Source organism: Arachis hypogaea, chromosome 6, assembly GCF_003086295.3.
Source record: "Arachis hypogaea cultivar Tifrunner chromosome 6, arahy.Tifrunner.gnm2.J5K5, whole genome shotgun sequence".
In the NCBI taxonomy this organism is placed as follows: Eukaryota; Viridiplantae; Streptophyta; class Magnoliopsida; order Fabales; family Fabaceae; genus Arachis; species Arachis hypogaea.
The window spans coordinates 15497229-15567453 of record NC_092041.1 but is presented as its reverse complement, the minus strand read 5'-3'; the positions used below and the strand labels follow the sequence as shown (position 1 = coordinate 15567453).

Sequence of the window (70225 nt, the reverse complement as noted above, 5' to 3'; positions counted from 1 at the left end):
TAAGCTTAACATCATGTATAGATATTTGGATCATTTACTTCGGAGGCAATTAGATTTTATCTATTAACTATTTTATGCTTTGCCCACGGCATCCTTATTGATTATAATTTATAAGAAGTTATGATATGAAAATAACACCAAGATTCAAAATATAGGGAAGCTAAATAACATTGAAACTATTCAGAAATTTGTACTCTTTCAATGACCTAAATAACAGCGTAGGATTTAAATTTTTAACAATAATATGAAATTGTTTTGTTCTATAAATGTTCTAGGTCATGGCAAAGAGGCAAAGGACAGCATTTCCCCCAAATTTTGTTCACTCACTTGATGGTACTCATATGATGATGGCTGCGGTGGCCTGCAAAAAAGAAGGCTTGAATTTTGCAGGTTTTTGCTAGTTAGGTTCTTCTCATTCAGATTTGATTTATAATGATTAAAATGCTTACAAGGAGTGATTTCTGTTCATACATTTAGGGGTTCATGACTCATATTGGACGCATGCGTGTGATGTGGATAGAATGAACAGAATACTCAGAGAGAAGTTTGTTGAACCCTATGAGACCCCAGTACTGGAAAATGTATGGTTTAGATGTTAACGTCATTTACATGATATGCTATTATTTTTAATCTCTGGTATTCTTGGGAATATTTGAGGGGAAATTGATTTTATTATCTTTAGTTTCGTTGGTATTTTCATACTTATTTGTGTAATTAAATAGTGGATACTTCTTTTGGTATTGTGCTTTGTTTTCTGCAACCTGAAATCTGGTTTGAATTTCTCAAAAAAAAAAATGATGGGAAAAATCATTCTATGTTTTTAGTAGATGGGGAAACTTATGTGACTGGATGCAAATGTTGATATTAATGGTTAATTTATTTTATTTTATATTTGTATAAATAGCCTCTTTGTAATTTCTAGGTTACTGCTAGATCTGTTAACCTGTTCTTATTTGTGAGCAGTTAAAGGAGAGCTTCCAGGGATCTTTCTCAACATTAATGTTCCCCCCATTATCGGAACGGGGAGACTTCGACCTAAGGGAAGTTTTAGAGTCTCCATATTTCTTCAACTGATCTTTCTACAGCCCTCTGTAGGGCATGGACTCTTTCTTTAGGGTTTATTGACTGCATTCTGAGTTATTTCAACATGTGCATAATAGCGACAACAGTTCTTCCGAATGCGCTCGTGATACAGGCTGTTCCTCAGTGGCATTATAACCATGATGCTTTTGAGAAAAAAATAGCCAAGGGATAAAGCTTGGCATTGCTAGTTAGTGAGTGTAGTAGTTATTTATTTCAAGAATTTGGGAAGAGATCTGCGAATAAGTTCAGCTCACAAGTCTCCATGAAAACTATCCCAGGGATAGTTGCAAGACCATCTTTGATATCAAGAGAATAGCGAATGTGTACCTTAGATAAGGTTTTACATGTGTATTTTCTACAAGCTTTCTTTTGTAAATAACTAAATATAAAAGGAATATTCTTTTTTATTATTTTATAACATGTTTAAGATAATTTATTGTAGACATTATATGCACCAAAAATAGAAAAAGAATATAAGCCCTTTTTAGCTCATGAAATTTTAGAGACCAGATGAAGTACTCATCTTTCCTTCCTTAAATAAACATCTTCATGCATATGGAAAAACAATGAAGATTTTTCATAAGCATCTATGTTTGCAAACCACCTTTAACATGATGAAATATTGAAATGTCATTTCCCTATAACAATAGAGTCCTCCATTAATCCTCTTAACACCACACACCTACTTCAAATAAACCTTTACAGTGGCAGTAACAAAATTGTTTTCCAAATGACTCCATTCTGTACTTAAAAAAAAAAGAAAAAAAAAAGAGAAAGTCACTTGTTAGTAGCATTCTGATATCCTGTGGCTGTACTAATGGTAAAGCGCATCTCAACTTGCCATGTCTGCTAAATACACTACTGTTGTAACTTAAACACCAAGTAACCTCATCGTCATCCTTCCACTTCTAGTTGATAAAAGGATGCAGGTCAATGAGTTGTCCAACCAACTCTGCAGGTTCAATGAATCTTACCAGGTTCTTCCGAATCCTTCCTCGATATCCATTATTTCTTGAAATCAGCAACGTTATGCATAAATATGCTCAGTAGCCATATTTGTCATTCAAAGAAGTTCGTCCATCACCTAATTGTCCTGCACACACGATACAGGAAAATATGAACATTCTAAAAAAATGACAATCCAATCATATAGTAAGGACATTGAAACCAATTATCCTTACCTTGAGGGGGAACCCATGTGTCGTTTATCTGATCGTTCAAAAATGATGGTTTCTCAGGCCCAAGCACTCTTTTAGGCTTCCTCTTCTCCTCATCTTGGTTTTCCACATCATCAGTTGCATACAACCCCCTTTTGTGCTTTATAATAAAGCCACAGCATCCTCAGCCATTTTTTCACCCACAGGAGCAAAAGTCGATTGCTGAGTGACATCATTACTATTTGCACCCGTCATCTCAACTTGTTTTCTTTTCCTTAAAATCAGACCAGGAGCAGCAGACTCAATATTAGATTCTCTAGTCTTTGCATCATCACCTGAACCCAAAATTTTGTTCCTGTCCTTGTAGTCAACGAACTGGTTGGACTCGTCCGTATCATGCAAAGGGGCTATTGGTTGTTGGTTATCATCTGTAACCCTGTCCTCTACAGCCCCAAGCCACTGGGGCTTTGGAACCGTGTATACAACATTCTCACCCTCCACTTTGTCACTTCCTGGTTCTGACTTGTCCAAATCCATAGTTGCATCTCCAGGTTTCCCTTCTTGTATGGAGTTATCTGCCTTTGCACAAGTGTCACTGGTTTTCTGGGTTTCCACAAGTGGTTTCTTCTTATCGACCTTAGTACAAGATTCACTGATTTTCTGGGTTTTTGCTTGTGGTTTCTTTTTTAAGTTAGAGGCAACTTCTTGAGATTTGTTTGATTTGGGTTCTTGTGTTTTCAACTCTCTTTTCTTGATAGCTTCGCCTGTTGGGTCAACAATCTTCAATAAGTAGCAAATCCTATCCAACTCGGACTAAAGAGTTGACAATTCCTTCTCAAGCTGCACACTTTTGTCTTGAACTGACAGCAACAACGAAATCAGCAAGGATAAGCTAACGTGTGCTAATGAAATGTCCAATTTAAGACTTGTAATTGCACATAAAGTTAGAGTTCGAAGGAACGAGACAACTCATTTTCTAGTATTACTTCCAAACACATCAAAGCACACAATTGCATACAATGAATATGTGCAAATATAAGCAAGCAACCAGAAAAAGCAAACAAATATAACTCTTACCAAGTTGGGATGAAAGTCCAGACATGTAAGCATCAAGGGAATCATCAACTTCATCTTGTTTGGCAGACTCTGATGACATCTTATTCTTTTCAATTATAAGCAATTCTTTCTTCTCATTCATCTCCTGGATAATGGCATCTTTTTTATCCAGAAGAGTGATGACAAGTCATCTTAGCCTAGTTTCACTAGCCTTTTTCTTTGTTTTTATTAGGTTTTATGCACTTTCTTGCATTCTAAGTAAGTGATTTGGAATGGAAATGCATAACTTCTTTGAATCAAACAACCACCATATAATTGATGCTAAATCATGAGGTTTAGGCTAAATTTAATTGATTTTTAATGATTTATAAACCTTGTGAATTTGGTGATACTTTGATTGGTTGTTTTGATTTCTTATCGGTGAAGAAAAGAAGAAAAGAAGAAAGCGTGGCCTAAGAAGTGTGGCTCAAGGAAGAAAAAGTGTGGCAAAGAAAGGAGGAAGTGTGGCGCATGAAACCTTGAAGCTCACTCCAAGAGTACAATGCTCACTAAGTGAGCGCTACACTCACTCCCATGGGACCAAGGCACAATGCTCTGCTCACTTTGTGAGCTGAGCACAATAGGAAGCCAAGAAACAAGGAAAAGAAAAACAATGCTCAGCTCACCAAGTGAGCATTGTCGAAAGCATTGAGGAATAATTCAAGGAAAACAAGTTGCAAGTGCATGCCCCAAGACTTGAACCCATGACCAAGGGGGGATGAGGGAGGCGCTACTCACAAGGAAAATAAGCAAAAAATGGCCAAAATACATCCCCGAAGGTTCGAACCCCACACCTTGAGGAAGCAAGGAAGCAAGGCACCACAAGAAAACCAAGGAAAAGCTTCAGCGCATGCTTCCCATGAGTTTCGAACCAAGGACCTTCCCTTGGAAGAGCCAATGCTCAGCTCACTTAGTGAGCAGAGCATTATACTTGGTGCATCACAAGAGCATCTCGGCACGGCCAGGGGAGTGGAGCGCGCACCAAATTGGCACCAAGGCACCAATGCTCAGCTCAACTTGTGAGCTGAGCATTCCCCTGATGCTTGGCACGGTACAAGGCAAATACACACAAGGCCTCAATGCTCAGCTCAACTTGTGAGCTGAGCATCCTCCTGGGAGCACATCTCAACTTGGGCTGAAATTTAATTAAAAATCCAACTTAATTCATTTCTTGACCAAATCAAAAGCCCATCCAAATCCCAAAATCCAAGAATAGAAAGTGTATAAATAGGAGCTAGTTTGATGTAATTAGAGAGCTTGGCTTTTATTTTGGAACCTCTAGACTTTATTTTGAATTTTCCTTTTTTACTTGCATTTTAATTTTGAACTTTGGGATTTCTTAGAGAATTGGGAAGGAGAATTGATCTCTCTTCTTCCGTGTTCTTGCTTGAGCACTCTCTACTTTTCTTGCTTTGGGTCTTGGGTGAAGAATTGAAGAACTTCTGTTTCAATCTCACCTTGAGATCTCTTCTTTAACTTTCTGCATAATTAAATTTTACTTTCTGTTCATTTCTACTTCTGCTGCTATTTCTGTAATTTGCTTTCCTTTATTTCTTTAGTAATTGTTCTTGTTGGATCAAGGAAGGATTTGAGATCTAGACTTGTTATCTAGTCTCTTCCACTCCTGAGATCTTCAACCACTTTCAATTTGCTGCAAATTAAGCACTGCTTCTCTGTTCTAAATTCTCCAAGGCATTTCACTCTTCTGTTTGAGACCCACTTCAATTCAATTCATCTTCCGCTTTTCTATTTGTTGCAATTTACCTTTGCTTGTTTAATTTCTGAAATCCCAATTCCCAATCCCTTTTATGATTCAAGCAATTTACATTTCTTCCACTTTAAGTTTCAGCCATTTACATTTCTTGCAATCTAAGTTTTTGCACTTTATATTACTTGCATTTTAAGCTTCAGCTTCTTTTACTTTCCTGCTATTTAATTTACTGCAATTTTCCCCTCTCCCTTTACATTTCAAGCAATTTAATTTCTGTCAATTGCAAACAACTCAACCAACACTTGATTCGCTTGACTAAATCAATCACTAAACTAAAATTGCTCAATCCTTCAATCCCTGTGGGATCGACCTCACTCATGTGAGTTATATTACTTAATGCGACCCAGTACACTTGCCGGTGAGTTTTGTGTCGGATCGTTTTTCGCACATCAAGTTTTTGGCACCGTTGTCGGGGAATGGAATTAGATTGACAATGATTAAGTGAAGTGTAGGTCTAGATCAAGCACTTTTTCTTTTCTGTTTCTTTAATTTTGACTGACCCACTAACTGCTTGAATTTTTGCTTAAGCTAACTCAAATTTCATTCTAGAAATAGATTGAAATATCACTGGTTTTTGTGTGTTTCTTGTGGTTTGCTTGTATGTCAGATACAAGAAGAACCATACCCACCTTTCATGAGCAAGACGAACGAACTCTCAGGAGAATAAGGAGAGCTGAAAGAGGAAAAAACATTGTTGGGGAGGAAGAGTCAGAAGAAGAATTTCAAGACATGGAGGAACATTCAACCAATCCACCAGGAGGAGCAGCCAATAACAACAATAATCCACCACAGTGGAGAGTTTTGGCTTCCTATACTTTTGCAAATCCTAGACATTGTGGAAGCATCATCTTAACTCAAAATGTCAATGCAAATAATTTTGAACTAAAGCCACAACTTATCACTCTAGTTCAAAATAATTGCTCTTATGGAGGAGGACCACTTGAAGACCCCAACCAACACTTGTCAACCTTCTTGAGGATTTGTGATACGGTCAAGACCAATGGTGTGCCTCCTGACAGCTACAAGCTACTGCTCTTTCCATTTTCTCTCAGAGACAAAGCCACTCAATGGTTGGAATCCTTCCCAAGAGACAGCATCAACAATTGGGATGATTTAGTAACCAAGTTCCTTGCCAAATTTTACCCACCTCAAAGGGTCATTAGGTTGAAGACTGAGGTACAAACATTCACACAAATGGAGGCTGAACCCATCTATGAGGCATGGGAGAGATACAAGGCTCTGATCAGGAAGTGTCCCCCTGAAATGTTCACTGAATGGGATAAGTTGCAGAATTTTTATGAAGGCTTAACATTGAAATCCCAGGAAGCATTGGATCACTCAACTGGAGGCTCTTTGCAACTCATGAAAACTGCAGAGGAAGCCCAAAATCTTATTGATATGGTGGCCAACAACCAGTACTTCTTTGCTCACCAAAGGCAACGTCAACCATCACAAAGAAAAGGAGTGATGGAGTTGGAAGGAGTGGATTCAATCCTAGCTCAAAACAAAATGATGCAACAGTAAATTCAACAACAATTTGAGCAAATGGCCAAGAGGATTGACAATATCCAAGTTGCAGCAGTCAACACAAGCCAACCATCAACCACTTGGAGGCAAAATGAAGAAATTCAAGAGGAGCAACAGCAAGAGCAAGTCCAGTACATGCACAACCAAAATTCTGGATCAAATGAAGTCTATGGTGATACTTACAATCCCTCTTGGAAAAACCATCCCAACCTCAGATGGGGAGACAACCACAATCAAACTCAGCAGCCATGGCAAAGGAACTCAACTCAAAGCAATTGGAAAAACACAAACCACAACAACCAGCCGAATACTAACCAAAACACATACAGAAAACCACAAAACACTTACCCCAACTCTAACCATCATCCATCCAACAACCAAGTCTCTAACCAAAATACCTACCCTCAACCCTCAACATCCCACAATCAACCAATCTCACAAGACTCCCAGAGGATCACTAATCTGGAGATGCTCATGGAAAAGTGGATAAAGCAACAAGAGATGACAACAAGGAACCAGGAAGCCTCATTGAAGAACATGGAGAGGCAGATTGGGCAAATCTCCAAACAAATTTCTGTTGAGAAACCATCAAGCTCACTACCAAGTGATACCATTCCTAATCTAAAAGAGGAGTGCAAGGCAATACAGCTAAGGAGTGGAAAAATCCTGGTGAAAAATGAAGAAGTGATGAGCGGATAATTTGTATGCTTTTTGGCATTGTTTTTAGTATGTTTTTAGTATAATATAGTTAGTTTTTAGTATATTTTTATTAGTTTTTAGCTAAAATTCACTTTTCTGGACTTTACTATGAGTTTGTGTGTTTTTCTGTGATTTCAGGTATTTTCTGGCTGAAATTGAGGGTCCTGAGCAAAAATCTGATTCCGAGACCAAAAAGGACTGCAGATGCTGTTGGATTCTGACCTCCTTGCACTCGAAGCGGATTTTCTGGAGCTACAGAAGCCCAATTGACGCGCTCTCAACGGCGTTGGAAAGTAGACATCCTGGGCTTTCCAGCAATATATAATAGTCCATACTTTGCCCAAGATTTGATGGCCCAAACCGGCGCCCAAAGTCACCTACAGAAATTCCAGCGTTAAACGCCGGAACTGGCATAAAATTTGGAGTTAAACGCCCAAACTGGCATGAGAACTGGCGTTTAACTCCAGAAAAGGTCTCTACACGAAATTCCTTCATTGCTCAGCCCAAGCACACACCAAGTGGGCCCGGAAGTGGATTTTTCTGTCATTTACTCATTTCTGTAAACCTTAGGACACTAGTTTACTATTTATAGGATCTTTTGACATTGTATCAGACCATATGCAACTTTTGGATAACCTTATGACATTGTACACGTTTTCCACAGCATGAGTCTCTAAACCCCATGGTTGGGGGTGAGGAGCTCTGCTGTGTCTTGATGGATTAATGCTATTACTACTGTTTCTCATTCAATCATGCTTGCTTCCATTCCAAGATAATACTTGTTCTTAATCCGGATGAATGTGATGATCCGTGACAATCATCATCATTCTCAACCATGAACGTGTGACTGACAACCACCTCCGTTCTACCTTAGATTAAGTAGTTATCTCTTGGATTCTTTAATCGGAATCTTCGTGGTATAAGCTAGACTGATGGCGGCATTCAAGAGAATCCGGAAGGTCTAAACCTTGTCTGTGGTATTCTGAGTAGGATTTAATGACTGAATGACTGTGACGTGCTTCAATCTCCTGAAGGCGGGGCGTTAGTGACAGACGCCAAAAGAATCACTGGATTCTACTCCGGTCTGATTGAGAACCGACAGATGGAATGCCGTGCCGTGACAGGGCATTAGGAATCGTTCCAATGAGAGGATGGGAGGTAGCCACTGACAATGGTGAAACCCTACATACAGCTTGCCATGGAAGGAGACTTGCGTGACTGAAGAAGAAGACAGTAGGAAAGCAAAGATTCAGAAGATGGAGCATCTCCAAACCTCAACCTATTCTCCATTACTGCAAAACAAGTAATCATTTCATGTTCTTTTGCTTTTCACAATCAATCCTGATAATTTCTGATATCCTGACTAAGATTTACAAGATAACCATAGCTTGCTTCAAGCCGACAATCTCTGTGGGATCGACCCTTGCTCACGCAAGGTATTACTTGGACGACCCAGTACACTTGCTGGTTAGTTGTGCGGGATTGCAAAAAGTGTGATTGCAATTTCGTGCACCAAGTTTTTGGCGCCGTTGCCGGGGATTGTTGAGTTTGGACAACTGACGGCTTATCTTGTTGCTTAGATTAGGACTGTTTTATTTTTGTTGGTTTAGAGTCTTTTAGTTGAGTCTAGTTTCATATTCTAAGTTTGGTGTCAATTGCATGCTTTTATTTTTCTTTTAATTTTCGATTTTTGCATGTTCTTAGTCCCTTTTTGATTCATAAAAATTCTAAGTTTGGTGTCCTCTTTGTGTTTTTCCCTTAAAAATTTTCGAAAATTTTGTGTTTGATTTTCTAAAATTTTAAGTTTGGTGTCTTTTTGTGTTTTTCTCTTTCCTTTTTTTAAAAAAATCAAATCTTTTTCAAAAAATTTTTCAATCATATCTTTCTAATTGTTGTTTTCAAAATCTTTTTAATTAACTAATTGATTCAGTTTTCAATTTGCTTTGATTTTATTTTCTTTTTGATTTTCGAATTTTTACTTTAATTTTCCTTTGTTTTATTTTATTTTTTCGTTTATTCAAAAAAAAAAAATTATCTCTTTGCAATCATTATCATTTCCCTTTTGTCCATCATGGACTTGAGTGGGACCAATCAGTCCAAAAGGACTCTGGGGTCATATGCTAACCCCATTACAGCTGCATATGGGAGTAGCATCTGTACACCTCCCATCAAAGCAAGCAGCTTTGAACTAAATCCTCAACTCATTATCATAGTGCAGCAAAATTGCCAGTATTCCGGTCTTCCACAGGAAGAACCTACTGAGTTTCTGGCACAATTTTTACAAATTGCTGACACAGTACATGATAAAGAGGTGGATCAGGATGTCTACAGACTATTACTGTTTCCATTTGCTGTGAAAGATCAAGCTAAAAGGTGGTTAAATAACCAACCTACAGCAAGCATAAAGACATGGAAACAGTTGTCAGACAAATTCCTGAATCATTTTTACCCTCCAAAAAGGATGACACAGCTAAGGCTGGACATCCAAGGCTTTAAACAAGAGGATAATGAATCCCTTTACAATGCCTGGGAGAGGTATAGAGGTATGCTAAGGAAATGTCCCTCTGAAATGTTTTCAGAGTGGGTACAGTTAGACATTTTCTACTATGGGCTTACAGAAAAAGCTCAGATGTCTTTAGACCACTCAGCTGGTGGATCTATACACATGAGGAAGACAATTGAAGAAGCTCAAGAGCTTATAGACACTGTTGCTAAAAACCAATATTTGTACTCTAGCAATGAATTCTCTCCAAAAGAGGAAGTCATGGCAGTAGTCACTGACCCTAGTCCTCAAGAACAGATAAATGAGCTTAATCAACAATTGCTCCTGATGACAGAACAGTTAGCAGACTTTAAAGAGATGCTCTATGAAACTAAAGTTGCTAACAAGAGCATAGAACTGCAGTTGAATCAAGCAAAACAGCAAATATCTAAACAGATAACAGAGGAATGTCAAGCAGTTCAATTGAGGAGTGGGAAGACCCTGAGTAACACTGCTCAAAAGAGTAAAAAGCCAAACAAGGAACAAGTGACAGAGGACAACCATACCACTGTTCAAAATCCCTCTGAGGACAGTAAGAGCCCAGAGAGGAATATTATTGGCGTTCAAACGCCAGAAAGGGAAGGAAAGCTGGCGTTAAACGCCCATTCCTTGCCCAGTTCTGGCGTTCAAACGCCAGAAAAGGGAGAGAAGTTGGCGTTTAACGCCCAAACTTCACCCATTCCTGGCGTTCAAACGCCAAGGGAAGATCAGACACCTGAGAGTGCTGACAGTAATCCCTCTAACAAGGCTTCTTCAACCACTTCTGTAAGGAATAAACCTGCAGCATCTAAGGTTGAAGAGTATAAAGCCAAGATGCCTTATCCTCAAAAACTCCGCCAAGCGGAGCAGGATAAACAATTTGCCCGCTTTGCAGACTATCTAAGGACTCTTGAAATAAAGATTCCGTTTGCAGAGGCACTTGAGCAAATACCTTCTTATGCTAAGTTCATGAAAGAGATCTTAAGTCATAAGAAGGATTGGAGAGAAACTGAAAAAGTATTTCTCACTGAAGAATGCAGTGCAGTCATATTAAAGAGCTTACCAGAAAAGCTTCAAGATCCAGGAAGCTTTATGATACCATGCACATTAGAAGGTGCTTGCACTAAGACAGCCCTATGTGATCTTGGAGCAAGCATCAATCTAATACCTGCATCCACTATCAGAAAGCTTGGGTTGATTGGAGAAGTCAAACCAACCCGGATATGCCTCCAACTTGCTGATGGCTCCATTAAATACCCATCAGGCATAATTGAGGACATGATTGTCAAGGTTGGGCCATTTGCCTTTCCAACTGACTTTGTGGTGCTGGAAATGAAGGAGCACAAGAGTGCAACTCTCATTCTAGGAAGACCCTTCCTAGCAACTGGACGAACTCTCATTGATGTACAAAAAGGGGAAGTAACCTTGAGGGTCAATGAGGATGAGTTCAAGTTGAATGCTGTAAAAGCCATGCAGCATCCAGACACACCAAATGACTGCATGGGCGCTGACATCATTGACTCTCTGGTAGAAGAGATCAATATGGCTGAGAGCCTAGAATCAGAGCTTGAGGACATCTTCAGAGATGCTCAACCTGATCAAGAAGAACTAGAGGAGGCAAAGGAATTTTCGAAAATTCCTCAGGAGGAGGATAAGCCTCCCAAGCCTGAACTCAAACCACTACCATCATCCCTGAAATATGCATTTCTGGGAGAGGGTGACACTTTTCCAGTGATTATAAGCTCTGCTTTAAATCCACAGGAAGAGGAAGCACTGATTCAAGTGCTAAGGACACACAAGACAGCTCTTGGGTGGTCCATAAGTGATCTTAAGGGCATTAGCCCAGCTAGATGCATGCACAAGATCCTATTGGAGGATAATGCCAAACCAGTGGTCCAACCACAGAGGAGGCTAAATCCTGCCATGAAGGAAGTGGTGCAGAAAGAGGTCACTAAATTACTAGAGGCTGGGATCATTTATCCTATTTCTGATAGCCCCTGGGTGAGCCCTGTCCAAGTTGTTCCCAAAAAGGGAGGCATGACAGTGGTTCATAATGAAAAAAATGAGCTGGTTCCCACAAGGACAGTCACAGGGTGGCGCATGTGTATTGACTACAGAAGGCTCAATACAGCCACCAGAAAGGATCATTTTCCTTTACCATTCATAGACCAAATGCTAGAAAGACTAGCTGGCCATGATTATTACTGCTTTTTGGATGGCTATTCAGGCTACAACCAAATTGCAGTAGATCCCCAGGACCAAGAGAAAACAGCATTCACCTGCCCTTCAGGCGTGTTTGCCTATAGGAGAATGCCTTTTGGTCTGTGCAATGCACCTGCAACCTTTCAGAGGTGCATGCTCTCTATCTTCTCAGATATGGTAGAGAAATTTCTGGAAGTCTTCATGGATGACTTTTCAGTATACGGAGACTCTTTTAGCTCCTGTCTTAATCACCTAGCACTTGTCTTGAAAAGGTGCCAAGAGACTAACCTGGTTTTAAACTGGGAGAAATGTCACTTTATGGTGACTGAAGGAATTGTCCTTGGGCACAAAATTTCAAGCAAGGGAATAGAGGTGGATAAGGCAAAGGTAGAGGTAATTGAGAAATTACCACCACCTGCCAATGTTAAGGCAATCAGAAGCTTTCTTGGGCATGCAGGATTCTACAGAAGGTTTATAAAGGATTTTTCAAAAATTGCAAAACCTCTGAGTAATCTGTTAGCTGCTGACACACCATTTGTGTTTGACACACAGTGTCTGCAGGCGTTTGAGACCCTGAAAGCTAAGCTGGTCACAGCACCAGTCATCTCTGCACCAGACTGGACATTGCCATTTGAACTAATGTGTGAAGCCAGTGACCATGCCATTGGTGCAGTGTTGGGACAGAGGCATAACAAGCTTCTGCACGTCATTTACTATGCCAGCCGTGTTCTAAATGACGCACAGAAGAACTACACAACAACAGAAAAAGAGTTACTTGCAGTGGTTTATGCCATTGACAAGTTTAGATCCTATTTAGTGGGATCCAAAGTGGTTGTGTACACTGACCATGCTGCTCTTAAATATCTACTCACAAAGCAGGATTCAAAACCCAGGCTCATTAGATGGGTGTTGCTTCTGCAAGAGTTTGATATAGAAATAAGAGACAGAAAAGGGACAGAGAACCAAGTAGCAGATCATCTGTCCCGAATAGAACCAGTAGCTGGGGCGTCCCTCCCTTCTACTGAGATCTCAGAGACTTTCCCAGATGAGCAACTATTTGCCATTCAGGAAGCTCCATGGTTTGCAGATATTGCAAATTATAAAGCCGTGAGGTTCATACCCAAAGAGTACAGTTACATGCAGAGAAAGAAATTAATTTCAGATGCCAAGTACTACCTCTGGGATGAACCATATCTCTTTAAGAGATGTGCTGACGGAGTGATCCGCAGGTGTGTACCCAGAGAAGAAGCACAGAGGATCCTATGGCACTGCCATGGATCACAGTATGGAGGACATTTTGGAAGTGAGCGAACAGCCACTAAAGTCCTCCAATGTGGCTTCTACTGGCCTACTCTCTATAAAGATTCCCGAGAGTTTGTGCGTAACTGTGACAGTTGCCAAAGAGCTGGTAACCTGCCTCATGGATATGCCATGCCTCAACAAGGGGTATTAGAGATAGAGCTGTTTGATGTATGGGGAATTGACTTCATGGGGCCATTCCCACCATCATACTCAAACACTTACATTCTGGTGGCAGTGGACTATGTATCTAAGTGGGTAGAAGCAATTGCTACACCTACTAATGATACTAAGACTGTACTGAAATTCCTCCAGAAGAACATTTTCAGCAGATTTGGCGTGCCCAGAGTGCTAATCAGTGATGGGGGCACTCATTTCTGCAATAAACAGCTACACCTTGCTATGGTTAGATATGGAATTAGCCACAAGGTGGCAACTCCGTATCATCCACAGACAAATGGGCAAGCTGAGGTCTCTAACAGAGAGCTAAAGAGAATCCTGGAACGGACTGTGATGGCCCGAAGAAAGGATTGGGCAAAGAGCTTGGATGATGCTCTGTGGGCATACAGAACAGCATTCAAGACTCCTATAGGAACCTCCCCATACCAACTGGTATATGGAAAGGCCTGTCATTTGCCTGTGGAACTGGAACATAAAGCCTACTGGGCAACCAGATTCCTAAACATGGATGCACAGTTAGCTGGTGAAAAAAGACTGCTCCAGCTAAATGAGCTAGAGGAGTTCAGACTCAATGCCTTTGAAAATGCAAAAATTTATAAGGAAAAGGCAAAGAAATGGCATGACAAGAGATTGTCAACCAGAGTCTTTGAGCCAGGACAAAAAGTTCTGCTCTTCAACTCTAGGCTCAAACTGTTTCCAGGAAAACTCAAATCCCGTTGGAGGGGTCCGTATGTGATTACAGGAGTGTCACCATATGGATATGTTGAGCTTCAAGATATTGATTCTGACAAGAAGTTCATTGTTAATGGACAGAGAATCAAACACTATCTTGAAGGAAATTTTGAGCAGGAATGCTCAAAACTGAGACTTGAGTGATTCTCAGTGAAAGTCCAGCTAAAGACAGTAAAGAAGCGCTTGCTGGGAGGCAACCCAGTCATTAGGAGGTTGTATGATTAGTTCTTACAGAGGCAAATATCAAAAATGAAGGAATTCACAGAGTTACAGAAGGATTCAGCTCAAAAAGCAGAGAAAATGAGCTTACTGGCGAAAAAACGCCAGTAAGGGGCATTTTGGGCGTTAAACGCCAGAATGGGTACCATTCTGGGCGTTTAACGCCAGGAATGGTGCCATTTTGGGCGTTAAACGCCAGAATGGGCACCATTCTGGGCGTTTAACGCCAGGTGTGCAGCATCACTGGGCGTTCAGAAAAACGCCCAGTGAGGAAGGCTTTCTGGCGTTTAACGCCAGCCAGGGTACCTGGCTGGGCGTTAAACGCCCAAAAGGGGTGCCAAGTGGGCGTTAAACGCCAGAATGGGTGCCATTCTGGGCGTTTAACGCCAGAAAGGTGGGGGGACCACATTTTTGTTTTAAACTCAAATTTTTTCAAACTTTCCTCTTTTTACCCATACTCTTCCACATAAATGCACTTCAACCTTTCATCATTCACTCTCAAATCTTCACAAATCAAAAACCACTCTTCAAATCTATTTCAAAATAATCCCAAATCTTCTTCAAAAACTCACCCTTTTCTCAATTTCTTTCCATATCTTTTCAAATTTCTTTTCAAATCTCTCTTTTGTTTTCGAAATTCTCCTTCCCCCCACTCTATAAATGAACGTTCCTCACCCCTCCTTCCTCACACCATTCGAATTTCCTCTTCCTCTCTCTCTCTTCTCTTCTTTCTTTTCTTTTTTTTGCTTGAGGACAAGCAAAACCTCTAAGTTTGGTGTGCTTTTCCGTGATCACTAAGCCAAGATTCATCAAGATCATGGCTCCTAAGGGAAAACAAACCAACTCAAGAGGAAAGAAAGAGACTAATCCAAAGAATCTTTGGAATCAAGAGAAGTTCTTAACCAAAGAACATGAAGACCATTATCACAAAATAATGGGTCTGAGGTCAGTGATCCCGGAAGTCAAATTTGATCTGAAAGAAGATGAATATCCGGAGATCCAAGAGCAAATTCGAAACAGAGGATGGGAAGTTCTGACCAATCCTGAAATAAAGGTTGGAAGGAACATGGTTCAGGAATTCTACTCTAATCTGTGGTTGACAGATAAGCAGAGAATGACTGGAACTGCTTACCATACCTACAGAACCATGGTCAGAGGGAAAGTTATGTACTTTCATCTGGACAAAATAAGAGAAATCTTCAAACTACCTCAACTACAAGATGATCCTGACTCCTTCAATAGGAGGATGGTGAGAGTAGATAAAGGGTTGGATCAAGTTCTAGAGGACATATGCCTCCCTGGGACTAAGTGGATTACCAATTCAAAGGGTGTCCCAAACCAACTCAAGAGGGGAGACCTCAAGCCAATTGCAAGAGGTTGGCTAGACTTTATTGGGCGTTCCATATTGCCCACTAGCAACCGTTCTGAGGTCACCATCAAGAGAGCAGTGATGATTCATTGCATCATGCTTGGAAAAGAAGTGGAGGTTCATCATGTGATTGCTTGTGAGATTTACACAATTGCAAATAAGAATTCCACTGAGGCCAAACTAGCTTACCCAAGCTTAATTTCCTTGCTCTGTAAAGAGGCTGGGGTGAAGATGGGAGTAGATGAGTTTATACCCATTGAACACCCAATCACCAAGAAGTCAATGGAAGGACAAGTGCAAGACAACTCCATCAAGAGGAGGGCGCAGGAATTCCTCCCTGAATTCCCAAGAATTGACTACTGGTCCAGCCTAGAAGCATCTATTAACAAGCTGCAAGAGACTATGGAGCAACTGAAGGAAGAACAGCAGAATCAGAACTGCATGCTCTGCAAATTGCTGAAGGAGCAAGAGAAGCAGGGGCGTGAAATCCAAGAATTGAAACGCCAAAAGTTCTCCTCTCAAGCTGAGGGAGCATCCACTTCTCAAAATCAAGGTTGTTGAGTCCTAACTCTGTGAAAACCTCTATCATTAGGAGCCTCTGTTTTTCGTTTTTTTTATTGAGTTTTGCTTCTATTTTTCGTTTTTGAGTCTTGTTTAATTCATAATTAATAAAATTAAAAATTTTATGCCTTAAAGATATGAATGTCCTATGAATCCATCACCTCTCTTAAATGAAAAATGCTTTAATCACAAAAGAACAAGAAATACAGGGCTTCAAAATTTATCATTGAAACTAGTTGAATTAGTTTGATGTGGTGACAATACTTTTTGCTTTCTGAATGAATGCTTGAACAGTGCATATGTCTCTTGAAATTGTTGTTTTGAGAATGTTAAAAAGTGTTGGCTCTTGAAAGAATGAAAAAAGAGAGAACTGTTATTGAGGATCTAAAAATAATTAGATTGATTCTTGAAGCAAGAAAAAGCAGTGGATACAAAAAAAAAATTTCGGAAAAAAAAAATTTCGAAAAAAAAGAAAAATAAAAGAATAAAGAGTTGTGATCCAAGGCAACAAGAGTGTGCTTAAGAACCCTGGACACCTCTAATTGGGGACTTTAGCAAAGCTGAGTCACAATCTGAAAAAGGTTCACCCAATTATGTGTCTGTGGCATGTATGTATCCGGTGGTAATACTGGAAGACAGAGTGCTTTGGGCCACAGCCAAGACTCATACACTAGCTATGTTCAAGAATCATTATGCTCAACTAAGAGAATCAATAACACTATCTGAGTTCTGAGTTCTTATAGATGCCAATCATTCTGAACTTCAAGGGATAGAGTGAGATGCCAAAACTGTTCGGAGGCAAAAAGCAACTAGTCCCGCTCATCTAATTGGAGCTATGTTTCCTTGATATTTTGGAGTCTATAGTATATTCTCTTCTTTTTATCCTATTTTTATTTTCAGTTGCTTGGGGACAAGCAACAATTTAAGTTTGGTGTTGTGATGAGCGGATAATTTGTATGCTTTTTGGCATTGTTTTTAGTATGTTTTTAGTATAATATAGTTAGTTTTTAGTATATTTTTATTAGTTTTTAGCTAAAATTCACTTTTCTGGACTTTACTATGAGTTTGTGTGTTTTTCTGTGATTTCAGGTATTTTCTGGCTGAAATTGAGGGTCCTGAGCAAAAATCTGATTCCGAGACCAAAAAGGACTGCAGATGCTGTTGGATTCTGACCTCCTTGCACTCGAAGCGGATTTTCTGGAGCTACAGAAGCCCAATTGGCGCGCTCTCAACGGCGTTGGAAAGTAGACATCCTGGGCTTTCCAGCAATATATAATAGTCCATACTTTGCCCAAGATTTGATGGCCCAAACCGGCGCCCAAAGTCACCTACAGAAATTCCAGCGTTAAACGCCGGAACTGGCATAAAATTTGGAGTTAAACGCCCAAACTGGCATGAGAACTGGCGTTTAACTCCAGAAAAGGTCTCTACACGAAATTCCTTCATTGCTCAGCCCAAGCACACACCAAGTGGGCCCGGAAGTGGATTTTTCTGTCATTTACTCATTTCTGTAAACCTTAGGACACTAGTTTACTATTTATAGGATCTTTTGACATTGTATCAGACCATATGCAACTTTTGGATAACCTTATGACATTGTACACGTTTTCCACAGCATGAGTCTCTAAACCCCATGGTTGGGGGTGAGGAGCTCTGCTGTGTCTTGATGGATTAATGCTATTACTACTGTTTCTCATTCAATCATGCTTGCTTCCATTCCAAGATAATACTTGTTCTTAATCCGGATGAATGTGATGATCCGTGACAATCATCATCATTCTCAACCATGAACGTGTGACTGACAACCACCTCCGTTCTACCTTAGATTAAGTAGTTATCTCTTGGATTCTTTAATCGGAATCTTCGTGGTATAAGCTAGACTGATGGCGGCATTCAAGAGAATCCGGAAGGTCTAAACCTTGTCTGTGGTATTCTGAGTAGGATTTAATGACTGAATGACTGTGACGTGCTTCAATCTCCTGAAGGCGGGGCGTTAGTGACAGACGCCAAAAGAATCACTGGATTCTACTCCGGTCTGATTGAGAACCGACAGATGGAATGCCGTGCCGTGACAGGGCATTAGGAATCGTTCCAATGAGAGGATGGGAGGTAGCCACTGACAATGGTGAAACCCTACATACAGCTTGCCATGGAAGGAGACTTGCGTGACTGAAGAAGAAGACAGTAGGAAAGCAAAGATTCAGAAGATGGAGCATCTCCAAACCTCAACCTATTCTCCATTACTGCAAAACAAGTAATCATTTCATGTTCTTTTGCTTTTCACAATCAATCCTGATAATTTCTGATATCCTGACTAAGATTTACAAGATAACCATAGCTTGCTTCAAGCCGACAATCTCTGTGGGATCGACCCTTGCTCACGCAAGGTATTACTTGGACGACCCAGTACACTTGCTGGTTAGTTGTGCGGGATTGCAAAAAGTGTGATTGCAATTTCGTGCACCAAGAAGCTACCAAGAAGCCAAAGGAAAGTGACGAGAAACAAGCTGAAGAAGAGGCATCCAATGATGAAGATGCAACAGCAAGCAAGCAGCCTCAGAATCAGCCTCAAGAAAAAGAAGACCAGGCACCAAAATTTAGAAAAGAGAAGAAAGCAATGGGAAAGTCAACAAAGGAACAAAAGCAGGAAGTAAACTTCACACCACCTTTGCCATATCCTCAAAGGTTCAACAAGGAGACTAAGGACCAACACTTTCCAAAAGTTCTTGAAGTCTTCAAGAAGTTGGAGATCAATATTCCCTTGGCTGAAGCATTAGAACAGATGCCCCTGTATGCAAAATTCTTGAAAGAGCTTATCAATAAAAAGAGGAGTTGGCAAGTTAATGAAACCATACTGCTTACTGAAGAATGCAGAGCACTAATCCAGAAAGGACTTCCCCCTAAACTTGGAGATCCCGGAAGTTACCTTCTACCTTGCACCATTGGAAGTATGACTATCAACAAGGCGATGTGTGACTTAGGAGCTAGCATCAACTTAATGTCTATCTCTCTAGTGAAAAAGTTGTGCATAAAAGAGGTGAAACCAGTACAAATGTCTCTAGAATTGGTGGACAAGTCAGTGATATATACCATGGGTGTAATTGAGAATCTTCTAGTCAAGGTGTAGACAAATTCATCTTCCCTGCAGATTTTGTAATCTTAGAATTAGATCAAGACGAGGGTGACTCCATTATACTGTGAAGACCGTTCTTGGCCACTACAAGGGCCATTATAGACGTAGAGCAAGGAGAAGTAACCCTCAGAATGAATGATGAAAGTGTAACCCTGAGTGTACTGCCAGAAACACAACTCAGTAATGAAAAGAAGGAGAATACAAAAACTGGTAGAGAAAATCTGCAAAGGATAAAGGGAACTAGCAAGACAAACAACAGCTGCATTCCCGAGCAAGAGGTAGATGATACAGCAGATCAAAAAGAGGAAGAGACTATGCAAAACAATGAAGAAGTTCAAGAAAACATTGGAGTGTTGGCAATTAAGAAAAGAGATCTCAAGAAGAAGCATGTTGTGAAAAAGGAAGGATCGACAAAAGGAGGGAAGAAAGACAATAACAGGATCAAAAAGGGATGGAGGAATAAAAAAATTCCAACAGAAGGGCTTTCCAAAGGTGACAAAGTGCAATTGGTCTACCAACAATTGGGAGCAAGTCAACAGACTGATGATTATTATACTGTGAACAAAATACTCTCACTAGAGCATGCTGAAATAGAGCACCAAGGAACAAAGAAGAAGCTCACAATCAGAGGGGACAAGTTGAGGCATTACAGTCATCAACCACCTTAAAAGAGGGAGTCAATGTCAAGCTAATGACAATAAAAGAGCGCTCCATGGGAGGCAACCCATGCTTTATGATTCCTGTTTGCTTTTGAATTCAATAAATTGTGATCACTTTAGCATGATTTTGAATCTTTCTAGACACCCTTAACAGATGCATACAATGTTTTGAAATACATGCCAGACTTCTAAGTTTGGTGTGCTAGATAGCACACCAAAGTTAACAGTTCAAGCATTCTTAGATCATATGCTCAGTCATCTTGGTGAAGTGTATGACCAAACACTAAGTTTGGTATCTGCATGTGTACAAATTTTAAGAAAAATCAACTTTTGTTTAGGAAGGCAAAATCATGCAGAGATGGATCATGCATTGTTTCATTTTAAAAGTTTATGCTAAGAAATAAATAGGACACTTATGATGAAAGTATCAATTGTGGCAAATGTCTATTTTAATTACTAAGCAAGAAACAAGTTTGGTGTTCACCAAAACTTGATTCACTAAGTAAGGGATACAATTGATCTTTCATAACTAAGGGCCATAAGATAGAATGTAAGCACTCACCACCTTACCACCGTGCTTTAAATAAGTTTTGAAGCATTTCATTTTGATTTAATTAGAAAAGAAAGTTGGAGAAAAAGACAAGAGGGAGGAACGGCTATGACAAGTCAAGAGAAGGATCACATGTGCCTAGAAAGGTGTGTCAATCTTGGAAAGTAAAAATCTGCATGCTGCTCACCTTGAAGGACGAACTACATACAACCAATGGGAAGAGAATCCTTGTCAACCCTCAAGAGAACATGAAAGCCGTTCGTCTAATGAAGTTGCCATGGTGTTCAATTCAATCTCCACCCTTCAAAAGCCATGACCGAATCATTCTGCAAGTGTGGTCTTTATCCAACATTTTGATAGTCGGCTTATAAATAAGACAAGGCACTTCCTGCATCCTACATGCCTAAAAACCTTCCTTACAAACAAGCCTTTGCTCCCACATCAGGCCATCCTATATACAAACACCACTCCTCTCATAACAGCAATACTTCTTTCTTCAATCTCTTTATACCTCAAAATCATACCTCAACCAATCTCAAATCCACCCTTATCTTGTCTTTTTGATCGCACTCATGGCTTCACCAAGTACAAGAAGAAGGCCAGGCAAGGAGCCCATGGTAGCCGAACCCCCAGCCTATGATGCAAGAAAGTTCAGATCTCCATTTCATGAAAGAAAATATCATAAATTCATGAAAACAAAGCTCATCATTCATGAAAGGGGCTTTGAACTTAAGGACGGAGAATACCCCATCATGAAGCAAATCACCAGTGAAAGAAGGTGGGATCTTTTATGTGACCCCCTCCCCAAGATCAGTGCAGTTATGATCAGAGAGTTTTACGCAAATGCTGTGAAGGAAAGCAAAGACAGCATCCCCTACAAAAGCTATGTTAGAGGAAGTGAAGTAGATTTCAGTCCGGCATCCATCACAAGGGCCTTGAAGTTGAGAACTATAACTTATGATGAGCCCAGCTATGAGGACAGATTGCAGAGAGAAAATGACCCGGATGAAATCTTACAAGGGATATGCTTAGAAGGCACAGATTGGGAGAGGGATTCGAAAGGCGTCCCAAGCAGTCTGAAAAGAATAAATCTCATCCCCGAAACAAAGGGGTGGTATGAGATAGTAAGGAGATCCATACTCCCTACTGGAAACACCTCAGGGGTTACAATCAAGCGAGCACTCTTGACATAATGTATCCTACATGGAGGAGAAATCAACCTTGCAAAACTCATAGCCAACAGTATCCAAGAGATAGCTGAGAGCTCAACCAAATCCACTATGCTCGGACATGCAAGCACAATTCTAAGGCTGTGCGATAAAGCTGGAGTGATTTTTGAAGATGAGGACACAGAAAAAGTAAGAAGGGGATCTGGAATCTCAAAGAAAAGCATGGAAGGAACTGCTGAAGATGATGATCAAGAAGAAAGGCCCCAAAGAAGAAGAAGACCAGAAGAAAGAGGAGAACAAGCTCACAAGGCCATTGATGAGCGGATAATTTATACGCTTTTTGGCATTGTTTTCATATAGTTTTTAGTAAGTTTAAGCTACTTTTAGGGATGTTTTCACTAGTTTTTATGTTAAATTCACATTTCTGGACTTTACTATGAGTTTGTGTGTTTTTCTGTGATTTCAGGTAAATTCTGACTGAAATTGAGGGATTTGAGCAAAACTCTGAAAAAGGCTGACAAAAGGACTGCTGATGCTGTTGGATTCTGACCTCCCTGCACTCGAAATGGATTTTCTGGAGCTACAGAACTCCAATTGGCGCGATCTCAATGGCGTTGGAAAGTAGACATCCAGGGCTTTCCAGCAATATATAATAGTCCATACTTTATTCGAAGAATGACGACGTAACTTGGCGTTAAACGCCAAGTTCATGCTGCTGTCTGGAGTTAAACGCCAGAAAAACGTCATGATCCGGAGTTGAACGCCCAAAACACGTCATAACTCAGAGTTCAACGCCAAGATATGCCTTAGCTCGTGGAATGATCAAGCTCAGCCCAAGCATACACCAAGTGGGCCCCGGAAGTGGATTTATGCATCAATTACTTACTCATGTAAACCCTAGTAGCTAGTCTAGTATATATAGGACATTTATCTATTGTATTAGACATCCTGGATTGTATTTTGAATCCTGTGATCACGTTAGAGAGGGCTGGCCATTCGGCCATGCCTGAACTCTTTGCTTATGTATTTTCAACGGTGGAGTTTCTGCACACCATATATTAAGGGTGTGGAGCTCTGCTGTACCTCAAGTATCAATGCAATTCTATTATCTTTTATTCATATCTCTCTTATTCTTATTCCAAGATATTCATTCATACCCAAGAACATGATGAATGTTATGAGTCAGATTACCCTCATTATCATTCTCACTTATGAATGCGCGTGATTGACAACCATGTCCGTTCTACATGCAACAGAGCTTGAATGTATATCTCTTAGATTCCCCAACAGAATCTTCGTGGTATAAGCTAGATAGATGGCGGCATTCATGAGGGTCCGGAAAGTCTCACCTTGTCTGTGGTATTCCGAGTAGGATCCTGGGAATCCGGAAAGTCCAACCTTGTCTGTGGTGTTCCGAGTAGGATTCCGGTAATGAATGACCGTGACGTGCTTCAAACTTTAACCTGCTGGGCGTTCGTGACAGACGCAAAAGAGGGATTCTATTCCAGTAGGAGCGGGAACCAACCGGTGATTAGCCGTACTGTGACAGAGTGCGTTAGCATAGTTTTCACTGCGAGGATGGGATGTAGCCATCAGCCATGGGTGATGCCTCCAGACTGGTTAGCTGTGCGAGTGACAGCCGCACAGGTTATTTCCCCGTGAGGAATGAAAGTAGCCATAGTTGATGGTGAACCCCTATACAAAGCTTGCCATGGAAAGGAGTAAGAAGGACTGAGTAGAAGGAGTAGGAGAGCAGGCGTCCAAGAGCTCTACAGCATCTCCATCCGCTTATCTGAAATTCCCACCAATGAATCTGCATAAGTATCTTTATCCCTTTCATTATTTCTATTTTCGAAAACCCATAAAACTATTTTAATTCGCCTAACTGAGATTTGCAAGGTGACCATAGCTTGCTTCATACCAACAATCTCTGTGGATTCGACCCTTACTCACGTAAGGTTATTACTTGGACGACCCAATACACTTGCTGGTTAGTTGAACGAGATTGTGAAGGAAATAAACAATGCCCTCAGAGTATACATCTTTTATAAATCCAATTACAAGAAAAAAGGGGAATCACAATTTCGTCCACCAAGTTTTTGGCGCCGTTGCCGGGGATTGTTCGAGTATGGACAACTGACGGTTCATCTTGTTGCTCAGATTAGGTAATTTTCTTTTCAAAAATCTTTTTCAAAATTTTTCTTTTATTTTTCGTTTTTCTAAAAATGTTTTTCGAAAAAAATTAATTAATTAATAAAAATCCAAAAAAATTAGAAAATCATAAAAATCAAAAATATTTTGTGTTTCTTGTTTGAGTCTTGAGTCAAATTTTAAGTTTGGTGTCAATTGCATGCTTTTAAAATTTTTCTTGCATTTTTTCGAAAATCCCATGCATTCATAGTGTTCTTCATGATCTTCAAGTTGTTCTTGACAAGTCTTCTTGTTTGATCTTGATGATTTCTTGTTTGGTGTCTTTTGTTGTTTTTCATGTGCATTTTTGCATTCATATTTTTCATGCATTAAAGATTTCTAAGTTTGGTGTCTTGCATGTTTTCTTTGCATTAAAAATTTTTCAAAATTATGTTCTTGATGTTCATCATGATCTTCATAGTGTTCTTGGTGTTCATCTTGACATTCATAGCATTCTTGCATGCATCTTGTGTCTTGATCCAAAATTTTCATGTTTTGGGTCATTTTTGTGTTTTTCTTTAAAAATTTAAAAATCAAAAATATCTTTTCCTTATTTTCCTCCAAATTTTCGAAATTTTGGGTTGACTTGGTCAAAAATTTTTAAAATTAGTTGTTTCTTACAAGTCAAGTCAAAATTTCAATTTTAAAAATCTTATCTTTTCAAAATCTTTTTCAAAAAATCATATCTTTTTCATTTCACATAATTTTCGAAAATTTCAAAATTATTTTTCAAAATATTTTCAAAATCTTTTTCTTATCTTTTTATCAAATTTTCGAAAATATGCTAACAATTAATGTGATTGGTTCAAAAATTTGAAGTTTGTTACTTTCTTGTTAAGAAAGGTTCAATCTTTAAGTTCTAGAATCTGATCTTGTAGTGTCTTGTTAGTTAAGTCAATTTTAAATTTAAATCTTTTTCAAAATATCTTTTTCAAATATATCTTTTTATCTTTTATCTTATCTTTTTCAAAATTTGATTTCAAAATATCTTATCTAACTTCTTATCTTCTTATCTTTTTCAAAATTTGATTTCAAATCTTTTTCAATCAATTAACTAACTTTTTGTTTGTTTCTTATCTTTTTCAAAACCACCTAACTACCTATCCCTCTCTAATTTTCGAAAATTCTCCCTCTCTTTTTCAAAAATTCTTTTTAATTGTTTTAAATTTTAATTTTAAACTTATGTTATTTCTAATTTTCGAAATTACTAACTTCTTTTTCAAAATTATTTTCGAAAATTTCTTTCTCTTCTCTTATTCTATTTAATTATTTAATTACTAACACTTCTCTTCACCTCTCTTCATCTAAATCCAAATTCTTCTTCATCCTTCCTCATTCTTCTGCCCCTTTCTTCTTCTACTAACATAAAGGAATCTCTATACTGTGACATAGAGGATTCCTTTTTCTTTTCTTGTTTTCTTCTCTTTCTTATGAGCAGGAACAAGGATAAAGGCACTCTTGTTGAAGCTGATCCAGAAACAACCTTTCAGAAATTTTCGAACAAGAGAAGGAGATGGCAGCCGAAAATAATAATAATAATAATGCAAGGAGAATGCTTGGTGACTTCACAAAGCCCACATCCAAGTTTGATGGAAGAAGCATCTCCATTCCTGCCATTGGAGCCAATAACTTTGAGCTTAAGCCTCAACTAGTTGCTTTAATGCAACAAAACTGCAAGTTTTATGGACTTCCATCTGAAGATCCTTATCAGTTCTTAACTGAGTTCTTGCAAGTCTGTGATACTGTAAAGACGAATGGAGTTAATCCTGAAGTCTACAGACTCATGCTTTTCCCTTTTGCTGTAAGAGACAGAGCTAGAATATGGTTGGATTCACAACCTAAGGATAGCCTGGACTCCTGGGATAAGCTGGTCACTGCCTTCTTAGATAAGTTCTTTCCTCCTCAAAAGCTGAGCAAGCTGAGAGTGGATGTTCAAACCTTTAAGCAAAAAGATGGTGAATCCCTCTATGAAGCTTGGGAAAGATACAAGCAGTTGACCAAGAGATGTCCATCTGACATGTTTTCAGAATGGACCTTATTAGATATATTCTATTATGGTCTCTCTGAATTTTCGAAAATGTCACTGGATCACTCTGCAGGTGGATCTATTCACCTGAAGAAAACGCCTGAAGAGGCACAAGAACTCATTGATATGGTTGCTAACAACCAGTTCATGTATACCTCTGAGAGGAATTCTGTGAATAATGGGGTCCCTCAGAAGAAAGGAGTTCTTGAAATTGATGCTCTGAATGCCATACTGGCTCAGAACAAAGTGTTGACTCAACAGGTCAACATGATCTCTCAAAATCTGAATGGATTGCAACATGCATCCAACAGTACTAGAGAGGCAGCTTCTGAAGAAGCTTATGATCCTGAGAACCCTGCCATGGCAGAGGTTAATTATCTGGGTGAACCATATGGAAATACCTATAACCCATCATGGAGAAATCATCCAAATTTCTCCTGGAAGGATCAACAAAAACCTCAACAAGGTTTTAACAATGGTGGACGCAATAGGCTGAATAATAGTAAGCCATATCCATCATCTTCTCAGCAACAGACAGAGAATCCTGAACAAAATAATTCCAATTTAGCCAATATAGTCTCTGATCTATCAAAGGCCACTTTCAGTTTCATGAATGAAACAAGATCCTCCATTAGAAATTTGGAGGCACAAGTGGGCCAGCTGAGTAAGAAAGTTATTGAAACTCCTCCCAGTATTCTCCCAAGCAATACAGAAGAGAATCCAAAAGGAGAGTGCAAGGCCATTGATTTGATCAAAGTGGCCGAATGCACTAGGGAGGAGGAGGACGAAAATCCTAGTGAGGAAGACCTCCTGGGACGTCCCTCAAGCAAGAAGGAGTTTCCCATTAAGGATCCTGAGGAATCTGAGGCTCATACAGAGACCATAGAGATTCCATTAAATCTCCTTCTGCCATTCATGAGCTCTGACTATTATTCATCCTCTGAAGAGGATGAAGATGTGACTGGTGAGCAAGTTGCTCAATATCTAGGAGCTATCATGAAACTGAATGCCAAGCTATATGGTAATGAGACTGGGAAAAGTGAACCTCCCCTGCTCATTAGTGAATTGGAAACTTGGATTCAGGAAACTCTACCTCAAAAGAGACAAGATCCTGGCAAGTTCTTAATACCTTGCACCATTGGCACCATGAGCTTTGAAAAAGCTCTGTGTGATCTTGGGTCAGGGATAAACCTTTTGCCACTCTCTGTAATGGAGAAGCTGGGAATCATTGAGGTACAACCTGCCTTGTTCTCATTACAATTGGCAGATAAATCCATGAGAGAAGCTCATGGGATAGTAGAGGACGTGCTAGTAAAAGTTGAAGACTTTTACATCCCTGCTAATTTCCTAATCCTAGATACTAGGAAGGAAGATGATGAATGCATCATCCTAGGAAGACCTTTCCTAGCCACAGCAGAAGCTGTGATAGATGTCAACAGAGGAGAGTTAGTCCTTCAATTGAATGGAGAATACCTTGTGTTCCAAGCACATGGCAATCCCTCTGTGACAAAAGAGAGTAAGCATGAAGAGCTTCTCTCAGTTCAAGGTGAAGAAGAGCCCACACAGTCAAACTCTAAGTTTGGTGTTGTGAAGCCACAACCAAACTCTAAGTTTGGTGTTCAAACCCCATATCCAAACTCTAAGTTTGGTGTTGGGACCATACAACATTGACCTGATCACCTTGTGGCTCCATGAGAGCCACTGTCAAGCTATTGACATTAAAGAAGCGCTTGTTGGGAGGCAACCCAATTCTATTTATCTAATTTTATTTTATTTTGTTTCTTTGTTATTTTTATGTTTAATTAGGTACATGATCATGAGGAGTCACGAAAAAATCAAAAAAAAAAATTTAAAACAGAGTCAAAAACAGAAGAAAAAATTTTTCACCCTGGAGGACGCACGGGCCGGCGTTCAGCGCCCAGAAGATGCATCTGGCCAGCGTTCAGCGCCAGAACAGAGCATCTTCCTGGCGCTGAACGCCCAAAACAAGCAACATCCTGGCGTTTAACGCCAGGATGCGCACGCAGAGGACAATCTGGCGCTGAACGCCAGAAACAAGCTTGAAACTGGCGTTCAACGCCAGAATCAAGTATAACATGGGCGTTTAACGCCCAGAACATGCATCAATGGGCGTTTGAACGCCAGAATGGTGCATGAAGGCAATTTACACGCCTATAGGGTGAAGGAATGGTATTTCTTTTCACCTCAGGACCTGTGGACCCCACAGGATCCCTACCTCAGGATCTGTGGACCCCACAGGATCCCCACCTACCCAATTCTCACCTTCCCTCTTAATCCTACTTTTGTGATTTGAATATCCATGTCACAATTCCCAATACCCTTCACCAATCACCTCAATTCCTCTTCCCAATTACCCCATGCACCATTCACATCAACCTCCTCTTCCCCATAAACCCCACCTACCCCCACTACATTCAAAATTCAATTTCCCACCCATTCCCACCCAAATTGGCCGAAACCTAACCTCCCCCCCTCCCTATAAATACCTCTCCTTTCTTCTTCATTTTCACACATCACTACCCATTCCTCTCTCATATAGCCGAACCCACTTCTCTCCCTCTCTTCCAAATTCTCTTCTTCTTCTTCTTCTACTCTTCTTTTCTTTTTGCTCGAGGACGAGCAAATTTTAAGTTTGGTGTGGTAAAAAGCCTAGCTTTTTATTTTTCATTCACCATCAATGGCACCCAAGACCGGAGTTTCCTCAAGAAAAGGAAAAGGGAAGGCAAAAGCTTCCACTTCCGAATCATGGGAAAAGGAGAGATTCATCTCCAAGAGCCACCAAGACCACTTCTATGATGTTGTGGCAAAGAAGAAGGGTGATCCCTGAGGTCCCCTTCAAGCTCAAAAAGAATGAGTATCCGAAAATCCGACATGAGATCCAAAGAAGAGGGTGGGAAGTCATAACCAACCCCATGCAACAAGTCGGATTACTGATGGTTCAAGAGTTCTATGCTAATGCATGGATCACAAGGAACCATGATCAAAGTATGAACCCGAATCCAAAGAACTATCTCACAATGGTTCGGGGGAAATACTTAGATTTCAGTCCGGAAAATGTGAGGTTGGCATTTCATCTACCCATGATGCAAGGTGATGAACGCCCCTACACAAGGAGGGTCAACTTCAACCAAAGGTTGGACCAAGTCCTAATGGACATTTGTGTGGAAGGCACCCAATGGAGAGTAGACTCCAAAGGCAAACCAGTCCAACTAAGAAGACTGGACCTCAAGCCTGTAGCTAGAGGATGGTTGGAGTTCATCCAAAGATCCATCATCCCTACAAGCAACCGATCTGAAGTTACTGTGGATCGGGCAATCATGATTCATAGCATCATGATTGGAGAGGAAGTAGAGGTTCATGAAGTCATAGCCAATGAACTCTACAAAATAGCTGACAAGCCTTCATACATGGCACGGCTAGCCTTCCCCCACCTCATATGCCATTTATGCTACTCAGCTGGAGTTATCATAGATGGAGATGTCTCCATTGAAGAAGACAAGCCCATCACCAAGAAAAGGATGGAGCAAACAAGGGAAGTTCCTCACGGCCCCCAAGGAGAACATGAGGAAGTTCATCAACAAATGCCTCATGGAATGCACTTTCCTCCCAACAACTATTGGGAGCAACTCAGTACCTCCTTAGAAGACTTGAGCCAAAACGTGGAACAACTAAGGGTGGAACACCATGAACACGCCCTCACTCTCCAAGAAATAAGAGAAGATCAAAGAGCTATGAGAGAGGAGCAACAAAGGCAAGGAAGGGACATAGAAGAGTTGAAGAACATCATTGGTCCTTCAAGAAGAAGACGCCACTAAGAGGTGGATTCATTCCTTGTTCTTTATTTTCTTTCTGTTTTCGGTTTTTAAGTATTATATTTGTCTATGTTTTTGTGTCTCTACTTCATGATCATTAGTGTGTAACCATGCCTTAAAGATTATGAATAATTCCATGAATCATTCACCTCTCTTAAAAAAAATGTTTTAATTCAAAAGAACAAGAAGTACATAATTTTTGAAATTATTAGTGAATTTAATTTAATTATATTGATGTGGTGGCAATAATTTTTGCTTTCTGAATGAATGAATGAACAATGCATATTTTTGATCTTGTTATTTATGAGTGTTAAAATTGTTGGCTCTTGAAAGAATGATGAACAAAGAGAAATGTTATTGATGAACTGAAAAATTCATGAATTGATTCTTGAAGCAAGAAAAAGCAGTGAAAAAAAAAATGGCGAAAAAAAAATAATAGAAAGAAAAAGCAAGCAGAAAAAGCCAATAGCCCTTAAAACCAAAAGGCAAGGGTAGCAAGGATCCAAGGCTTTGAGCATCAATGGATAGGAGGGCCCAAGGAAGTTAAATCCAGGCCTAAGCGGCTAAATCAAGCTGTCCCTAACCATGTGCTTGTGTCATGAAGGTCCAAGTGAAAAGCTTGAGACTGAATGGTTAAAGTCGTGATCCAAAGCTAAAGAGTGTGCTTAAGAGCTCTGGACACCACTAACTGGGGACTTTAGCAAAGCTAAGTCACAATCTGAAAAGGTTCACCCAGTTATGTGTCTGTGGCATTTGTGTATCCGGTGGTAATACTGGAAGACAAAGTGCTTAGGGCCACAGCCAAGACTCATAAGTAGCTGTGTTCAAAAATCAACATGCTTAACTAGGAAAGTCAATAACACTATCCGAAATTCTAAGTTCCTAGAGAAGCCAATCACTCTAAACTTCAAAGGAAAAAGTGAGATGCCAAAACTGTTCAGAAGCAAAAAGCTACAAGTCCCGCTCATCTAATTAAATTAATATTCATTGATATTCTGGAATTTATAGTATATTCTCTTCTTTTTATCCTATTTGATTTTCAGTTGCTTGGGGACAAGCAACAATTTAAGTTTGGTGTTGTGATGAGCGGATAATTTATACGCTTTTTGGCATTGTTTTCATATAGTTTTTAGTAAGTTTAAGCTACTTTTAGGGATGTTTTCACTAGTTTTTATGTTAAATTCACATTTCTGGACTTTACTATGAGTTTGTGTGTTTTTCTGTGATTTCAGGTAAATTCTGACTGAAATTGAGGGATTTGAGCAAAACTCTGAAAATGGCTGACAAAAGGACTGCTGATGCTGTTGGATTCTGACCTCCCTGCACTCGAAATGGATTTTCTGGAGCTACAGAACTCCAATTGGCGCGCTCTCAACGGCGTTGGAAAGTAGACATCCAGGGCTTTCCAGCAATATATAATAGTCCATACTTTATTCGAAGAATGACGACGTAACTTGGCGTTAAACGCCAAGTTCATGCTGCTGTCTGGAGTTAAACGCCAGAAAAACGTCATGATCCGGAGTTGAACGCCCAAAACACGTCATAACTCAGAGTTCAACGCCAAGATATGCCTTAGCTCGTGGAATGATCAAGCTCAGCCCAAGCATACACCAAGTGGGCCCCGGAAGTGGATTTATGCATCAATTACTTACTCATGTAAACCCTAGTAGCTAGTCTAGTATATATAGGACATTTATCTATTGTATTAGACATCCTGGATTGTATTTTGAATCCTGTGATCACGTTAGAGAGGGCTGGCCATTCGGCCATGCCTGAACTCTTTGCTTATGTATTTTCAACGGTGGAGTTTCTGCACACCATATATTAAGGGTGTGGAGCTCTGCTGTACCTCAAGTATCAATGCAATTCTATTATCTTTTATTCATATCTCTCTTATTCTTATTCCAAGATATTCATTCATACCCAAGAACATGATGAATGTTATGAGTCAGATTACCCTCATTATCATTCTCACTTATGAATGCGCGTGATTGACAACCATGTCCGTTCTACATGCAACAGAGCTTGAATGTATATCTCTTAGATTCCCCAACAGAATCTTCGTGGTATAAGCTAGATAGATGGCGGCATTCATGAGGGTCCGGAAAGTCTCACCTTGTCTGTGGTATTCCGAGTAGGATCCTGGGAATCCGGAAAGTCCAACCTTGTCTGTGGTGTTCCGAGTAGGATTCCGGTAATGAATGACCGTGACGTGCTTCAAACTTTAACCTGCTGGGCGTTCGTGACAGACGCAAAAGAGGGATTCTATTCCAGTAGGAGCGGGAACCAACCGGTGATTAGCCGTACTGTGACAGAGTGCGTTAGCATAGTTTTCACTGCGAGGATGGGATGTAGCCATCAGCCATGGGTGATGCCTCCAGACTGGTTAGCTGTGCGAGTGACAGCCGCACAGGTTATTTCCCCGTGAGGAATGAAAGTAGCCATAGTTGATGGTGAACCCCTATACAAAGCTTGCCATGGAAAGGAGTAAGAAGGACTGAGTAGAAGGAGTAGGAGAGCAGGCGTCCAAGAGCTCTACAGCATCTCCATCCGCTTATCTGAAATTCCCACCAATGAATCTGCATAAGTATCTTTATCCCTTTCATTATTTCTATTTTCGAAAACCCATAAAACTATTTTAATTCGCCTAACTGAGATTTGCAAGGTGACCATAGCTTGCTTCATACCAACAATCTCTGTGGATTCGACCCTTACTCACGTAAGGTTATTACTTGGACGACCCAATACACTTGCTGGTTAGTTGAACGAGATTGTGAAGGAAATAAACAATGCCCTCAGAGTATACATCTTTTATAAATCCAATTACAAGAAAAAAGGGGAATCACAATTTCGTCCACCAGCCATAGACATGAGTCAACTGCAAAGAACTCTTGAGGAAATATCACAGCAAAATATGATAGCACAAGAGCAATACCTGAGAGACAGGGAGCAGAATGAAGCTTGGCAGCACAAAATGGAGGAAAGAATGGAGAGCTGGCAGCAACAATCAATGGCCCAACAACAAGAGTTTCAAGCCAAGATTCTTGAGGGACAAAGGGAACTAACAACAGGACTTCAAGAGGCATATAGTAAGATGTTCTTGACCCAAGCCAAATATGGTGAGTATACTCACAACCTATATCAATGGAAGAACATTCATCACACTATTGGAAAGGTTAGATACGTGCAATAATCTGAGTGTAATGAGGATATGCAAGCAAGGTTGGAGTATTTAACCCAGAGCATGCCAACACTGAATCCACAAATCAAATCATTTGAGCAGTGCCAAGAACTGAGAGACCGGCAGGCAGCAAGGTCTCATCATTATACCCATGTAACACTTCAAAGATTAGAGGAAGTTGGGCTTTCAGGTCTCACAGATTCTGTTTGGGATAGAAGATGTCCTCATGAAGAAGCTCAAGATTATACACAGAAAAGGAAAAAGAAGAAGGGGGAATCCAGCAAATCCAAAAGAATGGAAATGCCTGACAAATAGAGGTGGTAAAGCTTCTTCTTACTATTGTTAAATAAGGAAGATGCATGTCTGAAACATGACATGCCTCCAAATACTTTATGTTCAATTACTTCTTTTGTTTACATTAATAGTTAGTCAAGAATAAGCAATTTGCATAATAATTGTCATCACTCATTAGCTTGAATACTTTGCTTTGTTTTCCCTTGCTGTTTGAATAAAAGAAAGATATTTGATTTAGAAAAGTAATTGTTCAATGTTACAAAAGTTAGAATGAGAGTTAGTGGTGGTATGTGTTTGATTGAATTGTTAGCTCATAGAATAAATGATGCAAGATGACTTGTTTCTTGAAGCTTAAGCTAGTTTGCTGCTATGATCTTTCAATTATTAAAAATCCCTTGAAAATAAACCAAAACAGAAAGAAAAAGAAGAAGAAAAGCCAAAAGCTGGCAAGAAAACAAATAATAAGGCTAGACACCAATAGCTTGGACCCTGGGACACATGCCTGTGGTGTTCTTGTACTAGGATATGCTTGGATAAGTAAATTCTAAGGGGTATTTCAAAACCTGGCCACTTAGATCAACTGATTTGGGATGGCCAATTGAAAGTCCACAATAAAGAGCAACCTAGCTACAAAACATTTAGTTATCCAAAGAGATGATGGGCATCAATGATCCTAGGAAGAAAAAGGTGAGCCATGTGTCTGTGGTGAAAAAATGTTGAGTGAAATTAAGCCAAAGGCCACTGCAACATTTGCCACCAAGTCTTTAATAAATAATAAGCCCTCTATGCAAAAGAAAAAAAAAAGAGAGAAAAAGATTATACAAGGAAAATAAGCAAAAAGTAAGGTATTGTAGCAGCAACCTTAGTGAACCCTTTAGGAGACATTGTTTGTTTTGACAGCAAGTAATAAATGAGCTACTTTTAATCTGCATAAAACCCCATAGACCAAATTCAACTATCTGCTTAATAAGAACATATATACTTATCTATTTCATTCTATCTTCTCTTATGTTTGATTCTTGCTTGGGGACAAGCAAGTTTTAAGTTTGGTGTTGTGATGACAAGTCATCTTAGCCTAGTTTCACTAGCCTTTTTCTTTGTTTTTGTTAGGTTTTATGCACTTTCTTGCATTCTAAGTAAGTGATTTGGAATGGAAATGCATAACTTCTTTGAATCAAACAACCACCATATAATTGATGCTAAATCATGAGGTTTAGGCTAAATTTAATTGATTTTTAATGATTTATAAACCTTGTGAATTTGGTGATACTTTGATTGGTTGTTTTGATTTCTTGTAGGTGAAGAAAAGAAGAAAAGAAGAAAGCGTGGCCTAAGAAGTGTGGCTCAAGGAAGAAAAAGTGTGGCAAAGAAAGGAGGAAGTGTGGCGCATGAAACCTTGAAGCTCACTCCAAGAGTACGATGCTCACTAAGTGAGTGCTACACTCACTCCCATGGGACCAAGGCACAATGCTCTGCTCACTTTGTGAGCTGAGCACAATAGGAAGCCAAGAAACAAGGAAAAGAAAAACAATGCTCAGCTCACCAAGTGAGCATTGTCGAAAGCATTGAGGAATAATTCAAGGAAAACAAGTTGCAAGTGCATGCCCCAAGACTTGAACCCATGACCAAGGGGGGATGAGGGAGGCGCTACTCACAAGGAAAATAAGCCAAAAATGGCCAAAATACATCTCCGAAGGTTCGAACCCCACACCTTGAGGAAGCAAGGAAGCAAGGCACCACAAGAAAACCAAGGAAAAGCTTCAGCGCATGCTTCCCATGAGTTTCGAACCAAGGACCTTCCCTTGGAAGAGCCAATGCTCAGCTCACTTAGTGAGCAGAGCATTATACTTGGTGCATCACAAGAGCATCTCAGCACGGCCAGGGGAGTGGAGCGCGCACCAAATTGGCACCAAGGCACCAATGCTCAGCTCAACTTGTGAGCTGAGCATTCCCCTGATGCTTGGCACGGTACAAGGCAAATACACACAAGGCCTCAATGCTCAGCTCAACTTGTGAGCTGAGCATCCTCCTGGGAGCACATCTCAACTTGGGCTAAAATTCAATTAAAAATCCAACTTAATTCATTTCTTCACCAAATCAAAAGCCCATCCAAATCTCAAAATCCAAGAATAGAAAGTGTATAAATAGGAGCTAGTTTGATGTAATTAGAGAGCTTGGCTTTTATTTTGGAACCTCTAGACCTCATTTTGAATTTTCCTTTTTACTTGCATTTTAATTTTGAACTTTGGGATTTCTTAGAGAATTGGGAAGGAGAATTGATCTCTCTTCTTCCTTGTTCTTGCTTGAGCACTCTCTACTTTTCTTGCTTTGGGTCTTGGGTGAAGAATTGAAGAACTTCTGTTTCAATCTCACCTTGAGATCTCTTCTTTAACTTTCTGCATAATTAAATTTTACTTTCTGTTCATTTCTACTTCTGCTGCTATTTCTGCAATTTGCTTTCCTTTATTTCTTTAGCAATTGTTCTTGTTGGATCAAGGAAAGATTTGAGATCTAGACTTGTTATCTAGTCTCTTCCACTCCTGAGATCTTCAACCACTTTCAATTTGCTGCAAATTAAGCACTGCTTCTCTGTTCTAAATTCTCCAAGGCATTTCACTCTTCTGTTTGAGACCCACTTCAATTCAATTCATCTTCTACTTTTCTGTTTGTTGCAATTTACCTTTGCTTGTTTAAATTCTGAAATCCCAATTCCCAATCCCTTTTATGATTCAAGCAATTTACATTTCTTGCACTTTAAGTTTCAGCCATTTACATTTCTTGCAATCTAAGTTTCTGCACTTTATATTACTTGCATTTTAAGCTTCAGCTTCTTTTACTTTCCTGCTATTTAATTTACTGCAATTCTCCCCTCTCCCTTTACATTTCAAGCAATTTAATTTCTGTCAATTGTAAACAACTCAACCAACACTTGATTCGCTTGACTAAATCAATCACTAAACTAAAATTGCTCAATCCTTCAATCCCTGTGGGATCGACCTCACTCATGTGAGTTATATTACTTGATGCGACCCGGTACACTTGCCGGTAAGTTTTTTGTTGGATCGTTTTCCGCACATCAAAGAGTATCAGCAGTCTCAATAGATTGGTTGTCACCAGGCTTCTGGCGAAAAGACGTTTTCTTTGTGCGGTCAAAAAATTCATCATCACCGTCGCTATACAATGCAAGTAATAACCATAGTGCTTTTAGTTTTAGTGCATCACTTTATACATACGGTATACATAAACCAAGATAGCACATGAAATATCATATTTGCTCCACAGTCTAAAAGAACAGCTTCTCAAAAAGGAGATAAAAGCATGTAAATAGCATTAAGCAGTTCAGATTATGAGTATATCCTCTGTCAAAACAAAAAAATTCTAAAAATCACAGCATGTCACAAATTAAGCACAAAAAGAAAATAATGATGGAAAAAATCAGAGGTACAAGTTTTGAAATGCAAACAAGAAACAAAGTGCTACTTAATACTTTATTTACAATTAGAGAATATAGGAACTGCAACCTAGCTTCTTCATGCACTTCATCATAATAAACACAAGTTTATAAAAAGAAACATCATCTTACACCATCTTGAAGGTAAAATATTAACATCATTCTCGTTTTACTAGCATCTAAATTTTCACAAATTTTACAAGCAACTTAGGTCTCTTGCTACACTTCACACCTCATTTTCAAGATTTTTTCAAACCAGTGTTCCTAGAACATTTGTATTATATCAAATACTACCAAACATTATCGAAACTTCAGACACCAGTTAAAATGTTGCATGATAAATTTCATGTTCCAGATATAAGGGTGGATGCTTCACGGACCAAGTGAAAGCCATGAAATGCATTCCTCATAAATGCTTACCATCTTATGCCATTATCAACTAAAGAGAAACAATTTTAAATAGTTCATCAATCTTTACTGGTCAGAAACATGTGTTCATGGATACTCAAAAATTATTGCAAAATCCATCGAAGAATTCCACTTTTGTTACAGTTGACTGGACAAGCATTATCTATTTACATAAATCCTTACATAGATAGAAATACTGAGTTAGGTACAAGTTATACTTGCATCGAGTCTCAAATTTATCATGAAATCCTACCAGAACAAGAGCATCCAAATTCACATAATTTTCATAGAAAAGACAATAAAATAAAATAAAATCTTACAAGAGTAGTTCACAAGGGCAGAGGTGCGAGAGAAGGACCGAGACCGGAGTTAGTAGTGAGAAAGAAGAACAAAGCGGTAATACATAAAAAGAGAAGGGGGGAGGAGGAATGCTAAAAAGGATTGTCTCATCTGGAGAAGGGTGAAGAATGAATGATAAAACCTAGTAGAGGTAACTTATTCATCTCTTAGAAATTTTGATTGAACGAAAAAAAATGTAAAAAGTAAAAAACAAAGATCCTCGGCCCCTCCTCATTCTCTACAGGGTTCCAAACCTTTCTTCAACATAGGTGACAACGAGCGGGGCAGAGATGGAAGAGATCGAACACGAGAATAAGAAGCAAGCTTGCCTTCCTTTTTGATCATTTTGATAGAGAGGGATGGAGAAAGTGGACAAAACGGAGTAGCATTTCCCAGTCGAAAAGAGATGGGTTCTTGTCTTGCATTTCTCATCGAACAAATACGGAAAAAGAATCATATTGAAAAACGTTCCTAACCCACCAACTCCTTCCTTCGTAGAGCCGTGTATTGTAAGTGATCCGAACCTGCTCGGAGCGAGTCTCCCATAGAGGCAAGTGAAGTTGGTGAGCCGTATGATGGGCAATTATCTCCTACGATTCGGAGAGGACTCAGCTGTTATTAGTACTCCCTTTCGGGGTGGACCTTTCACTCTATTTGATTATATACGCTTAGCGAAAAGAATGTTTTTTGATACACCTAGGACATGAATTTTATATGAACCAATGAATCGTGACAACTCGTTACTACTAGCAATGACTTCGTCTTTTATTACTTCATCATTTCCATATCCCTCCCTCTTGTTCTCAGTTACAAATAAAAATGTAAAAAGTAAAAAATAGAAAAAAAATTTTAATTATTAATTTTTCCAAAAATAAAAATATAGGATCTAATTTATAAATATTTTTATATTGGTTAACCTTATTCCCAATTTCCCACATAAAAGTGGGAGTAACAAATTCGTAGCCCCATACGAGTATTAGAGAATTATAGATTTTTTACTCCCACATTTTTATAAAAGCATCATTAACCTTCATAAAAATAATTACAAACTATACCCTACTTTTTTTTGAAATTTTTAATTTTGTCCCTTTTCCCTTTCATTTTCAGATTTAAAGGCATTTAAAAAAGAGAGGTTTGTTAGAATTTTCTCTCTTTATCAATTTATGCTGGGATCCCTGTCTCTCTCTTCCTCTTCCCCTACTGCAACTCAATATCTTCCTCTTCCCCTCGCTGCCGCAACCTGCGCCCGCCGCCGCGCAACCTGCCCCCGCCGCGCAAGACACCGCCGCCGCCGCGCAAGACGAGAAACTGAGAGAGATTAGAGTTCTTGGAGAGCATCAACGAGACTGAATAAATCTCCTTCCGAAATAGAGTTCTGAGTTTTCTCCTGAGTTTTTTTCTGCCGTCGCATCTGACTTTCTTCTATTTTGTTCTGTTGTGTTCTGTCAAACAACTTCCGAGTTTTCTTCTGTTTTCTTCAAACCGAACCATTAGTTTTGGATGTGCTCTAATTTTGAACCATTGCATAACCCAGTTTCAGGAAAGATGAAAAGGTACAGAACTACAGATTTTAAAATCTCTGTGTTGAACTCTTCATTTCAACGGATCCTGCTGTAAGTTTCTTCCTCACTGTGGTTCACTTTTTGATTGGTTAGGACTTAATTAAATTGCATGAATTAATTTGATAGGATCACAGCTTTTCCCTTTGCTGTGTAAATAGATTGTGTTTGTTGTTTGTATATTGAATTAGTAGATTACTGCTAGAGTAGGAAGGGATTTGAGCTGATTTAACACGTCTAAGAATCTTAACAAGTCCTTATCTTCAAAATCTTCGTTGAAAAATTGCTATGGGCTTGTTCTGTAATCTTTCTGTAAATCTCTATAGGAAAAAATACTAAATGGGAACAGGTCATTGCTGGCGTATAATGATTGTAGTAACTTAGTATGAAAAGGTGGACAGTGTTAAGGATTATTTTGAAAAGGTCAAGGGGATTTGCAGTTTAGTCAAGGTCTTGTCCTTGGATTTTGAGTCCCCGGGTTAGGAAATTCTTAGTTCATACAGTTATAACTAATCGAAATTGAGTTTAAATGGCATCAAATGTTGGTGACTGTGTTAATTGGGCCATCGATATGTCTGCTATAGATGCAGAAGTGACAAGATTCATGCCTCTTGATCAACCTTATGGTTCATTATATTTCCCTTCATAGGTTATTTACCTTAATGGCTGTCAGTGACCAAAATTAGGCTAGCTAAAGAGACGGTGAATCAGCAGTTTAGAGTACTAAAATGCATTTTAGCTAAAGAGATTAATATGTGGTGGATATTCATGTCTTGTTCTCAAGAATTAATTGTTGGATTTATCATCTATGGACTGTACCTTTCTCATTGGTTGAAAGCATAGATTTAAGCTCGAATTATCATGACACCTTTTGAATCCCATAAATTCCAACCTTGACTGGTCAATTTTGTTGCTGATTAATGGTGATATATAGTTTCCTTTTGAAATGTACACTTCAATTTATGGTACAATATTAGTTATTCCAACATTCAATATCAATTTGATGATTGGTGATATGTGGAGTCCAGAGTTTCTTGTACTTGGCACATAATTTGCTTGTTCCTTGAACGATCTTTACATTTTCACCCCCTCAAACCACTGTATTTTCTATTTAAATAACGTATTATTTGTCTCCAGCAACTTTCATCCCAGTTAATTAGGGCCCTAGTCTGTGTTCTGCATTTCTGCTAGGATAGCTGTAGAGGGAACAGAAAATATAACTAGCACTTCTGTTCTACTGTTTTGCTAGGTGCATTGTTAAGGTTTTAAAATAAAAGGAAATTATGATTTGAAACTTCTTTTTTTGTTTTGAAAATATTTAGTTTTTATTTAAGTAATGATTTCTTTTCAAATCAACTAGTTCTCTATGGAGGAAGGAAAAATGTTAGCAGAGTATAAAAGTAATGAAATTATATTTGGGATATTGTTTCAGGTTCTTCTTAGAGGCCCTAAGAATGCCCGAGAGGCTGTCAAGCACTTTGGACCAGCACCTGGTGTGCCCCATAGTCACACCAAGCCCTACGTTCGTTCAAAGGGACGGAAATTTGAGCGTGCTAGAGGAAGAAGGAATAGCAAAGGCTTCAGAGTTTGAGTTCTGGAGCTCAAAGATGGAGGATTTTCCTTTTTATCATGTGACCGTTCTGTATTGTTTTCCTTTTTGTGTCGTTAAAACAGTTCATTTTAGTTCAGTTTTCCTTCCCTCAAAGGGGAAAAAGGATTGGAACTCGCTCAACAATTTTGGTTTATCACTACTGTTCTAATGAACTCTATGAAAGGATTAATGAGTAGAAATTCTTCATTTGTTCGTGATCGTTAACTTTGCTTGTCTAATTGATTATTTTTTAACTTGTTTTGAACATGAATTGTATTTTAACGTAAAAACACGTCTATTTGCCGCACTCAAAAGCTATTTAGTTTCCTGAATTACTTAGAACAGAAGGCATAAATACATAATTGCCAAAAGAACCCCACCTAGAAATCATTACAGATCCAGGTCATGTGGGAATTACTCAATGCTCGAACTGGGTGCGGATGGTTTTTAATGCGTAATCTTATTCTTTTATACGTAGCCTAAATTAAGAGGTAACGAAATCTTTGGAGCCAAAATACTGAAAATAGAATGTAGGAAGGATAATGGAGATTAAAATTTCTTTATGAAGTCGTGTATATGGGCGCTGATCTCATCTGGCTTTTCCTGATTTATAAAGTGAGCTACTCCTTCCATTACAACCAGTTCTTGCAGGAATGGCACCTCTTTCTTGAAGCCACCGTCATGTATATATTCCTTAACACCCGGAGTGTTATAGGTAACATCCAGGTCTCCCACAATGAACTTCACTGGAACTTTGATCTGTACTCCAGTCCACGGTGCTGTCAGCTCCCAGGTTCTGTACACAATAAACAAATTTTACTTGATCATTGATGCATTTGCAGATCTGGTTCAACTAATTCTAGAGTAACCAAATTGAAGTAGAACACACTACACTCCAAATTACTTATCTAAATCTTAATATTAAAATAATCATCTGCAATTGAACATCCTTTGTTTCTATTGTTCACATTGTTTAATATTTTCATTGTCTATCTATATTTTTTCTTTGGTTAAATATTTTCATGTTCTCATTATTGAAAATAAATTATAAACGATTTATTGCTGAGTATGATAAATACAATATAATTTAATCCAAAAAATGAACAAAAACAAAGTTCAAACATATCTTGAATTTATAAGATATAATTAATCTATGTTAATTCAAAAATAAAGAATGGCAAAGTTCAAACAAGAAAATTTTGAGTATACAGTGTCATAAATAAAAGAAATTAAAAGGGAAGAAACATTTGAGTGTACAGTGTTATTCTCTTAACTTTTTGTGTAGCCATAATTCTCAACACTTAAACCTTCAACAGGTAAATAAGGTATTCTCAATCATTTTTTTTTAATTAAGAACTTCTTTTATGTTAGATAAATAATATATTATAATTATACTCTAAAAAGAATTGTATTTTTTCGCCATACATTTAGTTGATCAATATAATAACTGTAAGGAAAAATCAGCAATCTTAATTATTTCCTACTAGTATTTTAATGCATAAAAGACAACAGAGAACGTTCTGTACAACACCAAATATGCAGCAACTGAACGGAATCTAAATGAGTATAAGAAGTGATTCTTCATTCTTGTTAAACATAACATTACTTGCCTTATTTTCATAGAAATAAGCAATGAAGTGTTTAGTCATGGTTGTGTTACAAGAGCAACTCAAATATGACATTTTTCTATCTTACACTGAATCACACATTTCCTACTGACATATGAAGTACTCAAACGAAAGGAAAGCATAGAGCACAAATTATACACTACAAGCAGTGAGTCAATAACATAATTCAAACCAGAACACAGCTAACATTGTACATTCCATCCATTATACTGATCAAATGGACATCTCAGTGACATTGATATCAGGTTTCTTTACCAATTCCTAACCACTTCTTCGGAAGCAGTCGCAGCAAGACTCCCACTCTCCACGAGAGTGTCCATTTCGCATTCTCAAGGACCTTGAACCTCATAAACAACTTCCAACTATTGCACCAACTGTGATATATCTGAGCACTACCTTCTCTGCTTATCTGCAACCTCATTTCATTTTGCACAAATCAATTATTTTGTGTGAACTTTCTCTAAGCAAGAAAAAAGTGCTCATTATTAGAGACTCAAATAAATAGCACACTACAACAAATATAAAGGAATTTACAATCATATAAGATTTTTAAGTCTTTCAGTTACCAGTAACGTCATTTTCTTCTTCAGGAATCCAACAACAACAAAACAATAATATATGCTACTTTGGCGCACAGTTCATGGCATGCAACATATGAGCACTGGAAGATGCCTTTGTGAACAGCATTCTCGCTGAATATTCAAAAGCAATAGGGAGTAATCCCCTCATTTCATCGTGTCCCATTCCCAAGTCTCTGAAGCAAGCATCAAAGCATATATATACAGTTAATTCCTTCTCAAGGGATATATAAATTTACATGCTGGGAATATATAAATATAGAAACAGTTCGCTGGCATCTATTTCAGCATTTCGTACGGCAATGATACTAATGAAACTGCTCTCTCCTACTCCTAGTATGGTCTATACCTCCAATCTGCTCTTGATGGCCTCCCACTGGGAATTCCATAACCCCACTACAAAAGAAAATAGATTATAAGCAAAAGCCAAATGCGTACAACTATATGGTACTTTAATATATACTTAAATAGTGCCCATGTTTATTTAGCATGCAAGGTGCACTTGCAAAATCACATTAATCCTGAATTGTGGAATCCTGGCTACAAATATTCTGGTTACTTTTTTGGCTGGTACTCTCATCTCCTCCTTTAGAATGAAACATTATAAAATCAACAGGATAGTATAACACAGCAATGATCACAGAACAGACTTAATGTCCTAACAACAATTTGATTACTACCTTTGGTGTGGCCACTTTGACTTCCAGCATCCTGTTGCCAAGAACATGTTCACCTGATAGAACATCCTGCCACCAGAAAGTCAGTCAGATCATGATAGTGTGTGCACAAGAGCATCTACATAGAGATAGCACTTACCTTAGCATCATCCATTGAAGCAAATGTAACATATCCAAATCCACGAGATCGTCCAATTGATCGCTCCTAAAATAAAGAAAGTAGCTTAAAACGTGCTAAGGGTGCAGTGCAACATTTTTGTAACTTTGGAGCAGAGTGCAATATTTGCACGAGTTTGGGGTTAAGAGCTATATCCTGAAACCTCAAGGGATGTGATCGCTAATAATTCAGGGAGAACCAGTAGTCCACTACCCTAAGAGAGTAAAGCTAAGTGGTACAATGCATTTAGTAAGAAACCATGTACAACTGACGTGGTAAATAATTAGACATTCATATGCATTAATTCTGGCAGTTGTTTCACAGTATACTTCACGTAAATTGTATAGGATAAATGATTAAAGTAAACTCCATGTCATGTGCAATGTTTTCATTTCATAATAAACAAGCATTTTTTTTTTTACCAAAAACAAGAGATAATGGAGAAACCACCTTGTCAATCAATGGTGAAAATCTACAATTGATATCATTGATACAAGGTCAGAGGACCATTTTGTGACACTTGATTTTCTCTATAAAAAAAGTTTGGATTTAGCTAGCTTGTTTGTAACTATACATTTTAAGAATACTGGGCCAAGTTGAATGAATAATATAAAACAATGGTGAGGTCAATTTTACATTGTCACGCATAACAGTTCTCTTTCTCCAATAATTGCCCGTTTATGCAGCTAGAAAAGCAAGCATCCAAAAGACACCCTTCACTGCCATTGGCCACAACACATACACAGAAGTTGATGGCACTTCACGTCCTTCCCCAACTTTCGTTTCTATTCTGTTCATAAAAGTTTGAGTTGATCTACATCTACTACACTAGATTAGATAGTGCTGCTCTGTTTAGTATTTACCATAGAGGTAGTGACCAGATACATATACAAATAAAATTATTTTAAGTGAAAATACTGAATAGATTTCTAAGGTTTTATTGCAAGCATAATTAAATTTCTTGACTATTGAGAAAAAAAATAATGATTAACTAACCTCCAAGAGTTGAGGCAGCGTCTTGCGCGGCGGCGGGTGAAGCGTCTTGCGCGGCGGCGGGTGAAGCGTCTTGGCACCGCGGCGGCAGCGTCCTGCGCATCGGCGGCAGGTTGGGCGGTGGCGGGCGCAGGTTGCGGCAGATTTTAATGCAGGAATCTGTAAACCAATAGAAGGAATAATCTTATCAGTATTTGTTTTAGAATCAATTTGATGTTAGAAAACTAATTCAGAATATAGAAAGCAATTTTCATCGAACACATTTCTACAAACAAATTTTGTTATTAAAAGATAAACACTTGTATCATTCATCCTTTATATTGAGAGTCATAATCAATAAACACACATTTAGGTTTTTAAATGACAGAGGGAGAGGAAGAAAAGGGATCCATGAACTGAAAAGGCATAATGATTAACTAACCTCCAAGCGTTGAAGCAGCGTCTTGCGCGACGGAGGCGGAAGCGTCTTGCACGGCGGCGGCAACGTCTTGCGCGGCGGCAGCAGGTTGCGCGGCGGGGGCAGGTTGCGCTATCGCCAATATGGTTGTAATGTTTCAAATATATCAGGGTTACCACAAACTATTGGAATAGATATTGAGATTTGCAGCAGGGGAAGAGGAAGAGAGAAAGACAGGGATTGAAAACCCTAGCAGAAATTGATAAAGATAGGAAAACCCTAGCAGACCTCTCTTCTCTTAATGCGAGTCGAGTCCTGTTGAGCAGGGGCTTAGGCTGTGAAGGAGGGCACCCCTATTAAGTTAAGGGAAGAGAAGAAAGGCTAGTTCTTCCTTCTCCGTCCGCAGCGCTGGCAGCCTCCTCTCCAAATCGCCCCGTGGCCAATTCGAAGGGGCTGAAGTTTGGAAGGTGAGAGAGAGCGCAGGATGGCTAGAAGTTCCGGCAAGGAAAAAATGTAGTTGTGTTGTTGCTGTTTGCCGCCTCGACGCATTCCCTTCTCTCCCCGGCATCGCCCCACACGATCCTTAAAGTTCATCGTTTGTTCATCCATCCGCTCTACCTCGCCTCGAGAAATAGAGAACCCTTTGAATCTGAAAATGAAAGGATAAGAAAAAAAAAAAAGTTAAAAACCAATGATTCGAGGGTCAAAATCTAATTAGTTAATTTTTCAAAAAAAAAAAAAACAAATGGGGTATATTTTATAATTATTTTTATGTAGATTAATGATAGGTTTAATTACTCTGTTGGTCCCTATAGTTTCGCGAATTTTTCAATTAGTTCCTATACTTTTTTTCTTTTTAATTGAGTCCCTACACCAATTTTTTTTTTCAATTAGGTCCTTACCGTAACAAAACTGTTTGATTTAACGGAATATTACATTCCTAAATTGAATATTTTCTCAATTTTTTCTAAATTCATAAATTGTGTCTCCTTTTTTATTTTGACAAAGACAAAATTAACCATTTCTTCTTCTTCCACCTTTCCGTCTCCCTCCTCTGCTCCTGCTTCTCTCTCTCACCTTCATTCCTCCCACCTCCACCGCATCCCCTCCTTCCCTCCAATTCCACCCCTGACCACCTTTCCTTCCACCTCCCAAAGTGGACCAACCCCACCTCTTATAAACCTCGTAACAGCGGTTATATATGGATTTGTTACCCTCACCTGAGAGCACATGAATGGCCAACACAAAAATTGTATTTTTTGGATTAAACCCCATTTCTTTAATCTCCTTAGAAAGCTTTGCAAAGTTTTTCTTTTTCTGCATCAATGCCTCCGAAAAATGAGTCAGCAACAGCGTAACACATGATTTAGGAACATCCATCTCTTTTAGGAGATTGAGGTTTGGTACGAGGTTCTTCTTGTGATCCTCAAGGAAGACCCAAGATGTGCGCTTCAATGAAGATGCAACCTTTTCATCAGAAATCAACACACTCTTGAGAAAATTGTAACAGGGTATGATCTGTTTCTCCAAGCTCCGGCTCAAAAGGGTTGGATAAGCAGTTAGGGTTCTTGCGAGGTTGGTATTGAAAATCCCAATGGAGAGGAAAAATTGAAACTTTGGCAAGAGGATATCTGGGTTTGCTAAGAGAAACAATAGGCGTTTTCTGATGAGGTTTGAAATCTGGGTATCTGTGAAACCATGCTCCCTGAGAAGGGTGAGAACTGAGTCTGGTCTTTCAGCAGAAGGAAGGTGAAGCTTTTGGGAAGTAAGAGCAGCAGTGTCTGGAGAGAGACTACATGAGTCAATCAGGTATGAGATTGTGAAATTGGGGTGGTGAGATTGGACTATGCTGCAGCGGGAGATCATTGGTTTAGGGAGTGATAATGATGATGATGATATCTGAAAGTGGATTGTGGGATGAAATGTGTCATAGTACAATCTAGGCATACGGAATTAGATTGCTTTCAGGGTATTCACTACTCAGTGGATAAGAGTCTCAGAATGGAAGTGGAAAGTGTGACGTGATAGCAAATTAGAAGCTAGCAGAGAAAGGACCCTTCATTCTGCTTCAGCTTCATTTTGTTTTTGCTTCATTATACTTCTGTTTTTGAATTGGTTTTACTTCTACTCAATGATTATGTTAAACAAAATTGATTGTGTTAAAAATTTCTGATTATGAGTTTTGATTATATGTTTTGTTTGTAATTAAATGATTATATCATGACAAAAATTCTATTTTTGATCATGCTAAAAATTAATAATGGCAAAAATTTTAGTTTTGAATTTATGTTGTATAACCATTTCTGCCATGAAAGAAGGGAGCTTGTTGGTAGAAGAAGGATGGAGACAGAAAAAGAAGGCGAGAAGATGATGGAGGTAAGGGTGAAAAGAAGAAGAGAAGGGGTGAGGGTAAATTAGTAAATTTATATTTTATAAACGTTTTTTAACTTTTACCATTAATAAGGATTTAATTAAAAATTTTAATATGGTATAGGGACTCAATTAAAAGAAAAAAAAGTATAGGGACCTAATTGAAAAATTCGCGAAACTATAAGAACCAACAGAGTAATTAAACCTTAATGATACTCTTACAAAAATGTGGGAGTAAGGAATTCATGCCATACTAGGGATAATAAACCTCTTCTCAAAAGATTTTAGGGTTTATCAAGAATCGAACTCTTGACCTTTTGAATCTATTGCTCTAATACCATGTCATAATACCATTCATCCCAAAAACTTTAATTGATAAAAAAATATAACATTAATGATTATATTTCTAATACTCCATACATTTTCATTGTTCATATTGTGCAAATATTTCTTCATACTTTCTCTTTCTTTCTTAACGCTGGAAAGGGGTACCAACTACAAAGAAGGGATTTGAACAGTGGAACACGATTTTTTTTTTCTTTTAAATAGTGTAATCTAAAATTTAAAGAAAAATATTTGTTGATTATTAATTCTTAAAAAAAACTAGAACGTAGAAATAGATAAAACACTTACATTTGAACCAAATAAGTATGTTAAATAAGGCTTGGTCTTGGGCATGATATCTTATTATCTTGTGTGATATTATCTTGTGTGATATGTAATTTTGAATATTTTTTTGTCAAAATTTTTGTTTTTTTTAATTATTATACTTTTATATAAAAAAGAACGTTACTTTATTTTAAGCAAGTAACATGTTTTTAGAAAAATCAAATTCAAAAAGGTTTTAATAAAGAAAAAATAATGCTTCTTTTGTAAGATATTTAAATAATAAAAAATATTATTTATATACTAAAATTAGTCATTAAAATTAATTATTGTATATTTATATATAAATATATATATTATTTAACTCATTTTTAATATATATTTTATATTTTAATATGTATTTTATATTGGTAGCTAATTTTAAAATACATCTAACATGATTGTTAAATGATATATTTTTTTCTTATAAAAATTAAATAATATTTATTTTAGTCTATTTGATTAAAATTCACTTTTATACCTAATATTTATATAAGAGAAAGTTTAGGGGCCAGCAAATTTATTAAAATCTGGCCAACACTTAGCCAGCAAAAGGAAAATAAGTGATTCTCCACCATTAGATAAAATCTCACACCATTAAATACACTATTGATAGCTAATTGATGGCTACAACTTACAAAATCTGCTAACCCTAGCACTCCTCTTTATATAATTAATAAAAGATTTCAATAAAAAGATTAACTATCCAATTTTATTTAACTTTTTTTAATTATTTTAAACTTTTTACCAATTATAAAAAATATAATTCAGAATGCACTATATTAACTATAATTTTTAACTATAAATATTTACTATCTTCAATAAATGGGTAATACTAAAGTAGCGATTTAATTATTCAAAAATAAAACCCTGGTCATGTCAAAATAAAGTCAAATATTCAAATTATCCCAAAAAATATTATTATCTTCATAATAAATATTTAACTATTAATTCAGTGTCAAATAAATGAAATTATGTATTTAAATACCACTTAAAACATTAATTTTTGTGTTTTTATTTTATATATATATATATTATAATTTTAATTAACTTTATTTTTTTATTATCATTATTTGCATAAATCTTCCTTTATTGTAAATTTTATTTAAGGTCTAACAAAAAAAAATTGTTTCATGCGTATTTAACTAAAAAACATTAAAATTAATTTTTTAATTTTAAGAATAAAAATTCCTTTTTTTGCACTAATCTTCGAAGCAAAAATACTTTTTAAAAAAAAAAAAACATCTTCAAATTAACTACATAATATACAATGTTAACATACTTTGATTCTAGTACAACAAGTTCAATGTCATATTTTTTATGGATTCACAGTAGGATTTTTTTTATTTATAAAATAAAAATAATTATTTTTTCCAAAATGATTTTTCAATTTTATTTTCATAAATACAATTTTTTTTGAATTAACAGCAAGTTCGCTGTCCCCCGGCGAACTCTATGAAGAGTTCGGACATAAAAGCAGGCCAATTAGAGATCAAACAGTCACAACTTCTCTAATTACTTTCTTCTTCCTCACTGTTAATGTTATTGCTACGATGTCAGGAAATTCATTGTTATCCATTCATTACGATGGTGAAATAGTGTATGATGAAAAAGGATCAATTGTCTTTAGATCGGGCCAGTCGATAATTACGTATATGACAGCGGAAGTCAACAGTTTAACAGCTTTGAAGAGTTTGATATTGCATGTCCTCGGACAACAGGAATCTAAAAGGGTGAAAAAAATTTACTACGGATATCCTACCGAGTTAGATGGTAATTTGTTTTATAAAAGGTATATTATAGTGTTTTCTTTGTCTCTGTTACAAGTATATTTATCAGTTGTGAGCGATATTTCTATTGTTTTGAATTAGGTACCGGTTGCGCGACGACGAGGACGTACGGCTTATAAGGTCGTGGTACAACAGATGGACCAATATTCATCTGTTGGAGTTATACGTGTTTTTTGTTGTCTTTGGTGGTCGAGGATCATCTGCAGATACTGTTGATGATAGTCCAATGGGTGGCGTTGTTAGACAAACTATCAGAAAGACGATGGTGGATCTGAATATGCCACCTGAGGGTAGTCATGAGGGGTCTAATGTTAAAGCTCGTAACGTTGACTTAATGGATGACGGTCTTGAAAGTCATGACGGTTCTGCTATCAGAGATATGATGATGGAGCAGTATGAAGTTAACCACGATGATGGAGAGGATGCTGACGAAGAACCATCCGAAATCCCTGATGATGGTGATGAGGAAGAGGAGATAAACTACTACGGTCACACACAGATTACTCTGACACAGCTTGCCATAACTCAACCATATGACCGGCCGGATCATTTCACTAGGTTGAATCTGGATGCAATGACATCAGATTGGTCGTTTACCCAAGGAGGTCCTGAATAAGACCCAAGCAACGAGTTTGAGGTTGGACAACAATTTGGGAGCAAGGAAGAAGTCATGTTGGCAGTTAAGTAGTACAGCATCAGGAGGGTTGTGGAGTACAAAATAGTAGAGAGTGACCATTGGAGGTACAATGCAAGATATATCCAGTTCGGACCCAGTTGTAAGTGGAGCATACTTATATCATATCGTCGAAAGCAAGAAAGGTGGGAGGTTAGGCGATACACTGGACCTCATACTTGCATGCAAACTTCGATGGGGCAAGATCATCGTAGGTTGGATTCGAATGTCATTGCACAACACATTTTCACGATGGTCAAGGCCGATCCAATAATCAGCATCAGGATTCTACAAGGAGGTGTGAAGAATCATTTTGATTACAAGGCATCGTACAAAAAGGTTTGGCTTGCAAAATAGAGAGTCATCGCTAGAATATATGGCGATTGGGAAGAGTCATACAAAGAGCTTCCTCGTTGGTTATTCGCTATGCAGATGTACTTGCCAGGTAAGATTTATTTCCGGTTTATTTTTTTGCCATTAATTAATTTAGCCGTGAACAAAAAGCCGACTAATGTATGTCCAATTTAGGTACTTGGGTGCAGCTAGTGACACAGCCGTGGACTGCCTCCACGGACATTGTGATGTTTCATCGAGTCTTTTGGATATTTCCACTATGTGTTGAGGCATTCAAGCATTGCAAACCACTTATCTCTATTGATGGTACCTACCTATATGATAAATACAGTGGAACTTTGCTGATGGCCATAACGTAAGACGGCAATGTAAACATTCTGCCCATTACATTCGCAGTTATTGAAGGTGAGACAAAGGAGGCATGATTGTTCTTTCTTTTGTACTTACGGGAGCATGTTACACCACAACCAGGGGTGTTAGTGATTTTAGACAGATACAAGTCCATTGATGGAGCACTGAATGCCGAGGGGAGTTTATGGAAACCGCCTCATGCCTTCCAAGCGTTTTGTACAAGACACATTGCAGCTAACTTCATGACCCACTTTAGGAACAAAGACTTGAAGAAGGTTCTTATTAATGCAGCGCTCTCGAAGTCGCATCATGAGTTCGCTCATTATTATGGCCGTCTGAAGGGGCGAAAACATAGCTATTACAAACTGGCTTGAAGAAATGCCACAGTCTCAGTGGGCATAGCATGCTGATGAGGGACGTCGATGTGGTTACATGACGATCAATATCTCTGAGTGCATTAATGCTGTTATAAAGGGTTCCCGCAATTTGCAATTCACGGCTCTTGTTAAGTCAAGTTATTTTTGTTTGGGTGAGATTTTTTCAAGGAATGGTTCCAAGGCACTGGCACAACTTCAGGTCGGTGCTAAATTCTCACAGACATTGATGAAGGTCATAGAATTCAACTCGAAGTACGTAAACACTATGAATGTTTACCAGTTTGATCAGTCAAGGACAAACTTCACGATTGAAGAGTTAGCGGCAGTTCCGGGATCTAGACAAAAGAATTATCAGGTGCTGCTTGATGAGGGCAAGTGTGATTGTGGGTATTTTCAGGCTCTCCATATTCCTTGTCGTCACGTGCTTGCATCTTGCTCTCATGCAAGGCTTGATTGGAAGCGGTTTGTTCATCTTGTGTACCGCATGGAGTCGGTCTTCAATGTTTACAGATCAGAGTTTCGACCGATAGGACATGAGGATGACTAGCCATCGTATGACGGACCTCAAATCTGTCCCAACCCTCAGATGATGAGAGTGAAGAGAGGTCGGCCCGTGAGCTCCAGGATTCATAACAACATGGATGACGTTGAGTATAATGGGGAGAAGCGGTGCAGATTGTGTCGCCAAATCGGGCACACGTGGAGGACTTGCACTACTCTTGGTGATGGAGGTGCATCTTCTAGTCGACGGTAGTCGTAGTTGTTTTAAATAAGTTAATGTATGCATGAACTTCATAGTTATATATCGTGAATGATAATGTAATAAAGGTTGTCAGTCATTACAAAATTTGTATAACAAAGATATGACATTTTGTACATTAATTTCCTACATAACAACTTATCAGTATCGATATAGCGTGGCAAGTATGCAGACTGAGGTGGTGTTGTGTGGATCTGTGAGAATGGCTGGGTATCTTGTGGCATCGTCAACATGTCTCTGAATGAGCTCTCACCTCCCTGAAAGACACCCATCATCCATTCCGGAACCATTATCGTGACATCAAGCATATCCTGAGTGTCCAAAATGGGCTGGTAGTCGGGCTGTGTGTCGAGCTCTGATGGGCTGAAGGGTATCTGAAACTGCGTGCTGATGTCAAACCCGATGCTCGCGTCTGGCTGCATCCCCTGGTGACTGGTCCCTGCCTCTGAATGATGTGACCCAGGGCCTCAAAGACAAGTAGTCACCCGACACGGGTCCTAACAATGATCCCACCATCTGGCCTGCATCGTCGGCACGGTGAGCTAGCGGGCTAACAGGGTCTCTCTGGCGGGGTACCTCCTCGGGATCCTGCCTCCCATGACCTCTGCCGCGTCTGCCTCTCCCCCTGCCTCGCTGATGAGCGGATAATTTATACGCTTTTTGGCATTGTTTTTAGGTAGTTTTTAGTAAGTTCAAGCTACTTTTAGGGATGTTTTCATTAGTTTTTATGTTAAATTCACATTTCTGGACTTTACTAGGAGTTTGTGTGTTTTTTTGTGATTTCAGGTAATTTCTGGCTGAAATTGAGGGACTTGAGCAAAACTCTGAAAAAGGCTGACAAAAGGACTGCTGATGCTGTTGGAATCTGACCTCCCTTCACTCAAAATGGATTTTCTGGAGCTATAAAACTTCAAATGGCGCGCTCTCAATGGCGTTGGAAAGTAGACATCCAGAGCTTTCCAGCAATATATAATAGTTCATACTTTATTCGGGAATTGATGACGTAAAGTGGCACTCAACGCCAAGTACATGCTGCTGTCTGGAGTTAAACGCCAGAAACACGTCACGACCCGGAGTTGAACGCCCAAAACACGCTATAACTCGGCGATCAACTCTAAGAGAAGCCTCAGCTCGTGGATAAATCAAGCTCAGCCCAAACATACACCAAGTGGGTCCCGGAAGTGGATTTATGCATCAATTACTTACTCATGTAAACCCTAGTAGCTAGTCTAGTATAAATAGGATAATTTACTATTGTATTAGACATCTTTGGTCTCAGTTTTGTTTTATTCTTCATCTTAGGAGGCTATTGATCATTTTTTAGGGGGCTGGCCATTCGGCCATGCCTGAACCTTTCACTTATGTATTTTCAACGGTGGAGTTTCTACACACCATATATTAAGGGTGTGGAGCTCTACTGTACCTCAAGTTTCAATACAATTACTATTATTTTCTATTCAATTCTCTTTTATTCTTATTCCAAGATATACGTTGCACTTCAAATTGATGAATGTGATGATCCGTGACACTCATTATCATTCTCACCTATGAACGCGCGTGACTGACAACCACTTCCATTCTACTTTAGGCCGGGCGCATATCTCTTAGATTCCCCAACAGAATCTTCGTGGTATAAGCTAGATAGATGGCGACATTCATGGGAATCCGAAAAGTCTGACTTTGTCTATGGTATTCCGAGTAGGATTCCGGGAATCCGGAAAGTCTAACCTTGTCTGTGGTATTCCGAGTAGGATTCCGGTATTGAATGACTGTGACGAGCTTCAAACTCCTGAAGGCTGGGCGTCAGTGACAGACGCAAAAGAATCAAGGGATTCTATTCCACCCTGATTGAGAACCGACAGATGATTAGCCGTGCTGTGACAGAGCATTTGGACCATTTTCACTGAGAGGATGGGATGTAGCCATCGACAAGGGTGATGCCTCCAAACGATTAGCCATGCAGTGACAGCGCATAGGACCATTTTCCCGAGAGGATTAAAAGTAGCCATTGACGACGGTGATGCCCTACATACAGCTTGCCATGGAAAGGAGTAAGAAGGATTGGATGAGAGCAATAAGAAAGTAGAGATTCGAGAGGATTCTAGCATCTCCACACGCCTATCTGAAATCCCCACCATTAATTTACATAAGTATTTCTATCCTATTTTATTTTCTGTTTATTATTAATTTTCGAACTCATCATAAACCATTTAATCTGCCTAACTGAGATTTACAAGGTGACCACAGCTTGCTTCATACCAACAATCTCTGTGGGATCGACCCTTACTCACGTAAGGTTTATTACTTGGACGACCCAGTACACTTGCTGGTTAGTTGAACGGAGTTGTGTCCACACATAGCAAAGAGCCACAATAATGATTCCATACAACAACAAAGAATACAACATTGATGATCACAATTTCGTCCACCAAGTTTTTGGCGCCGTTGTCGGGGATTATTCGAGTTTGGACAACTGACGGTTCATCTTGTTGCTCAGATTAGGTAATTTTTTTTATTTTCTTTTCAAAAAGTTTTCAAAATTTTTCTTTTATTTTTGTTTTTCTAGAAGAATATTTTCGAAAAAAATAAAATAAAAATACAAAAAATTAGAAAATCATAAAAATCAAAAATATTTTGCATTTCTTGTTTGAGTCTTGAGTCAATTTTTAAGTTTGGTGTCAATTGCATGCTTTAAAATTTTTTCTTGCATTTTTCAAAAATTCCATGCATTCATAGTGTTCTTCATGATCTTCAAGTTGTTCTTGACAAGTCTTCTTGTTTGATCTTGATGATTTCTTGTTTTGTGTTGTTTGTTGTTTTTCATATGCATTTTTCGTTTGTTAGAGTCCATGCATTAAAGATTTCTAAGTTTGGTGTCTTGCATGTTTTCTTTGCATCAAAAATTTTTTAAAATTATGTTCTTGATGTTCATCATGATCTTCAAAGTGTTCTTGGTGTTCATCTTGACATTCATAATGTTCTTGCATGCATTAAGTGTTTTGATCCAAAATTTTCATGTTTTAGGTCATATTTGTGTTTTTCTCTCTCATAATTAAAAATTTAAAAAAATAAAAAATATATCTTTTCCTTTTTTCTCTCCAAATTTTCGAAATTTTGGGTTGACTTGGTCAAAAATTTTTAAAATTAGTTGTTTCTTACAAGTCAAGTCAAAATTTCAATTTTAAAAATCTTATCTTTTTAAATTCTTTTTCAAACTATTTTCAAAATCTTTTTCTTATTTTTATATCATATTTTCGAAAATATGCTAACAATTAATGTGATTGGTCAAAAATTTGAAGTTTGTTACTTTCTTGTTAAGAAAGGTTCAATCTTTAAATTCTAGAATCTTATCTTGTTGTTTCTTGTTAGTTAAGTCATTTTAAAAATTAAATCTTTTTTAAAATGCCTTTTTCTTAAAAATCTTATCTTTTTATCTTATATTTTTCAAAATTTTATCTTTTTCAAAATTGATTTCAAAATATCTTATCTAGCTTCTTATCTTCTCATCTTTTCAAATTTAATTTTAATATCTTTTTTTTAACTAACTATTTGACTTTTTGTTTGTTTCTTATCTTTTTCAAAACCAACTAACTACCTATTCCTCTCTAATTTTCGAAAATACCTCTCTCTTTTTCAAAAATTCTTTTTAATTGTTTTAAATTTTAATTTTAATCATATCTTATCTTTAATTTTCGAAAAGCACCAACCACTTTTTCAAAATTATTTTCGAAATTCTCTATCTCTTTTCTTATTCTATTTAATTATTTATTTACTAACACTTATCTTCACCTCTCTTCATCTAAAAATCCGAACCCAATCTATCCCTTGTGTTTGGATTCTTCACTTTTCTTTCTTCTATCCCCTTCTTTTTCTACTAACATAAAGGAATCTCTATACTGTGACATAGAGAATTCCTCTTTCTTTTCTTGTTTTCTTTTCTTTCATATGAGCAGGAACAAGGAAAAAGGCACTTTTGTTGAAATTGATCCTGAACCTGAAAGGACTTTGAAGAGGAAACTAAGAGAAGCTAAATTACAACAGTCCAGAAGTAACCTTTCAGAAAATTTCGAACAAGAGAAGGAGATGGCAGCCGAACCCAATAATGATAATGCAAGAAGGATGCTTGGTGACTTTACCAAACCCACGTCCAAATTTGATGGAAGAAGTATCTCCATTCCTGCCATTGGAGCAAACAATTTTGAGCTGAAACCTCAGCTAGTTGCCTTAACGCAACAAAACTGCAAGTTTTATGGACTTCCATCTGAAGATCCTTATCAGTTTTTAACTGAGTTCTTGCAGATCTGTGAGACTGTTAAGACGAATGGAGTAGATCCTGAAGTCTACAGGCTCATGCTTTTTCCTTTTGCTGTAAGAGACAGAGCTAGAATCTGGTTGGACTCACAACCTAAAGATAGCCTGGACTCTTGGGAGAAGCTGGTCACGACTTTCTTGGATAAATTCTTTCCTCCTCAAAAGCTGAGCAAGCTTAGAGTGGATGTTCAGACCTTCAAACAAAAAGATGGTGAATCCCTCTATGAAGCTTGGGAAAGATACAAGCAGTTGACCAAAAGGTGTCCATCTGACATGTTTTCAGAATGGACCATATTAGATATATTCTATTATGGTCTATCTGAGTTTTCGAAAATGTCATTGGACCATTCTACAGGTGGATCCATTCACCTAAAGAAAACACCTGCTGGTGCGCGAAATTGTGAACAATACTTTTTCACAACTCTCATAATCCCCGGTAATAGCTCCAAACACGTGGTGGCTCAATACCATGGCATTACACAACTTCGCACAACTAACCAGCAAGTGCACTGGGTCGTCCAAGTAATAAACCTTACGCGAGTAAGGGTCGATCCCACGGAGATTGTTAGTATTGAAGCAAGCTATGGTCATCTTGTAAATCTTAGTCAGGCAAACTCAAATAGATATGGTGATGAACGAAAATAAACACAAAGATAAAGATAGTGATACTTATGTAATTCATTGGTAGGAACTTCAGATAAGCGTATGAAGATGCCTTCCCTTCCGTCTCTCTGCTTTCCTACTGTCTTCATCCAATTCTTCTTACTCCTTTCCATGGCAAGCTCGTGTAGGGTTTCACTGTTGTCAGCAGCTACCTCCCATCCTCGCAGTGAAAACTAATGCTCATGCACTCTGTCACAGTGCGGCTAATCACCGGTTTGGTTCCCTCCCCTACCGGAATAGAATCACTCTTTTGCGTCTGTCACTAACGCCCAGTAGGTTACAGGTTTGAAGCACGTCACAGTCATTCAATCATTGAATCCTACTCAGAATACCACAGACAAGGTTTAGACCTTCCGGATTCTCTTGAATGCCGCCATCAGGTCCTGCCTATACCACGAAGACTCTGATCTCACGGAATGGTTGGCTCGTTTGTCAGGCAAGCGCTCGGTTGTCAGGCGATCAACCATGCATCGTGCAATCAGGAATCCAAGAGATATTCACCAAGCCTCAAATGCTTGTAGAACAAGAGTGGTTGTCAGTCACTTTGTTCATGAGTGAGAATGGTGATGGGCGTCAATCATCACCTTCATCAAGTTGAAGAACAAGTGATATCTTGGAACAAGAACAAGCGGAATTGAATGGAAGAACAATAGTAATTGCATTAATACTCGAGGTACAGCAGAGCTCCACACCTTAATCTATGGTGTGTAGAAGCTCCACCGTTGAAAATACATAAGCATAAGGTCTAGGCATGGCCGAATGGCCAGCCTCCCAATGATCTAAGATAGCATAAAAATGAAGATAGCTACCAAAGTCCTCTTAAGATCTAAAGTGATCAAAAGATCTCTAATACAATAGTCAAAGGTCCTACTTATAGAAAACTAGTAGCCTAAGGTGTACAGAAATGAGTGAATGACATAAAAATCCTCTTCCGGGCCCACTTGGTGTGTGCTTGGGCTGAGTAATGAAGCAAATTTCGTGTAGAGACTCTTCTTGGAGTTAAACGCCAGCTTTGGTGCCAGTTTGGGCGTTTAACTCCCATTTGGGTGCCAGTTCCAGCGTTTAACGCTGGGATTTCTTGAGGTAACTTTGAACGCCGGTTTGGGCCATCAAATCTTGGGCAAAGTATGGACTATCATATATTGCTGGAAAGCCCAGGATGTCTACTTTCCAACGCCGTTGAGAGCGCGCCAATTGGGCTTCTGTAGCTCCATAAAATCCACTTCGAGTGCAGGGAGGTCAGAATCCAACAGCATCTGCAGTCCTTTTTGGTCTCTGAATCAGATTTTTGCTCTGGTCCCTCAATTTCAGCCAGAAAATACCTGAAATCACAGAAAAACACACAAACTCATAGTAAAGTCCAGAAAAGTGATTTTTAACTAAAAACTAATAAAAATATACTAAAAACTAACTATATCATATCAAAAACATACTAAAAACAATGCCAAAAAGTATACAAATTATCCGCTCATCACAACACCAAACTTAAATTGTTGCTTGTCCCCAAGCAACTGAAAATCAAATAAGATAAAAAGAAGAGAATATGCAATGAATTCCAAAAACATCTGTGAAGATCAGTATTAATTAGATGAGCGGGGCTTTTAACTTTTTGCCTCTGAATAGTTTTGGCATCTCACTCTATCCTTTGAAATTCAGAATGGTTGGCTTCTTTAGGAACTCAGAGTCCAGATAGTGCTAATGATTCTCTTAGTGAAGTATGATGATTCTTGAACATAGCTATTTATTGAGTCTTGGCTGTGGCCCAAAGCACTCTGTCTTCCAGTATTACCACCGGATACATACATGCCACAGACACATAATTGGGTGAACCTTTTCAGATTGTGACTCAGCTTTGCTAAAGTCCCCAATTAGAGGTGTCCAGGGTTCTTAAGCACACTCTTATTTGCTTTGGATCACAACTCTTTATTTCTTTCTAATTTTTTTTTTCGTTTTTCTCTCTTTTTTTTTTTGAATGTGCTTTTTCTTGCTTCAAGAATCATTTTAATGATTTTTCAGATCCTCATTAACATGTCTCCTTTTTCATCATTCTTTCAAGAGCCAACATTCATGAACCACAAATTCAAGATACATATGCACTGTTTAAGCATACATTCAGAGAACAAAAATATTACCACCACATCAAAATAATTAAACTATTATAAAATTCAAAATTCATGCAATTCTTTCTTTTTCAATTAAGCACATTTTTATTCAAGAAAGGTGATGGATTCATAGGACATTCATAACTTTAAGGCATAGACACTAAGACACTAATGATCACAAGACACAAACATGGATAAACATAAGCATAAATTTTCGAAAAACAGAAGAACAAAGAACAAGGAAATCAAAGAACGGGTCCACCTTAGTGATGGCGGCTCTTTCTTGCTCTTGAAGATCCTATGGAGTGCTTGAGCTTCTCAATGTCTCTTCCTTGTCTTTGTTGCTCCTCCCTCATGATTCTTTGATCTTCTCTAATCTCATGAAGGATGATGGAGTGTTCTTGGTGCTCCACCCTTAGTTGTCCCATGTTGGAACTCAACTCTCCTAGGGAGGTGTTTAGTTGCTCCCAATAGTTTTGTGGAGAAAAATTCATTCCTTGAGGAATTTCAGGGATTTCATGATGAGTGGGATCTCTTGTGTACTCCATCCTTTTCTTGGTGATGGGCTTGTCCTCATCAATGGGGATGTCTCCCTCTATGTCAACTCCAACTGAATAACAGAGGTGACAAATGAGATGAGGAAAGGCTAACCTTGCCAAGGTGGAGGTCTTGTCCGCCACTTTATAGAGTTCTTGGGCTATAACCTCATGAACTTCTATTTCTTTTCCAATCATGATGCTATGGATCATGATGGCCCGGTCTATGGTAACTTCAGACCGGTTGCTAGTGGGAATGATTGAGCGTTGAATGAACTCTAACCACCCTCTAGCCACGGGCTTGAGGTCATGCCTTCTCAATTGGACCGGCTTTTCCCTTGAATCTTGCTTCCATTGTGCGCCCTCTTCACATATAACTGTGAGGACTTGGTCCAACCTTTGATCAAAGTTGACCCTTCTAGTGTAAGGATGCTCATCTCCTTGCATCATAGGCAAGTTGAACGCCACCCTCACACTCTCCGGACTAAAATCCAAGTATTTCCCCCGAACCATAGTAAGATAATTCTTTGGATTCGGGTTCACACTTTGGTCATGGTTCTTGGTGATCCATGCATTGGCATAGAACTCTTGAACCATCAAGATTCCGACTTGTTGAATGGGGTTGGTAAGAACTTCCCAACCTCTTCTTCGGATCTCATGGCGGATCTCCGGATATTCACCCTTTTTGAGTGAAAAAGGGACCTCGGGGATCACCTTCTTCAAGGCCACAACTTCATAGAAGTGGTCTTGATGCACCCTTGAGAGAAATCTATCCATCTCCCATGACTCGGAGGTGGAAGCTTTTGCCTTCCCTTTCCTCTTTTTAGAGGTTTCTCCGGCCTTGGATGCCATAATGGTTATGGAAAAACGAAAAAGCAACGCTTTTACCACACCAAACTTAAAATGTTTGCTCGTCCTCGAGCAAAAGAAGAAAGAAGAGAGTAGAAGAAGAAGAAATGAGGAAGAGGGAGATGGTGGTGTGTTCGGCCAAAGAGGGGGAGAAGTGGTGTTTAGGTTGTGTGAAAATGAAGGGTTGAAGAAGGGTATATATAGGAGAGAGGGGATTTATGAAGGATGGATGTGAGTGGTGAAGAGAAAGATGGGATTTGATAGGTGAGGGGTTTTTGGGGAAGAGGTGTTGAGGTGATTGGTGAATGGGGGAAGAAGAGAGAGAGTGATGGTAGGGTCCTGTGGGGTCCACAGATCCTGTGGTGTCAAGGAAAAGGCATCCTTGCACCAAATGGCATCAAAATCCACGTTTTGAGCCAATTCTGGCGTTAAACGCCGGGCTGGTGCCCATTCCTGGCGTTTAACGCCAGGTTCTTGCCCTTTACTGGCGTTTAACGCCAGTCTGGTGCCCCTTTCTGGCGTTAAACGCCCAGAAGGGTGCCAGACTGGGCGTTAAACGCCCAACTGCTAGGCTGACTGGCGTTTGAACGCCAGCAACATCTTCCTCCAGGGTGTGCTATTTTTCTTCCTGTTTTTCATTCTGTTTTTGCTTTTTCTATTGTTTTTGTGACTTCTTATGATCATCAACCTACAAAAAAAGATAAAATAACAAAAGAAAATAATTAATTATAAAACATTGGGTTGCCTCCCAACAAGCGCTTCTTTATTGTCATTAGCTTGACAGAGGACTCTCATGGAGCCTCAGAAATACTCAGAACCGTGTTGGAACCTCCCAACACCAAACTTAGAGTTTGAATGTGGGGGTTCAACACCAAACTTAGAGTTTGGTTGTGGCCTCCCAACACCAAACTTAGAGTTTGGTTGTGGGGGCTCTGTTTGGCTCTGTTTTGAGAGAAGCCCTTCATGCTTCCTCTCCATGATGACAGAGGTATATCCTTGGGCCTTAAACACCAAGGATTCTTCATTCACTTGAATGATCAACTCTCCTCTATCAACATCAATCACAGCCTTTGCTGTGGCTAGGAAGGGTCTGCCAAGGATGATGGATTCATCCATGCATTTCCCAGTCTCTAGGACTATGAAATCAGTAGGGATGTAATGGTCTTCAACCTTGACCAGAACATCCTCTACAAGTCCATAGGCTTGTTTTCTTGAGTTGTCTGCCATCTCTAGTGAGATTTTTGCAGCTTGTACCTCATAGATCCCTAATTTCTCCATTACAGAGAGGGGCATGAGGTTTACACTTGATCCTAAGTCACACAAGGCCTTCTTGAAGGTCATGGTGCCTATGGTACAAGGTATAGAAAACTTCCCAGGGTCCTGCCTCTTTTGAGGCAATTGCTGCCTAGACAAGTTATCCAGTTCTTTGGTGAGCAAAGGGGGTTCATCCTCCCAAGTCTCATTTCCAAATAACTTGTCATTTAGCTTCATGATTGCTCCAAGGTATTTAGCAACTTGCTCTTCAGTGACATACTCATCCTCTTCAGAGGAAGAATACTCATCAGAGCTCATGAATGGCAGAAGTAAGTCCAATGGAATCTCTATGGTCTCATCTTGAGCCTCAGATTCCCAAGGTTCCTCATTGGGGAACTCATTGGAGGTCAGTGGGCGTCCATTGAGGTCTTCCTCAGTGGCGTTCACTGCCTCTTCTTCCTCCCAGAATTCGGCCATGTTGATGGCCTTGCACTCTCCTTTTGGGTTTTCTTCAGTATTGCTTGGGAGAGTGCTTGGAGGAAGTTCAGTAATTTTCTTGCTCAGCTGACCCACTTGTCCTTCCAGATTCCTAATGGAAGATCTAGTTTCAGTCATAAAACTTTGAGTGGTTTTGATTAGATCAGAGACCATGGTTGCCAAGTCAGAATTATTCTGCTTGGAACCCTCTGTCTATTGCTGAGAAGATGATGGAAAAGGCTTGCTATTGCTAAACCTGTTTCTTCCACCATTATTGTTATTGAAACCTTGTTGGGGTCTCTGTTGATCCTTCCATGAAAGATTTGGATGATTCCTCCATGAAGGATTATAGGTGTTTCCATAGGGTTCTCCCATGTAATTCACCTCTTCTATTGAAGGATTCTCAGGATCATAAGCTTCTTCCTCAGATGAAGCTTCCTTAGTACTGCTTGGTGCATTTTGCATTCCAGACAGACTTTGAGAAATCATATTGATTTGTTGGGTCAATATTTTATTCTGAGCCAATATGGCATTCAGAGTGTCAATCTCAAGAACTCCTTTCTTTTGACTAGTCCCATTGTTCACAGGATTTCTTTCAGAAGTGTACATGAATTGGTTATTTGCAACCATTTCAATCAGTTCTTGAGCTTCTGTAGGCGTCTTCTTCAGATGAAGAGATCCTCCAGCAGAGCTATCCAAGGACATCTTGGACAGTTCAGAGAGACCATCATAGAAAATACCTATGATGCTCCATTCAGAAAGCATATCAGTGGGACATTTTCTGATTAATTGTTTGTATCTTTCCCAAGCTTCATAGAGGGATTCTCCTTCCTTCTGTCTGAAGGTTTGGACTTCCACTCTAAGCTTACTCAATTTTTGAGGTGGAAAGAACTTTGCCAAGAAGGCATTGACTAGCTTTTCCCAAGAGTCCAGGCTTTCTTTAGGTTGAGAGTCCAACCATGTTCTAGCTCTGTCTCTTACAGCAAAAGGGAATAGCATCAGTCTGTAGACCTCAGGGTCAACCCCATTGGTCTTGACTGTGTCACAGATTTGCAAGAACTCAGCTAAAAACTGATGAGGATCTTCCAATGGAAGTCCATGGAACTTGCAATTCTGTTGCATTAGAGAAACTAATTGAGGTTTAAGCTCAAAGTTGTTTGCTCCAATGGCAGGGATAGAGATGCTTCTCCCATAGAAGTCGGGAGTAGGTGCAGTAAAGTCACCCAGCACCTTCCTTGCATTGTTGGCATTGTTGTTATTTTCGGCTGCCATTTGTTCTTCTTCCTTGAAGAGTTCGTCCAGGTGCTCTAAAGAGAGTTGTGCTTTGGCTTCTCTTAGCTTTCTCTTCAAGGTCCTTTCAGGTTCAGGATCAGCCTCAACAAGAATGCCTTTGTCTTTGCTCCTGCTCATAAGAAAGAGAAGGGAACAAGAAAATGTGGAATCCTCTATGTCACAGTATAGAGATTCCTTTAGGTGTCAGAGGAAAAGAAGAGTAGAAGACAGAAGTGGAAAATTCGAACTTAACAAAGGAGATGGAGTTCGAATTTTGCATTAAGGGATAGTGTTAGTCCATAAATAGAAGGATGTGAGAAGGAGGGAAGTAATTTTCGAAAATTAAGTGAAAAATTTTGAAAACATTTTTGAAAAACATTACTTAATTTTCGAAAATAAAAATGGAAAAGAAATCAAGTGATTTTTGAAAAAGATTTTGAAATTAGAAATCAGAAAGATTTGATTGAAAACTATTTTGAAAAAGATGTGGTTAAGAAGATATGATTGATTTTAAAAAGATGTGATTGAGAAGATATGATTTGAAAAACATTTTAAAAAGATTTGATTTGAAAATTAAAAACTTGACTAACAAGAAAAGATATGATTCAATCATTAAACCTTTCTCAACAGAAAAGGCAGCATACTTGGAATGTTGAATCAAATCATTAATTGGTAGCAAGTATCTTTAAAAATGGGAAAGAAGTTAATTTTGAAAAAGATTTGATTGGAAAATTGATTTGAAAAAGATTTGATTTTGAAAAGATTTTGAAAACTTGAAAAAAATTGATTTTGAAAACAAAATCTTCCCCCTTTGCCATCCTGGCGTTAAACGCCCAGAATGGTATCCATTCTGGCGTTTAACGCCCAAAATGCACCCCTTTTGGGCGTTAAACGCCCAACCAGGTACCCTGGCTGGCGTTTAAACGCCAGTCTGTCCTTCTTCACTGGGCGTTTTGAACGCCCAGCTTTTTCTGTGTGATTCCTCTGCAGTATGTCCTGAATCTTCAATTCTCTGTATAATTGACTTGAAAAGACACAAATTAAAAATATTTTTGGATTTTTAATAATAAGGAAAAATCAAAATGCAACAAGAATCAAATAACAATGCATGCAAGACACCAAACTTAGCAGTTTGTATACTACTGACACTAACAAAATGGAAATGCATATGAGACACACAAAACACTCAAGTCAATAGAATTTCAAAGATCAGAGCAAGTAAATCATCAAGAACATCTTGAAGATCACTAAGACATATGAATGCATGCAATTGACACCAAACTTAGAATGAGACACTAGACTCAAACAAGAAATATTTTTTTTTTGATTTTATGATTTTGTAATTTTTTTTTGTGTTTTTCGAAAATTAAGTGAAAAAAGGTATCAAAATTCTTAATGAGAATTCCAGGAATCAGTGCAATGCTAGTCTAAGACTCCGGTCCAGGAACTAGACATGGCTTCACAGCCAGCCAAGCTTTCAAAGAAAGCTTCGGTCCAAAACACTAGACATGGCCAAAGGCCAGCCAAGCCTTAGCAGATCACTGCTCCAAAAGCAAGATTGATGAAAAATCAACAAGCTCTTGTGATGATGAGTTGAAACCTCGGTCCAATGAGATTAGACATGGCTTCTCAGCCAGCCAGATTTCAACAAATCACCATGAAACTCTAGAATTCATCTTCAAGAATTTCGAAAAAAAATAAATACCTAATCTAAGCAACAAGATGAACCGTCAGTTGTCCAGCCTAAACAATCCCGGGCAATAACACCAAAAACTTGATGTTGTTGCCGGATCTTGGCACTGATGTTACCAAAAGCTTGCTCAAAACCAGAACAATCCCCGGCAACGGCGCCAAAAACTTGGTGCGCGAAATTGTGAACAATACTTTTTCACAACTCTCATAATCCCCGGTAATGGCTCCAAACACGTGGTGGCTCAATACCATGGCATTACACAACTTCGCACAACTAACCAGCAAGTGCACTGGGTCGTCCAAGTAATAAACCTTACGCGAGTAAGGGTCGATCCCACGGAGATTGTTAGTATTGAAGCAAGCTATGGTCATCTTGTAAATCTTAGTCAGGCAAACTCAAATAGATATGGTGATGAACGAAAATAAACACAAAGATAAAGATAGTGATACTCATGTAATTCATTGGTAGGAACTTCAGATAAGCGTATGAAGATGCCTTCCCTTCCGTCTCTCTGCTTTCCTACTGTCTTCATCCAATTCTTCTTACTCCTTTCCATGGCAAGCTCGTGTAGGGTTTCACTGTTGTCAGCAGCTACCTCCCATCCTCGCAGTGAAAACTAATGCTCATGCACTCTGTCACAGTGCGGCTAATCACCGGTTTGGTTCCCTCCCCTACCGGAATAGAATCACTCTTTTGCGTCTGTCACTAACGCCCAGTAGGTTACAGGTTTGAAGCACGTCACAGTCATTCAATCATTGAATCCTACTCAGAATACCACAGACAAGGTTTAGACCTTCCGGATTCTCTTGAATGCCGCCATCAGGTCCTGCCTATACCACGAAGACTCTGATCTCACGGAATGGTTGGCTCGTTTGTCAGGCAAGCGCTCGGTTGTCAGGCGATCAACCATGCATCGTGCAATCAGGAATCCAAGAGATATTCACCAAGCCTCAAATGCTTGTAGAACAAGAGTGGTTGTCAGTCACTTTGTTCATGAGTGAGAATGGTGATGGGCGTCAATCATCACCTTCATCAAGTTGAAGAACAAGTGATATCTTGGAACAAGAACAAGCGGAATTGAATGGAAGAACAATAGTAATTGCATTAATACTCGAGGTACAGCAGAGCTCCACACCTTAATCTATGGTGTGTAGAAGCTCCACCGTTGAAAATACATAAGCATAAGGTCTAGGCATGGCCGAATGGCCAGCCTCCCAATGATCTAAGATAGCATAAAAATGAAGATAGCTACCAAAGTCCTCTTAAGATCTAAAGTGATCAAAAGATCTCTAATACAATAGTCAAAGGTCCTACTTATAGAAAACTAGTAGCCTAAGGTGTACAGAAATGAGTGAATGACATAAAAATCCTCTTTCGGGCCCACATGGTGTGTGCTTGGGCTGAGTAATGAAGCAAATTTCGTGTAGAGACTCTTCTTGGAGTTAAACGCCAGCTTTGGTGCCAGTTTGGGCGTTTAACTCCCATTTGGGTGCCAGTTCCAGCGTTTAACGCTGGGATTTCTTGAGGTGACTTTGAACGCCGGTTTGGGCCATCAAATCTTGGGCAAAGTATGGACTATCATATATTGCTAGAAAGCCCAGGATGTCTACTTTCCAACGCCGTTGAGAGCGCGCCAATTGGGCTTCTGTAGCTCCAGAAAATCCACTTTGAGTGCAGGGAGGTCAGAATCCAACAGCATCTGCAGTCCTTTTTGGTCTCTGAATCAGATTTTTGCTCAGGTCCCTCAATTTCAGCCAGAAAATACCTGAAATCACAGAAAAACACACAAACTCATAGTAAAGTCCAGAAAAGTGATTTTTAACTAAAAACTAATAAAAATATACTAAAAACTAACTATATCATATCAAAAATATACTAAAAACAATGCCAAAAAGTATACAAATTATCCGCTCATCACCTGCAGAAGCTCAAGAACTTATTGACATGGTTGCAAATAACCAATTCATGTACACTTCTGAGAGGAATTCCGTGAATAATGGGACACCTCAGAGGAAGGGAGTTCTTGAGATTGATGCTCTGAATGCCATATTGGCTCAGAACAAAGTGTTGACTCAGCAAGTCAACATGATCTCTCAAAGTCTGAATGGATGGCAAAATGCATCCAACAGTACTAAAGAGGCAGCTTCTGAAGAAGCTTATGATCCTGAGAACCCTGCAATGGCAGAGGTTAATTACATGGGTGAACCTTACGGAAACACCTATAATTCATCATGGAGAAATCATCCAAATTTCTCATGGAAGGATCAACAAAAGCCTCAAAAAGGCTTTAATAATGGTGGAAGAAATAGGCTCAATAATAACAAGCCTTTTTCATCATCTTCTCAGCAACAGACAGAGAATTTTGAACAAAACACTTCTAATTTAGCCAATTTAGTCTCTGATCTGTCAAAGGCCACTTTCAGTTTCATGAGTGAAACAAGATCCTTCATCAGAAATCTGGAGGCACAAGTGGGTCAACTGAGTAAGAAAGTCATTGAAACTCCTCCCAGTATTCTCCCAAGCAATACAGAAGAGAATCCAAAAGGAGAGTGCAAGGCCATTGATTTAATCAATATGGCCGAATGCACAAGGGAGGAGGAGGACGAAGATCCTAATGAGGAAGACCTCCTGGGACGTCTCTCAAGCAAGAAGGAGTTTCCTATTAAGGATCCAAAGGAATCTGAGGCTCATATAGAGACCATAGAGATTCCATTAAATCCCCTTCTGCCATTCATGAGCTCTGAAGACTATTCTTCCTCTGATGAGGATGAAGATGTGACTGGAGAGCAAGTTGCTCAATATTTAGGAGCTATCATGAAGCTGAATACCAAGTTGTTTGGTAATGAGACTTGGGAAAGTGAACCTCCTTTGTTCATTAATGAACTAGATATCTGGATTCAGCAAATTTTACCTCAAAAGAAACAAGATCCTGGCAAGTTCTTAATACCTTGTACCATAGGCACCATGACCTTTGAAAAAGCTCTGTGTGATCTGGGGTCAGGGATAAATCTTATGCCACTCTCTGTAATGGAGAAGCTGGGAATTATTGAGGTACAACCTGCCTTATTCTCATTAAAATTGGCAGACAAGTCATTAAGACAAGCTTATGGAGTAGTAGAGGACGTGTTAGTAAAGGTTGAGGGCCTTTACATCCCTGCTGATTTCATAATCTTAGACACTAGGAAGGAAGAGGATGAGTATATCATCCTTGGAAGACCTTTCCTAGCCACAGCAGGAGCTGTGATAGATGTCAACAGAGGTGAATTAGTCCTTCAATTGAATAGGGACTACCTTGTGTTTAAGGCACATGGCCATCCCTCTGTGATAAAGGAGAGTAAGCATGAAGAGCTTCTCTCAGTTCAGAGTTAAGAAGAGCCCCCACAGTCAAACTCTAAGTTTGGTGTTGGGAGGCCACAACCAAACCCTAAGTTTGGTGTTAAGACCCCATATCCAAACTCTAAGTTTGGTGTTGGGACTATACAATATTGACCTGATCACCTTTGTGGCTCCATGAGAGCACACTGTCAAGCTATTGACATTAAAGAAGCGCTTGTTGGGAGGCAACCCAATTTTATTTATCTAATTTTTATTTTATTTTATTTTATTGTTATTTTGTGTTTTATTAGGTACATGATCATGAGGAGTCACGAAAAAATCATAAAAATTAAAAACAGAATCAAAAACAGTAGAAGAAAAATCACACCTGGAGGGAGGACAAACTGGCGTTCAACGCCAGTAAGGAGCATCTGGCTGGCGTTCAACGCCAGAACAGAGCATGAATCTGGCGCTGAACGCCAGAAACAAGCAACATTCTGGCACTTGAACGCCAGGAATGTGCCTTGAGGAAAGCTGGTGCTGAACGCCAGTAACAAGCATGGAACTGGCGTTCAACGCCAGAAACATGCTACACATGGGCGTTGAACGCCCAGAACATGCTTCACATGGGCGTTGAACGCCCAGAACATGCACCACCTCGGCGTTTAAACGCCAGAATGGTATGCAAAGGCATTTTACATGCCTATTTAGTGCAGGGATGTAATTCCTTGACACCTCAGGATCTGTGGACCCCACAGGATCATCTCAGGATCTGTGGACCCCACAGGATCACCTCAGGATCTGTGGACCCCACAGGATCCCCACCTAACATATTCCCACCTTACCTCCTAATCCTATTTCACTCTTCCCCATGTCACACTTCCCATCAACTTCAATCTCTCTTCCCAATTACCCCCTTCACCACTCACATCCATCCACTCTTCCCCAAAACCCCACCTACCTTCAAAATTCAAAAACACTTTCCCACCCAAACCCACCCTAAATGGCCGAACCTACCCTCTCCGATTTTCCTATATATACCCTTCCATTCTACTTCATTTTCACACCTCCCAAACCCCCTCTTCTACACCTTGGCCGAATCCATCTCCCCTCACTCTCCTCCATATTTTCTTCTTCTCTTCTTTCTTCTATTGCTCGAGGGCGAGCAATATTTTAAGTTTGGTGTGGTCAAAGCATAATCTTTT

The 70225-nt window shown here is 39.0% G+C and overlaps 6 protein-coding genes, 2 long non-coding RNA genes and 3 other non-coding genes across 18 annotated transcripts in view; 6 read left to right on the top strand and 5 right to left on the bottom strand.

The window, feature by feature from the left end:
- The window catches only part of LOC112698111 (DNA-directed RNA polymerase 2A-like), a 2488-nt gene extending 2435 nt beyond the window's left edge, over window positions 1–53 (top strand). Inside the window, exon 7 of the mRNA XM_072198106.1 lies at window positions 1–53. This exon is cut by the window's left edge and continues 49 nt beyond it. Coding sequence (XP_072054207.1) covers window positions 1–53 — 53 coding nt within the window.
- Window positions 54–279: 226 nt separating this feature from the next.
- LOC112698110 (uncharacterized) lies at window positions 280–701 on the top strand. The gene is made up of 2 exons (XR_003151378.3): window positions 280–390; window positions 478–701. It is a non-coding gene; the product is annotated as an uncharacterized lncRNA (long non-coding RNA).
- A 1425-nt stretch (window positions 702–2126) lies between these two features.
- On the bottom strand, window positions 2127–3438 carry LOC140173615 (uncharacterized). Its single transcript, XM_072198105.1, has 4 exons — window positions 3318–3438; window positions 2445–3004; window positions 2265–2400; window positions 2127–2176 (listed from the first exon to the last, which is right to left on the bottom strand). Exons 1-4 carry the CDS (start codon window positions 3436–3438, stop codon window positions 2127–2129), a joined length of 867 nt encoding a protein of 288 aa, XP_072054206.1.
- Window positions 3439–26031: 22593 nt separating this feature from the next.
- On the bottom strand, window positions 26032–26135 carry LOC112700466 (small nucleolar RNA R71). Its single transcript, XR_003153373.1, has one exon. It is a non-coding gene; the product is annotated as a small nucleolar RNA R71 (small nucleolar RNA).
- Window positions 26136–38691: 12556 nt separating this feature from the next.
- On the top strand, window positions 38692–41023 carry LOC112696193 (uncharacterized). The gene is made up of 3 exons (XR_003150679.3): window positions 38692–39020; window positions 39183–39261; window positions 40640–41023. It is a non-coding gene; the product is annotated as an uncharacterized lncRNA (long non-coding RNA).
- Window positions 41024–41096: 73 nt separating this feature from the next.
- On the bottom strand, window positions 41097–45908 carry LOC112805356 (uncharacterized). 8 transcript variants are annotated; one of them, XM_072196788.1, is made up of 10 exons: window positions 45517–45821; window positions 45253–45360; window positions 44835–44990; window positions 44475–44628; window positions 43821–43886; window positions 43685–43750; window positions 43354–43400; window positions 42993–43180; window positions 42682–42886; window positions 41097–41594 (listed from the first exon to the last, which is right to left on the bottom strand). In XM_072196788.1, exons 4-8 carry the CDS (start codon window positions 44484–44486, stop codon window positions 43048–43050), a joined length of 324 nt encoding a protein of 107 aa, XP_072052889.1. In that variant the 5' UTR covers window positions 44487–44628; window positions 44835–44990; window positions 45253–45360; window positions 45517–45821; the 3' UTR covers window positions 41097–41594; window positions 42682–42886; window positions 42993–43047. The 8 variants fall into 8 exon arrangements, with proteins under 8 accessions (XP_072052889.1, XP_072052885.1, XP_072052888.1 ...); XM_072196784.1 differs by having other exon boundaries at window positions 42682–42835; XM_072196786.1 differs by lacking the exon at window positions 41097–41594 and having other exon boundaries at window positions 42360–42886.
- Window positions 44826–47223, bottom strand: LOC140173614 (uncharacterized). Its single transcript, XM_072198104.1, has 3 exons — window positions 46306–47223; window positions 45253–45360; window positions 44826–44990 (listed from the first exon to the last, which is right to left on the bottom strand). The coding sequence occupies exons 1-3, from the start codon at window positions 47173–47175 to the stop codon at window positions 44826–44828; spliced, it is 1143 nt and encodes a 380-aa protein (XP_072054205.1). The 5' UTR covers window positions 47176–47223.
- Window positions 47224–50901: 3678 nt separating this feature from the next.
- Window positions 50902–51785, top strand: LOC112805355 (uncharacterized). The gene is made up of 4 exons (XM_025847749.1): window positions 50902–51045; window positions 51139–51151; window positions 51235–51415; window positions 51554–51785. Exons 1-4 carry the CDS (start codon window positions 50902–50904, stop codon window positions 51783–51785), a joined length of 570 nt encoding a protein of 189 aa, XP_025703534.1.
- A 58-nt stretch (window positions 51786–51843) lies between these two features.
- Window positions 51844–52335, top strand: LOC114927812 (uncharacterized). The gene has a single exon (XM_029298843.1). It carries the CDS (start codon window positions 51844–51846, stop codon window positions 52333–52335), a length of 492 nt encoding a protein of 163 aa, XP_029154676.1.
- Window positions 52336–57030: 4695 nt separating this feature from the next.
- On the bottom strand, window positions 57031–57134 carry LOC112700036 (small nucleolar RNA R71). The gene has a single exon (XR_003152961.1). It is a non-coding gene; the product is annotated as a small nucleolar RNA R71 (small nucleolar RNA).
- A 6365-nt stretch (window positions 57135–63499) lies between these two features.
- Window positions 63500–63607, top strand: LOC112699985 (small nucleolar RNA R71). The gene has a single exon (XR_003152914.1). It is a non-coding gene; the product is annotated as a small nucleolar RNA R71 (small nucleolar RNA).
- The last annotated feature ends 6618 nt before the right edge of the window (window positions 63608–70225 follow it).

What these genes read in the sequence shown, in the direction of transcription:
- LOC112805356 (XM_072196788.1), bottom strand. An exon ending in TCAAAGTGGCCACACCAAAG is followed by an intron (nt 43,401 to 43,684) that starts GTAGTAATCAAA and finishes TTTCTTTTGTAG; the next exon opens with TGGGGTTATGGAATTCCCAG. An exon ending in CCATCAAGAGCAGATTGGAG is followed by an intron (nt 43,181 to 43,353) that starts GTATAGACCATA and finishes TGCTTGCTTCAG; the next exon opens with AGACTTGGGAATGGGACACG.
- LOC114927812 (XM_029298843.1), top strand. Translation starts at nt 51,844, where the DNA reads ATGACGATCAATATCTCTGAGTGCATTAATGCTGTTATAAAGGGTTCC.
- LOC140173614 (XM_072198104.1), bottom strand. Translation starts at nt 47,175, where the DNA reads ATGCCTAGATTGTACTATGACACATTTCATCCCACAATCCACTTTCAG. An exon ending in TGGAGGTGGGAGGAATGAAG is followed by an intron (nt 45,361 to 46,305) that starts GTGAGAGAGAGA and finishes TATTGGCGATAG; the next exon opens with CGCAACCTGCCCCCGCCGCG. An exon ending in CGCTGCTTCAACGCTTGGAG is followed by an intron (nt 44,991 to 45,252) that starts GTTAGTTAATCA and finishes ATTGGTTTACAG; the next exon opens with ATTCCTGCATTAAAATCTGC.
- LOC112805355 (XM_025847749.1), top strand. Translation starts at nt 50,902, where the DNA reads ATGGGGCAAGATCATCGTAGGTTGGATTCGAATGTCATTGCACAACAC. An exon ending in ACTTTGCTGATGGCCATAAC is followed by an intron (nt 51,416 to 51,553) that starts GTAAGACGGCAA and finishes GATTTTAGACAG; the next exon opens with ATACAAGTCCATTGATGGAG.
- LOC140173615 (XM_072198105.1), bottom strand. Translation starts at nt 3,438, where the DNA reads ATGAATGAGAAGAAAGAATTGCTTATAATTGAAAAGAATAAGATGTCA. An exon ending in TGGACTTTCATCCCAACTTG is followed by an intron (nt 3,005 to 3,317) that starts GTAAGAGTTATA and finishes TTGACCCAACAG; the next exon opens with GCGAAGCTATCAAGAAAAGA. An exon ending in AGCAATCGACTTTTGCTCCT is followed by an intron (nt 2,401 to 2,444) that starts GTGGGTGAAAAA and finishes TTTATTATAAAG; the next exon opens with CACAAAAGGGGGTTGTATGC.